General features: G+C 35.3%; 6 protein-coding genes across 8 annotated transcripts; 1 reads left to right on the forward strand and 5 right to left on the reverse strand.

The window, feature by feature from the left end:
- Positions 1 to 15,424: 15,424 nt before the first annotated feature.
- On the reverse strand, positions 15,425 to 16,186 carry LOC116131595. The gene is made up of 2 exons (XM_031417250.1): positions 15,826 to 16,186; positions 15,425 to 15,457 (listed from the first exon to the last, which is right to left on the reverse strand). The coding sequence occupies exons 1-2, from the start codon at positions 16,126 to 16,128 to the stop codon at positions 15,440 to 15,442; spliced, it is 321 nt and encodes a 106-aa protein (XP_031273110.1). The 5' UTR covers positions 16,129 to 16,186; the 3' UTR covers positions 15,425 to 15,439.
- A 2,039-nt stretch (positions 16,187 to 18,225) lies between these two features.
- On the forward strand, positions 18,226 to 22,421 carry LOC116131741 (transcription factor BIM2). Of its 2 annotated transcripts, none has more exons than XM_031417423.1 (7): positions 18,226 to 18,500; positions 18,582 to 18,663; positions 19,099 to 19,168; positions 19,270 to 19,365; positions 20,184 to 20,581; positions 21,415 to 21,544; positions 22,125 to 22,421. In XM_031417423.1, exons 1-7 carry the CDS (start codon positions 18,398 to 18,400, stop codon positions 22,224 to 22,226), a joined length of 981 nt encoding a protein of 326 aa, XP_031273283.1. In that variant the 5' UTR covers positions 18,226 to 18,397; the 3' UTR covers positions 22,227 to 22,421. The 2 variants fall into 2 exon arrangements, with proteins under 2 accessions (XP_031273283.1, XP_031273274.1); XM_031417414.1 differs by having other exon boundaries at positions 18,229 to 18,500; positions 18,579 to 18,663.
- Positions 22,422 to 25,257: 2,836 nt separating this feature from the next.
- LOC116131761 (protease 2-like) lies at positions 25,258 to 29,762 on the reverse strand (the record flags this gene model as incomplete). Its single annotated transcript, XM_031417443.1, is given in 10 exon segments — positions 25,258 to 25,718; positions 25,836 to 26,029; positions 26,300 to 26,516; positions 26,937 to 27,352; positions 27,614 to 27,742; positions 28,117 to 28,251; positions 28,333 to 28,541; positions 28,634 to 28,776; positions 28,867 to 29,089; positions 29,573 to 29,762. Coding segments are annotated over 10 exon segments (2,058 nt in total), but the record flags the coding sequence as incomplete, so codon positions are not given.
- A 14,186-nt stretch (positions 29,763 to 43,948) lies between these two features.
- On the reverse strand, positions 43,949 to 44,738 carry LOC116131789. The gene is made up of 3 exons (XM_031417466.1): positions 44,357 to 44,738; positions 44,172 to 44,275; positions 43,949 to 44,050 (listed from the first exon to the last, which is right to left on the reverse strand). The coding sequence occupies exons 1-3, from the start codon at positions 44,736 to 44,738 to the stop codon at positions 43,949 to 43,951; spliced, it is 588 nt and encodes a 195-aa protein (XP_031273326.1).
- Positions 44,739 to 51,406: 6,668 nt separating this feature from the next.
- LOC116131297 lies at positions 51,407 to 52,147 on the reverse strand. The gene is made up of 2 exons (XM_031416964.1): positions 51,736 to 52,147; positions 51,407 to 51,600 (listed from the first exon to the last, which is right to left on the reverse strand). The coding sequence occupies exons 1-2, from the start codon at positions 52,145 to 52,147 to the stop codon at positions 51,407 to 51,409; spliced, it is 606 nt and encodes a 201-aa protein (XP_031272824.1).
- An 18,089-nt stretch (positions 52,148 to 70,236) lies between these two features.
- Positions 70,237 to 71,530, reverse strand: LOC116131241 (probable root meristem growth factor 8). Of its 2 annotated transcripts, none has more exons than XM_031416900.1 (4): positions 71,349 to 71,530; positions 71,204 to 71,271; positions 71,006 to 71,072; positions 70,237 to 70,533 (listed from the first exon to the last, which is right to left on the reverse strand). In XM_031416900.1, exons 1-4 carry the CDS (start codon positions 71,455 to 71,457, stop codon positions 70,370 to 70,372), a joined length of 408 nt encoding a protein of 135 aa, XP_031272760.1. In that variant the 5' UTR covers positions 71,458 to 71,530; the 3' UTR covers positions 70,237 to 70,369. The 2 variants fall into 2 exon arrangements, with proteins under 2 accessions (XP_031272760.1, XP_031272752.1); XM_031416892.1 differs by having other exon boundaries at positions 71,204 to 71,274.
- Between the last annotated feature and the right edge of the window lie 559 nt (positions 71,531 to 72,089).

Below are 72,089 nucleotides of genomic sequence, written 5' to 3' on the forward strand. Positions count from 1 at the left end.
TGATGCATAAAACATTTTGGGATGTAAACATCGAGTGACCTACTGAACCCGTCCCCCCTTGTCAATGCTACCGCTTTTAAAGAACTCAATGAAGCCTAGTCTACACCTTCCAATAATAGATCTCGAATGATACATCAAGTTCTAGGGCATTAATAGTTTAAAAATGTTGGATTTAATTGTTGCAATTTTCTATTTTTTCTCTTTTAATCATGTCGATGACTTAATGAAATATTTACTTTGTGTCACCTTGGATGGTTTTTGTTTAATCTCGCTATTGTTTCAAGATTTAATCTTTTGCGGTTCATTTGCATTTGTTGTTAAGAGGAGATAGGTTCATTTTTCCAATCAAACAGTCGTGCATATGAAAATTATATATAGTGACAATTCGGTAGACACAAAGGAAATATGGTACATAGTATTTATGGGTTAGGGGTGTGTTAGCTTTCATTGTAGAATAAATTAATTTAAGTATGAGAAAGAAAGTTGGGATGTAACACACGATCCATGCATTATTAACTTAAAATGTGAACAAGAAACAATAGGTTAATGAATTGTGATGGCTGAGATATAGTTATGTGAAAATTGCATATTAACAATAATGTCTGTGTTAGGTTTAGGCTTTTCATCTTTAAATATTATAAATGAAATATTGTTTACAAATCATAATGTACGCAATCTATCTAATTTTCTAAACTTCTATTGCCTACTCATTTTTTTTAATATATATTTCTTCATCGATATTAGTCTTCGTAATTCATGTATTTGAAAGATAAATAAATCAATTATTAAAATTTTAATAGAAAAACATAATAAAATATAAGAGGATCTTATTACAAGCCTAGTACAATTGAGAGATAAAAAAAAAAAATAAAGATATCCTACACTATATACATTTGTTTTATTAGTACGTTAAAAGAGATTCAAATAAGATAATTTCTAAGATTCTTAAAGGCGCACGTTTTAATAAATTCTAGTTGAAGTATTTGACTAACTAATTCTATTTCATCTTTGTATCAGATTTATACTTAGTCTTATCTCTTTCAATCCAAGATATTCTTAACGTTGCATAATGCAATTTATTTAATTTTAAAAAAAAAAAGCATCGTTCTCAGAGTTTCAAAGGAAGTAGAAATTCACTCAATTATGTTGATGAATTTAATTGATAAATAAAGGATGTAGGATGATTTCAAATTGATAAACACAGTGTGTAGTTTGTGCTGTAGTAAAGGAGACTTTCAAACTTATTTCAGATAAATTTATTTAATAATTTTAAATGTTCTTGGTAACAAATTCAATTTTTACAACAACTCAAGATTTTGAAAATATCTCGAAATTTAATTTCCCAACTTATGATGAGAGAGATTTGTCTCATATTAAAGCACTTTTTTTCTAATTCACTAAGGCAATAAGTTTATACATGGATCATCCATGAAAAGTCAAATATATCCTTATTGATCTGATCATCTGACACAAACATTTCGTTTCTTTATTTAAGATAGATTAAATAAATCCCTATCTAGATTCTGTGCTCCAAAGTTTAATCTATATAATGATTATAATAGATGTTCAGTGGTTTATTACAACAATCCAAATGTCCAAAAAATATGATAGGTAATTTTTTTACTAGAATATTATTTAAAATTACTTTATTTTAAAAGTTATAATGAGGGTACAATTATTAAAAGAAATATTCAAATGTTGCTGTGATTCTAAGGAAATCCATGTCTAAATGGGAGACCATTGTAGATATATTCGTGAGTGCGTTTGTCTTCACTAAGGAACAAACACGAGTGAATTTCAAGATAAACAAATAACAACATTTTAGGTGGTTGAGTGGTTCAATAGAGACTTAGGATGTAATACTCAAGAGGTCTTGAATCGAGTCTTTTCTCGGTTGATAATAGAGATAGCCACTGGAACTCTTATCTACCAGTAGTTTTAAGGTCCCAAGAATTAGTTGAGGTGCACGTACGTTGGCTGACACCTCCGATCATTAAAAAAAAAAAAAAAATGGTCCAGAATATAAACATTCAAATCATAAACATATAGAGAAAGTAACAACTTAGAAGGCTTGTTTAACTTGTATGGAAACATTGGAAGTGGCATGGCTTGAAGATCAATTTAGTCCATGTATAAACACTCCAACAACACACAAAGACAAATAAGATCAGTAAATCTATTACTAAAGAAAACACAAAATAAACCAATAGGAAAAACCTAAATGGAAAGACACAGATTGCATTCAATATCATGAATATTAGTCTGGGATTGATACATCACATTCATTTTACAAAGCCATCCATGAAAACCAAATCCACTACTTCTTGTTGAGAATTTATACTAGGGCTTCTATTGTCACCCCTAAGTCCAATCAAATATTCGTTTGACGCGGTCTTCAGCATCATAAATTTACTATATTATAACTGAATGAAGTGCCCAGAGTCCAATTACATATGTACACGATTGAAGGTGAGTGAATTGTTTATGAAATCTCATAAAGACTGTTAGGTTCATGAAGTTTCATAGAAATTAAGATGGATAAGATCGCCATGGTCAGAGGACACAAAGTTTAGCTTGTTCATCAAGAAATTAATTAATTATTATTCTTATATAAGCAAACCTCCAGGAATTTGAGCACACAAATACATCATTCACTGTTTTTGTTGTTGTTTAATCTGAATGAAAGACACACCACTGAAACAAGAAAAATGGGTAATCATAAGAAAGAAAGCCGGGACTACTTCTTTACATCATTTGTTTCATTCTTGGGTATCTCGGCAGACGCGAAGATAGAAAGAGCAGAAAAGCTGCACCACACCCATGGCGCCAAAGCAGCCATACATCCGTTGTACAGAAGGTTTTTTTCCATAAAAGGTGCGTTAATTTAGTCTGTTAATTTGCATACTGGTGAAGTTTATGGTTTTCATATTTCGTGCTTCGTCTTAACTTATGTGTCAAATTAGGGGCAAGTTTTGCCTTAGGATTTGATCCTTCAAGGATGGACTCCGTATTGTTATTATGCATAAGATGTAAGAATTCAGTTCAATCTGTTCATGAAAATTTTCCTTTACCTTCTATTAGCTTTTAATGAGTCAATAGTTTATGGAAGACCTCTTATTTCTACATTAATCAAAGAAACACTGATTCTAATCATGAAATCCAGTTATAATTAAGTGAAATCTTTGTAATAGAAATGAATATTACCCCATTACAGATCAGTAGAAAACATTTACATGACCAAGAGCTATTACAAGCCTATAAGGTGAGATTTTGAAGTGTATATGTACATAACAAAGTTTTCAATCTCTGGCTCTTCAAATATTCTGTAAGTATACATGAAATAAATAACCAATTAATGAAGAATGAGAAATCAACACAAAACCGATCATATAATTTATTACATAAAGAACATCATACAAAAAATATTACATATCGACTCAATCTCACAATCTCTCTCTACAACTCAACGTGCAGCAGAGTTGACTACACAAATTGACGACTTTGATTAAATGCGAACGGCGGTTCCTTAGGACGACGACGATGTCCTTGGGACGACACGTCGATTCCATTCATCATAAGGAATGATGTCCTCATAAGGAATGATTGTTCCTTATGAAGGAATACGGAATAGTCATTCATCCCTAAAAAACAACCGTGATATTTATCAAGATCATCTAGTGTCTTGGTGGGTGGAAGTTGACATAATTGTCAATTGCCACGTTTGAGTTATAAGAGAAGATTATCTTTATATATATTTATATATATATATATATATATATTATATATATTATATAACAATTAACAACAACAATAAAATAATAATATATATAATATAAACATAAAACAACAACAACAATACTAATAATAATACATCTTCTATAAATATATTTTTAAACATCATAATGATTTACATTAAAGTTTATAACTAGTGAATTTGCTGTGTCAAATCACTATAAACACGCTTAAAGATGGAATAATTTGTTTAAAAGAATTGTGGAGTCAATAATTTATTAAAATATTTTGTTAGACGTAATGAAATTTCTAGGAATTTCATAACTTGACCATAGAAAATGTATCGGAAACCAGGATGAGATCAGCATGGTCAAAGGACACAAAGTTTTGCTTCTTCACTACGAAATTCATAATTATATAATAAGAGATATGTACTAAGTTAACCTGACCAAGCAAATTATCTCAGGAAGTTTGAGTACATATCTCTGTCAAATAAACATTCTCTTTGAAATGTCTGGAAACTTGTTCATTGTAAAATTGGTGTTCTGCAATCTGATACATACAGAAGTCAAAGTTAAAACAAGGAAATGGGTTAGCATAAGAAGGAGAGCCGTAGAGATCCTAGTTCTTTACATACTAGTTTCATTTCTGCAATCAGGTTGAGGTGATGAAAGGAGAAAAAAGATGCACCGCCCACCAACCCGGAGGCAGCCATGGTGGTGCTGCAAAGCATTTCTCTAGTGCATAAAGTGCGGCTATATTAGTAGGTCAACTTTATTTTGCCTTAAAATTGATCCTTTTAACGGATTCTGTATTATTATATGTAATTGCGTAAATAAGCTGTATGAATATAATTAGTCCTTTCTTTTGTACGGGGAAGTTTTCAATTACCTTTTCATACATGTTTTAGTCAATTATTGATCAAAGACCTCTCCATTTCCAATCGTGAAATCCATAATATAATAAAGCAAATCTTAGTAGTAGAGATGAAATGAATTATCACTCCAGCTCAACCCCTCTTCAAGCTAAAGTAAATAATCAAAACGTTAATTTTCATAGTCTGATATCAATTTGAATTTAATAATTGATTCCAATGCCTTCCTGTTAGCCATTAAACTCACAAACTTAAACAACACAGATCCAATATCAAAATTCAGAACGTCCGGACAATGAAAAGAAAAAAAAGAAAAAGTTTGAACATCCAATTATCAACTCTTCATTATCTTCTTTTTCTTTCTCTTTCTTCCTTAGAAGGACAAGGTTTCGTCGAACTGCAGACAGTAGAACAATAAAGAATATGATAAACCTTACAGAAACACTAAATATATATCATACATAATGTTCTATTAGAAATGAACATTAAAACTTTTACATACCGGTTTATATTCTTCGTTTATGCTAGAACTTGGAATATTCACAATTTGCCACAAGTCTTCCTCACAAGTCCATGATCCATTACCTTCTTCCACTTGTTCAGAATTGTGGAGAGACGGAATCTCTTGGACTTGGGGTTTGGTCTCATCACTCACATGTAACCAATCGAGAGAGGAATTATTCTGAGCCCTGCCTATGATCTTCAGAATTATCATAATGATAAGGTTCTGAGCAATTATTTTTAGCAGGCTTTGCCGATACCGTGCTTGATATTGTTGCAGAAAATCTCATTAACTTCATCCCTTGATTCTTGATGTAGTATGGAAATAATATCTTATACAGAAAAAGGGGAAACAAAGATGTAGAGGATTGGTATATAGGAGAAAAAAAGAAGAGCGATACAGATGAAGGCAAAGAAATGATGTGAAGAATGAAATGTTTTGCACAACACTTAGTAATATGAATATGTATGATCTAGGTTGAAGACAGCGATGGATATAGGTAAATATGGGATCTTTCAGTCGTTTTTAATAGAGTAAACCATTTTAATTCTCACCCAAGGTTTGGCCTAACGACACTTTCTCATCCAAAAAGTTTTAAAATACAACTTTACTACTCACAACACATTCTGTTGTAAATTTCGCTATAAGAAAGGTAGGATGGTAAAAAATCCATTATAGTAAGAGGCAGGATGGTCATTAACATTCAATATTCTTAAAATTGAAAAAGGCTACAAACAAAGTCGGCCATGTTTCCATCTCTAATCGCCAGTCGACGACCACTGCATCTTCATGTGAACTCACTGTTTCACGGCCAGATTCTGACTGTTTTAGGCACCTAAAATCACCTTGTTACCACCATACAAATCCCCTTCCTCACCTCTAAAAACTCCAACTTTACTAGCCTTCCACCATTGTGACCTATAGTCGCCATCGTGAGACAGTCGCGTTTTGTGATCGCAATCCCTTGCAAAAATGGTTTTTTTTTTTTTATGGTGTGAATTGTGGTTTGTTGTTTGAAGTGTTCGTGTTGCTGTGTTGATTTTCTGGTCGCCAACTGGTTCCCCAATCTCTCCAACCTCACTGCTCCATCCAAGCCCACCACTGATAAGAGCTTGAAATACACATTTAGTTGTGATTTATGGGGATTAATTGTAGCAAATTAGACTTAATTTGGTAAAGTTGTTTAATATTTTCATATTATCTTTTACGGGATCACAGGTATTTTTGAGTGTTTTTCAGGCTACTAGTACTTAAATGTTTGCTCGGATGAAGAATCATGTTGGCAACACAATGAGTGACGAGTGGAAACAAACGGATCAAGAATCGGAGTTGAATTGAAGAAGTTATGGAAGTTGAAGTAAAGAGAAGATTCTAGATTACGTTCCAGCTTGAGCATACCTCAGTATTTTGAGAATATCTGAGCGAAACCTATCACCATTTTATTCATTTTTCTTACCACCTTTCTCTATCAAATTCTACTCCACAACAATAGGGAGGAGCAAGAAAAAAACCCAATGTAACTCCACCATTCATCAATCCCAATCTCAATGTCTTGTTACTAGATCTATCTTAAGTGCACGTAACATGCACCAACTCTACACGGAAGGCGTAAAAATCCTATTCACCATAATTCTCATTCCATAAATCATCTAAAACTAGTAAAAACTTTTTTGACTCCAATTTCCTTCTCAAAATCTTTTGAAGTGGTTCTAAGTTTATAACATGAAAACACGGTTTATCCAACGACTCTATGATCGTCTTTGTAACCTTTACCAAATCAAAGATTCATGAAACAAAAGTCCACCCTTTGAGTTCAAAATTTTTATTCACCCTTTCGTCATTATACACAATCTGACTCAAGGTTATCTTGCCAACACTGCATTGACCTATTAAGCAAACAACACTAACTCCCGCTTCAATATCCTCTATCAAGAAACCAATTAACTTCCCGATATCTTCTTCTTTTCCAAAGATATGATCAACTACCAAAGAAATCTAGGGTAACCTTCGCCACAGTCCGGTAGCCTTCTCTACAACATTTTCTCTCAAACCAAACTCAACTATCTCTTTTGCAATTTTGTTGATTCTCTCAATTATCTTCTTTATATTGTCAACTAACTACTAGTTGAGGACAATAATAACTAGTTTTAAGGGGTTGTATGTACTCGTCAACACACTTTGGTTTAATCTTAAGATTTTAGTGCCAAATTCATCTAGTACATCATCTGCCAAATCTTGTAATTCATCAAACCTCAATTTAATGGCTATCTTTTATTAGTTACCATGGAGCCAACAATGCAATGCTTTTAAATAATTAGCAAAACATTGAACTAATAATTAACAAAAAAAAAAAAAAAATAACAAACTCATAAAAGAAATTCATCAACAAATTACAAGATATGAAAACACTTTGACATTAGACTATCTTATATGAAATAGAGGAAAAGTATGAGTAATGACAAAAATAAAACAAACATTGATTATATTGATTTTTCTATTTTACATAAACCACAAATAAATAAAAAGTAAAAGGTAGAATAATAATTTAGAATTCCAAGACTATATCTTCTTTACTTGCTTTCCCTTTGTGTCTTTAATCACAACATCTATTTTTGACACTAATAATCTCAGATTCGTCAGTTTAGAATCAATTTTCCATTGAGAGCAACCTCCAACAACTCACGAGAAGCCGAACCTATCAAATAAGGTTGAAATGAAAATTTCACCAAGAGCCATTGTTTAGCTCTCAACAATTACCTTACTTGAAGAAATGATCCAGAATAAAAACCCTAGAAGCCACTTTATTCTAATATTTACTCCTACTCACTCTTCTTTCCACTTGGTAGAAAACAGAGTTGAGTGGGCTAAGAAAAACTAAATATTTTAAAAATTATTTATTTGTTTTTTTAATGTGATCTTGAATCTTGAAATTTTCTCTTCCTCATTCTAGTATATTTTATGATTTCAAGTAGAAATGGGTCTTTTCCCCACCTCGCCCCACTTCACCGTGAACGAGGCGGGGATTCCCTGAAAAAATTGGGGACGGGGATAGAGGTCTCCCCGCCCCACCTCACCTTAGGTTTGGTGAATTGTCATACAACTCTTGATATATTTATATATTTATGGAATTGGCTTCCTTATATATCCCACTTTTTCCACCCCCAACCCTTATCCTACATCACAACTGCCCTTCTCCTTTGTCCTCTCCCCTTGGTCTTTCACTAAACCTCTCTTCTCTCACCTCTCTACTCCTTATCCTCACAAGACTTCAAAGTTTAGCATATCTCGAGAGTGTGACCCATATGTTTGTGGTAAGGGTAGTAATTTAGATTGTTCGCCATATATGTCTGTTTAGGGTGGTGATTGGGGAAAGTTCTAGTCTAGCCCTTAAGGCATGGGCAAAGATAATGCCAACCTTCCCCTTCTCTTTTTTGAAGACAAAGTCATCGCCATTCTCAATTTAGGCTAAGATAGAGTTGGCTTTATTTGGATTAGAGGTACATAGTAGGCAACTCCTTTGCTTTTTATTTGTTGGACATCCCTTTCCTTTTGGCAATCAGACTTGACTTGGGGCTTCTTTCAAAAAGGGAGCTTTTCCTTGTTTGGTCCTCATTGTGCGGAGAAAAATCCCCAAAAGACAAGGGAAAATTCCTGTAGTGCGAGGCGGAGAAAGGGATTTGTTGGGAATTCCCTGTCACCCTCGTAACAAAGACAAGATAGGGACAAGGAATCCTTGGGGTCCAAATGAATTAAACAATATGGTGGGATGTTTTTGTCTGGGAGAGAAGCAACACAGGACAAAATTCAACTTTTTTATTGGTGATTTAGTGGGGCCACCACAACAGCAATAGACATCACACTTGGCAACTGGAAATCTATGGGCCTGTTTGGTAAATTATTTTGAAACATTATTCAACTTTCCTATTTGGATTAAAAAATGGGAAAATAGTTTGTTTACTTATTTACCCAATCCTATCTGAAAATTAATCCTATCCAAATATCCTTCTATGTCTAGAAACTTCGACTTGTTTTCTGATTTTCCAATCCTATTCGATTGAAAACACTTTTCTCTTCTTTTTTCACCTCCCTTCTTCAAAATCAGATCTCTCTTCTGCAATTCTTCTCTCCCATCACTCTCCCTCTACTCCAAATACCTCCTCTCCCACTCTTCTACCACCTCCACCAAAGTTTCCGAATTCATCAAGCTCTTTGCCATCGACCTTGATAACCAAAAACACGAGAACATTTTTTATTCGATCTGAAATTCTAATTTTTATTGATTTGCGATTTGCTAGCGATTCGGATTCTAGGATTTACATATATAGCAAGTCACATAATGTTAAATAAATTTTATGCACATTGAATTTCAAAGTCAAATTATCATTATTACTTGAATTTAAGATTGTTTAATTAAGTTACATACGGTAGAAGAGATAATTGGAGGATGCAATATGTATATGTATATGTATATGTATATAATATTTTCTTTTCTTACTAATTACTACTTGCTATATATAAATTCCTACCAATTAATGGCAAGAGTATTACATTTAAAGTTTAAAAAGTGAAGCCACATCCAATACTAATACTAAACAAAATAACACAATACACAAAAGCTTCAACCAAGTCACTTGGTCATTCATTGTCATGTAGGCATTTATTTTTTTCCTTCACGCGTCCATTTTAATTTTCTTCAGCATGTCAATTCATACCAAGAAAACTTCAATAAATCCTTCAGTTAATATCCAATGGTCATTTATTGTCATGTAGGCATTTTTTTTTCCTTCATGCGTCCACTTTAATTTCCTCCAGCATGCCAAGTCATACCAAGAAAACTTCAACAAATCCTTCAATTAATGTCCAATCTCCAATCGTTTTATGGGTAAGGATGAAAAAAAAAAAACTCAACATGCACAGCTCCTGCAAATAATATTTACATCCACATAATGCAGTATAAAGTCGCACGAATCAAACAATTTTTTCTTTATCATTTTTCTTCTTCTCTTGACAGCCCAATGGATCAAACACTACTAAAGGAAGAATCCCACCAACACTTCTCTACCAGTTTCTCCAACTGGTTTGAAGACATTGTACAAAATCAGAAAGCACCAACTCAACGAGCTCAAGAAAGAAGTGGATGATCTTACCTCTCGATGCATAAAACATCTTGGGATGTAAACATTCGAGTGACTCTACTGAACCTGTCCCCCCTTGTCAAATGCTACCATGCTTTTAAAGAACTCAATGAAGCCTAGTCTATAGCCCTTCCAATAATTAAGATCTCGAATGATACATCAAGTTCTAGGGCATTAATAGTTTAAAAATGTTGGATTTAATTGTTGCAATTTTCTATTTTTTCTTTCATTTAATCATGTCGATGACTTAATGAAATATTTACTTTGTGTCACCTGTGGATGGTTTTTGTTTAATCTCGCTATTGTTTCAAGATTTAATCTTTTGCGGTTCATGTGCATTGTTGTTAGTTAAGAATGAAGATAGGTTCAATTTTTGCAATCAAACAGTCGTCGATAGTGAAAATATATATATAGTGACAGTTACGGATAGACACGAAAGGAAATATGGTACATAGTATTTATGGGTTAGGAGTGTGTGTAGCTTTCATTGTAGAATTAAATTAATTTAAGTATGAGAAAGAAAGTTGGGCTATGTAACACACGATCCATGCATTATTAACTTAAAATGTGAACAAGATAACAATCATGGTTAATGACATTGTGTGATGACTCATGATCATAGTTATGTGAAAATTGCATATTAACAATAATGTCTGTTGTTAGGTTTAGGCTTTTCATCTTTAAACACTATGACAATGAAAATATTATTTACAAATCTAAATGTAATGTCGCAATCTATTCTAATTTTCTAAACTTCTATTTTGCCTAATCATTTTTTTTTAATTATATATTTCTTCATCGATTATTAGTCTTCGAAATTGGCATTCATGTATTTGAAAGAATAAATAAATCAATTATTAAAATATTTTAATAAGAAAAACATAATAAAATATAAGAGGATCTTATATTACAAGCCTGGTACAATTGAGAGAGATTAAAAAAAAAAAAAAAATCATAAGATATCCTCACACATTATACACATTTGTTCTTATGGTACGTTAAAAGAGATTCAAATAAGATAATTTCATAAGATTCTTAAAGGCGCACGTTTTTAATAAATTCTAGTTGAAGTATTTACTAACTAATTATATTTCATCTTTGTATCAGATTTTATGCTTAGTCTTATCTCTTTCAATCCAATGATATATCTTAAACGTTGCATAATGCAATTTATTTTAATTATTTAAAAAAAAAAAAAACATCGTTGCTCTTAGAGTTCTAAAGGAAGTAGAAATTGACTCAATTATGTTAATGAATTTAATTGATAAATAAAAGGATGCCGAGATGATTTCAAATTGATAAACACAAGTGTGTAGTTTGTGCTATAGTAAAAGAAGACTTTCAAACTTATTTCAGATAAATTTATTATAATATTTAAATCTTCTTGGTAACAAATCCAATATTTTACAACAAATCTAAGATTTTGAAAATATCTCCTTGAAATTTAATTTCCCAACTTAATGATGAGAGAGATTTGTCTCACTATTAAATTACTTTTTTTCTTCTTAATTCACTTAAGGCAAATAAGTCTTTTTATACATAGATCATCATATGAAAAGTCAAATATATCCTTATTTGATCCAACAAACATTTTCGTTTATTTAATGATAGATTAAATAAATCCCTATCTAGATTCTAATGCTCCAAAGTTTAATCTATTATAATGATTACTGATAAGATGTCCAGTGGTTTATTAACAGCAATCCAAATGTCGCAAAAAATATGATACGGGTAATTTTTTTTACTAGAACTACTTATTTAAAATTACTTGTATTTTTAAAAGTTATAATGAGGGTACAATTATTAAAAGAATATTCAAATGTTGCTGTGATTCTAAGGAAATCCCATATCTAAATGGGAGACCATTGTAGATATATTCATGTCAGTGTGTTTGTCTTCAATAAGGAACAAAACAAGAGTGAATTTCAAGATAAATAAGTTAACTATTTTTAGGTGGTTGAGTGGTTCAATATAGACTTTAGGGTGTATTACTCAAAAGGTCTTGAATTCGAATCTTTCCTTGGTTGATCATAGAGATAGTCACTGGAACTCTTATCTAACCAGTAGTTTCAAGGTTCTAAGAAATTAGTTAAGGTACACGTAAGTTGGCTCAGACACCTCCGATCATTAAAAAAAAAGGATAAAAGCGCAATCAGGCTTTCATTCCTTCCTTTAAATAGATCCTCCTTTACTCTAGTACTGTACTTATGGCGCAATCAGTAGAATATATTAGAAAGAGGAGTGGCGCAATCAGTTAAGCGATATCTGTCTTAAACTTAAATAGGTATCTTCCCGTCTAGTACTTCTTTTCTAGGAACTGTCTGAAAGTGGAAGCATAGGAGCTAGCAGAGTGCAGTTCGAGCATTAGAAGGAAGCTAAGGCAAGCAATCAGTACACGAATCCCTTCCTCTAGAAAGAGTTCCCCCTCCCCTGTAGTAGCTCTCTTCTGTTATGAGAGAAAGGGGCTAGAAGGCAATTTCATATCAAATGAATATAAACATTCAAATCATAAACCCATATATGAGAAAGTAACAACTTAGAAGGCTTGTTTTAACTTGTATGGAAACATTGGAAGTGGCATGGCTTGAAGATCAAATTTAGTCCATGTATAACAACTCCAACAACACACAAAGACAAATAAGATCAGTAAATCTACTACTAAAGAAAGACAAAATAAAGCCCAATAGGAACAAAACCTAAAATGGAAAGACACAGATTGCATTCAATATCATGAATATTAGTCTGGGTTTGATACATCACATTCTTTTTACAAAGCCCATCATGAAAACCAAATCAACTACTTTCTTGTTGAAGGATTTATACTAGGGCTTCTATTGTCACCCCTAAGTCCAATCAATATTCTTTTGACGCGGTCTTCAGCATCATAAAATTTACTATATTATAACTGAATGAAGCTGCCCAGAGTCCAATTACATCTATACACGCTTGAAGGTGGGTGAATTTGTTTATGAAATCTCATAAAGACTGTTAGGTTCATGAAGTTTCATAGAAATTAAGATGGATAAGATCAGCCATGGTCAGAGGACGCAAAGTTTAGCTTGTTCATCAAGAAATTAATTAATTAATATCTTATATAAGCAAACCTCCAGGATATTTGAGCACACAAATACATCATTCACTGTTTTATTGTCGTTGTTTAATCTGAATAGAAAGACACAACCACTGAAACAGGAAAAATGGGTAATCATAAGAAAGAAAGCCGGGACTCATCCTTCTTTACATCATTTGTTTCATTCTTGGGTATCTCCGGCAGACGCGAAGATAGAAAGAGCAGAAAAGCTGCACCACCCATGGAGCCCAAAGCAGCCATACATCCGTTATACAGAAGGTTTTTCCCATAAAAGTGTCGTCAATTTAGTCTGTTAATTTGCATACTGGTGAAGTTTATGGTTTTCATATTTCGTGCTTCGTCTTTAACTAATGTGTCAAATTAGGGGCAAGTTTTGCCTTAGGATTTGATCCTTCAAGGATGGACTCTGTATTGTTATTATGCAATAAGATGTAAGAACTTCAGTTCAATCTGTTCATGAAAATTTTCCTTTACCTTCTATTAGCTTTTAATGAGTCAATAATTTATGGAAGACCTCTTATTTCTACATTAATCAAAGAAACATCTGATTCTAATCATGAAATCCAGCTATAATTAAGTCAAATCTTTGTAATAGAAATGGAATATTACCCCATTACAGATCGGTAGAATACATTTACATGACCAAGAACTGTTACAAGCCTATAAGGTGAGATTCTTAAAGTGTATATGTACATAACAAAGTTTTCAATCTCTTGGCTTTTCAAATATTCTGTAAGTATACATGAAAATAAATAACCAATTAATGAAGAAAGAGAAATCAACTAAAACCGTATTACATATAACTTTATTACATACATACATAACAAAATATTATGTATACAACCCAATCTCACAACTTTCTCTTACAACTCTAATGTGACAACAGAATTGGCACTACCACATCAAATGACAACTTTGATTAAATGCGAACGGCCGTTTCTTAGGGACGAACGATCGTTCATTCATAAGGAATGATTATTCCATTCATAAAGAATGGTTGTTCCTTATGAAGGAATAAGAAATAATCATTCATTCCTAAGAAACGACCGTTGATATTTAATCAAGATCATCTAGTGTCTTGGGTGTCGTGAAAGCTGACATAATTATCAATTCAACTGCCACGTTTGAGTTATAAGAGAAGATTATCTTATATATATAACAATTAACAACAACAATAATACTAATAATATATACATCTTCTTATAAATTATATTTTTTAAACATCATAATAAATTTACTATTATAAGTTTATAACTAGTGAATTTGCTCTGTCCAGTTACATATAAACACGCTTAAAGATGGAGTAATTTTTTTAAAAGAATTGTGATGGAGTCAATAATTTTATTAAAATAATTTTGTTAGACATATGAAATTTCTAGGAATTTCATAACTTGACCGTCAGAAAATGATATCGGAAACCAGGATGAGATCAGCCATGGTCAAAGGACACAAAGTTTTGCTTCTTCACTACGAAATTCATAATTTAAATAATAAGAGATATTGTACTAAGTTTACCTGACCAAACAAATTAATCTTCAGGAAGTTTGAGTACATATATCTCTGAATTCAAATAAACATTCTCTTTGAAATGTCTGGAAACTTGTTTCATTGTAAAATTACTGCAATCTGATTACATTACAGAAGTCAAAGTTAAAACAAGGAAAATGGGTAAGCATAAGAAAGAGAGCCGTAGAGATTCATCGTTCTTTACATCACTAGTTTCATTCTTCTGCATATCAGGCGGAGGTGATGAAGGAGCAAAAAAGATGCACCGCCCACCAACCCGGAGGCAGCCATGGTGGCTGCTGCAAAGCATTTCTCTAGTGCTCATAAAGTGCGGCTAATTTAGTACTGGTCAACTTTATTTTGCCTTAAAATTTGATCCTTTTTAACGGATTCTGTATTATTATATGTAATTGCGTAAATAAGCTGTATGAAATTTAATTTAGTCCTTTCTTTTTGTACGGGGAAGTTTTCAATTACCTTTTCATACATGTTTTAGTCGATTATTGATCAAAGACCTCTCCATTTCCAATCACGAAATCCATAATAATAATAAAGCCAAATCTTAGTAGTAGATATGAAGTTGCATTTATCACTCCAGCTCAGCCCCTCTTCAAATGCTGAAGTAAATAATCAAAACGTTAATTTTCATAGTCTGATATCAAATTTTGAATTTAATAATTTATTCCAATGCCTTTCCTGTTAGCCATATAAACTCGCAAACTTAAATCAACACAGATCCAATATCAAAATTCAGAACGTCCAGACAGTAAAAAAAAAGAAAAAAGAAAAAAGAAAAGTTTGAACATCTAATTATCAACTCTTCGTTATCTTTTCTTTTTCTTTCTCTTTCTTCCTCCAGAAGGACAAGGTTTCGTCGAATTGCAGACAGTAGAACAATAAATGAATGATGATAAACCTTACAGAAACACTACATATATATCATACATAATGTTCTATTAGAAATGAATATTAAACTTTTACATACCGGTTTATATTCTTCGTTTATGCTAGAACTTGGAATATTCACAATTTGCCACGAGTCTTCCTCACAAGTCCACGATCCATTACCTTCTTCCACTTGTTCAGAATTGTGGAGAGATGGAATCTCTTGGACTTGGGGGTTGGTCTCATCACTCACATGTAACCAATCGAGAGATGGAATTAATTCTTGAGCCTCCTGCCTATGATCTTCAGAATTATCACAATGATCAGGTTCTGAGCAATTATTTTTAACAGGCTTTGACGATACAGTGCCTGATATTGTTGCAGAAAATCTCATTAACTTCATCCCTTGATTCTTGATGTAGTATGGAAATAATATCTTATACAGAAAAAGGGGAAACAAAGATGTACAGAGCATTGGTAATAGGAGAAAGAAAGAAAGAGCGATACAGATGAAGGCAAAAGAAATGATGTGAAGAATGAAATTGTTGCACAACACTTTAGTAATATGAATATTATATGATTCTGCGGTTGACGACCAAGCGATGGATATAGGTAAATATGGGATCTTTCAGTCGTTTTATAATGAGTAAACAATTTTTCTCACCCAAAGGTTTGGCCTAATGACACTTTCTCAATCAAAAAGTTTTAAAATACAACTATACTAACCATAACAAAGTTTTATTAGTAAATTTTTCTACGAAGAAAGGTAGGATGGTCAAAAATCCATTATAAGTAAGGGTATGATGGTCAATTAACATTCAACATTTCTAGAACTAAAAAAGGCTACAAATAAAAGTCGGCCATGTTTCCGTCTCTTATCGCCAACCGACGGCCACTGCAGTGTTACCAGCCGATGGCCACTCACTATTTCACTGCCAGATTCTGACTGTTTTAGACACCGAAAATCACCCTTGTTACCACCATACAAATCCCCTTCCTCACCTCTTAAAAACTCCACACTCTATTGGCCTCCCCCACTCGTCGTGACCTACAGTCGCCATCGCGAGACAATCATGTTTTGCGATCGCAATCCCTTGCAAAACATTGGTTTTTTTTTTTTCTGGTGTTGAATTGTGGTTTGTTGTTTGAAGTGTTCGTGTTGCTGCTGTGTTGATTTTCTAGTCGCCAACCGTTCCCCAATCTCTCCAACCTTGCTGCTTCATCCAAGCCCACCACATGTTCAACCTATTGCCCTAACGAAAAGCCCTAGTCACCAACGAGCCAGCGTGCACGCAAAGCCCTTGCGCCCATGCCCAAAGAGCATGCAAGACAACTCGCGCGAGCTCCTAGCGCCAACGAAACTGGCAACGTTGGCTTACCCCTTCACCACCACCAGATTCCCTGACCTCCATACTCCAAAAACCTTTTGACTATTACCTAATTACTCCAAAGTTTGCCGATGCCGTTTGAATTTGAGTTTCACCGCTTCCAGCCGAATCCGGTGGCCAAAATCCAAGCCGTCACCACCCCTTGCTTCATCGGCCCCCACTCTACAAAACCCCTACCACCTTAGTGCCCACTTGCTCGCCGTTCCTCATCCGAGCAACACAACTGCCTACCGTCGATTTCAATCCAGATGATAATAATAAATTTTCTTTTTAAGTCAAATAGTAAAGGGTATTTTCATCTTCACAATTTATATCATTATATTTAATAGAAATCGTTAATGGAACATAACGTTTGGATAGTAAAATTGTATTTTAAAACTTTTTAAGTTGGAAAGTATCATTATGACAATCTTTGGGTGGGAAAAGTCGTTTACTCTTTTATAATTTCAAAAAAGGGATAGAAGGTATATCGTGTTTGTTATAATATTGCATAACGTAAGAAAAGTGGTATGGCATGCAAATGGGCAAAGATGGAGTTGCACTGAAGATTTGTCCAAATTAAAATTGAAAGGTTTTGAGATATTGAGGGACTTTGTAACACACAAATGAAGAGATAGTCCCTATTTCAGTCTTCTTAAAGACTTAAAACATTAATTTGTTGTCAGACTCTGATGTTTTGCCAGACATATTCATGGAAATAAAAAGTACAAATATCCACTTACTGTGTGTTTTGGAGTGGGCCTTAGAGTTTAGGTTTTGATTTTTGAATTTGTTCTCATCTCTTAATAAACTTGTTGAATGATCCTACCCCTTCACCTCACGTGAATCCCTCTGTTAAAGTTAATGTTAAACTAAAACCAAAGACAAATCAGGTCTTGCATTGCATTGACTTTTTGTATAGTGACAATATTATATAGAAATTCATTATAATTCAAGCTATTTTATATTATTACTTTCTTTTAATTCTCATGAATATCCTTTCATGTCTTAACAAAACACAACTCCATATAATAATATCACGTTTATAGAGACGTACCCACTTCAACTTTTTATAAAATTTAATATTACATCGTCAATTTATCAACCTCTCTATTTTAATCACAATCAAAACAAAACCAAGTCAAACTGACGGCCTACTAGGAGTGACTTCACGGGAGTCACATGAACTTACCCACACCCCATCATACCCCACCTCCCACTCTTTTAACCAAAAACAAGCTGAACATCGCCTGAGTTACTTTTCGCCGGCGATTCTAACTAAATATTCTCCTCTCATCTCCTGTAATGAGAACATCCAAGCCAAATCAAGACGACGAAGAATACGACGACGAAGACTTTATGTCTAAGAAAGAAACCACTTCTAACAGTAACAATAACAACATCAAAGGTACCAGATCCATCTGCTCTCCTTCTTCATTTTTTATGCCTACCTAGTTTTTGATTAAATTCATATGTGATTTGGTAGATGGTAAAAACAGTGATAAGGCTAGTGCTATTCGATCGAAGCATTCTGTCACTGAGCAGCGAAGACGCAGCAAGATTAATGAGAGGTATTGTTTATTTCCAGTCTTTATGTTCTTTTCAATTCTTAATTTTTCGTTTCTACGACTTCTTCCTCTTGTATTCTCAATCTGTATCTAGTTTTGCTGTCATATTTTGAGGAATTGCTTTGTTTCTGCCATCAGAATTCTACTAACATTACTGGAATTAAGGATTCTCGTTAACTCGCAACATCGTAGTAGTGACATTCAACATGAAAATAATAACATTTTGTAAAAGTATACCTAATATCTTTTCTAAAAAATACAAAGCATAATTAGTTAATTTTATTATTTTAGTTTTGACTGGCCAGGTAGTGATACATGGTTAGTACCATAGCAATCTCATAGTTGTCAAAGTTTTGAACTTGCTTTATTTTGTGTGAATTGAAATTTGAGAAAAAAGGTATTGATTGAGCTTGTTGAACTGTAATATGCTGCTCTCAGATTTCAGATATTGAGAGATCTCATACCCCATAGTGATCAAAAGAGAGATACGGCATCGTTCCTATTAGAGGTAGGTCATGTATGTGGGAATGAACTGTGGTGTATATGTTAAGTTAAGCTAGAAATTATTTTCTTCAAACGTGGTGAATGACTGTGAGTTTCCCTCTGCAGGTGATCGAGTATGTCCAATTTTTACAGGAAAAATTGCAGAAGTATGAGGGTACATACCAGGATTGGAGTTCTGAGCCCACGAAGTTGATGCCATGGGTAAAGCTCCCATGCTTGGTTCTTTTTATCCATATATTCCAATTAAAAAATTAAAAAGGTGTATCTATATAATGTTCGTCAATGTGCCTTTATGCAAATTCTGGTATAGGATTTGATACCTCTGAGATAGAGTTTCTTACATATTAGTGAGAGAAATTCGAGTCGAGTATCATTTGACACTTGCATAATGAATCTTCTGGTGTTTGATTTGCTTATATTACTTGCATCCTTCAGAAGTATAATTTAGGAACATCATAGTCCATTTAATAATTATTATAGAAGTTAACCTGATGAACTACTTTATTGAGTAAACCGAAAATTACATTTTGCTTAAGGGACTTTGGATTCTCGGATTGAAGGTTGCAGAAGCATCAGCAGATTTTTGTCTGGATTCATTTGAATAATGCTTTGTGAATGGATTGTCTTTGCAAATTTAAGAGAAAAAGAGACAAACATTAAGTAGCAAATTGTCGATATCATTCACTAGTTCATCTAAAATATGCTAATTTTATTTCATCTTGGTATTTCTTACATTAGGCTATTGGGTTTGATCATAACAAGGTTGATATTGTAATGCAATGACTTGGGGCTCAAATTTCTCATAGAATCTTTGGCTTCTCTGTTTATCTATATCAGTTGCTTTTCTATTTGCTTTTTCCACAAAGTCCACTACCCTTTGCCTCTCTGTCTGCAAAAAATATTTAAAGTTTGATTCTTATATCATTCCTTTTTTCTTCTTTCTGGGGTGGGAGGACGATGAACAACAGTTGGCTTACAAGCATTTCATGTTAACTCATTGTGCTCCTGTTTTGTAACAGAGAAATAGTCACTGGCGCGTTCAAAGTTTTGCTGGTCAACCGCATGCCAAAAATGGTTCTGGTCCAGGGTCAATGTTTCCTGGGAAATTTGATGATGGCATTCCTCCAACCATGCTTACAAGCTCACAGAACCCTTTAGAGTCTGATCCTAGCAGGGATGTCTCCTGCAAAATGGATCGGCAACAGGAGTTAGCAAACAAGGGAACACCTCTGCCCATGTCTTTGCAGGGAAACATGCCCACTGCTGTAAGAAATGATATGCTAGTGCATCCTCTTCAGAGACCGGTTTCTGACGCACAGTCTAATGAGTGTCCCACCACTGGTGATATAATGAACCAACAGGAGGAGCTGACAGTTGAAGGAGGGACAATCAGCATATCAAGTGTGTACTCCCAAGGGTGGGTATTAATAAAGAATGATAAAATAATTATGCTTTTAATTTTTGTAAATATATGGTACACCAATTATTAGGTTGACTGTCATCATTTACATTGAGAGAATCTGAATTCATGTTGGGGTTTCTCCCTTTGGGGTTTGTATCTTTGTTTTTGTTAGTTTCATATCTCCAATTACCAGATGTGTGGAAAATATGAAGCACAAATGTTATCTATCTTACTTGTTGCTTTAGAAACTATTATATTTGAGTTGTGTGGTGGAGTGGTGGGGAGTTATCATATATGGATCCTATGACTGATTAACATATCAGTGACTTTTTGAAAGGTGCTTGTATGTCTCCCAATCTTTTGAACCTCAACTCTGTGTAGGCTTTTCACTTTTCACATCTATGGTGATGTAGCTAAATGTATTGAGACTTAAGTCATGGTTTAGGTGGTTAATCATTCAACTTTTGCGTGATGTGATCTTTTTCAATCACCTTTGCTCATTTTATATTCTTGGTTTTGTTTTTTCATACTAAATATCTTTGTTTGCTCATGAGTATTTATCTTTTTCTTCAAATAAATTTTGGTGTTTTTCATGCTTATGTTTCTCTTTTTTCTTAAAATATATTCTTCATTTCTGTTCAAACATTCTTTGGATGCTTAAATTATTGTCTCAATATGGAATCTGAAGGGTCGCTGCCAGGAGAATTCAAGTATTTGTTCTTTAAATGTTGAAATCCTTTTGAATAATTTTTTTTTTTTTTTTTAAATATAAATTCTTTTGGTGAGTGATAATTGGCATGTCTATTACATTTATCTGAAGCCTTCTCTAAGATTTGGGTATCAAGCAGGTTGTTGAACACTCTGACTCAAGCACTGGAAAGTGCTGGTCTAGATCTGTCACAGGCCAACATCTCGGTGCAGATTGATCTTGGGAAGCGATCAAACAGAGGGTTGATGTCTGGAAGTTCCATTGAGAAGGTATGCAGTGGGTAGATAGCTAAATGATTTCAATCTGGGTTTGTGTGGTTAAGATGGGGTCTGGGCAGATCTCTTACTCTCTTCTGCTAGCGGTGTTACCTTCTTTTTTATTTATTTGTTTTTTGATGGGTAACTGATGGTAAATATATTAATGGGAGTTAAAAGAGAGATATAATTTTGGATAAGAAATCCACTATTGACTAGATCTTTCCTGAGTATCTACACAAAATACCCCAAAAAACTATAAGTATCTATACATGATAAGTAACCCTAAAATGTGACAAAACTAGAACAGGTTTGGCTAAAACCCCATTTCAGTTAAAGTGAATGAGAAGGATGAAGTATCTTGAAAGTCTTTGGAAACTGAAGCCAACAAAGCTGCAAAAAATACACTTTGTCCCACAACAAATTGTTTTCTCCAAAATCCTTGTATTTCTTTCACACCAGATCACACCAAAAAGAGTGAGCACCACACACTTCTATATGGTTGGAACCTTCTATTCTGTTACAAGTTTATATCAATTAATTTTACAGTTCATGTTTGATTTAGTTGACAATATCTATCTTTACTGTTTTCCAGGGTCCCCAAAATCCCGCCTCTAGCAATCAGGCCATGGCAAAACTTAGGGATTTCAGCAGCAGTGAAGACTCAGATCAAGCTCAAAAACGGTTGAAGACATAAGGCTAGTATGGCATTTCCTGAGTCTTCGTTTTCGCCTTTATTTTCTCTTCTGTCCTTTCTTCCTTTCTGTTTCTATTTGGTTTTTTCTCATTCAATTGTTGTACATGCTTGCATTTGGTTTCCTTGGGTTCTTACCATATATTGTGGGACTCATATCAAGAGCTATTACCTTGAATTATATGTTTATGTAGTTCATGTTGTGATTTATGTTCAGGGGATGCCATTTCCTTTATTGTGCTTGTATCATATATAATGATTTAAAACATATGAAATAGGGGCCCATTGGGGTCCAATTGCTTGGATAATGGGTTGGTTGTTTGTCTGTACAAACTTTTTATTTGGAAATATTAATAAATTTTCAAACTGGTATCAGTCACAATATTAAGCAAAATCTAAATGTGTTGTCAATGAAATTCTTCAAACTTTTGTGTTGTATAGTATGTTTTTGTGAAAGCAAATTAACTGTACTTCTGGATATTATACATTAGAATCTCCAAACCTGTCGTAATAGAGCAATCTATTAATTAGCTTTTCATGTATAGCATAGCATGGCTTTTATGGTTCCTAAGGTACCAAGATTTTGAGTCCTTAGTTTTGCCTCTTTTCAGTTTGTTGGTAGTTTTTCGATTTTGTATCTGTTTTGTGGTGTTGTTTGTATGTTAGTTTATAATGGGCAATCTGAAGTAACTTGGCGTTGCAGTAATTATTTTTGGCATCCTGCCTGCCTGAAGATTGTTGGGAATTCAAAGAAAATCGAGTGCTTAAGTTGTAGCCGAGCAATTCAGTCTAAGTTATGGCAGGAAAACAAATTAAATGAGCATGTGTGTTCTGGGTTCACTGAAATGTGGAAATGTTTATGAAATGAACATTGTTGGTTTTTTTCAATTTTATTTTAAATGGGGATGAATGTTGTGACTTGTGGGTGAGATTGGAGATTTAAATTGAAGAACTGGTTAATGGCTGTAACTTAATAGGTCGGTTGGGTTTGGCAAGCGACGGTGTTCAATACGTTAAATAAATTTTGTTCATATGATTTAAAAGTTAATAGTACATTGAAGCAATACAAGAGTTAGATGATTCCAAGGGATTTGGCATGGGTGGTCAGTTGTTTTCAGACTAAGATCATTTTGTATATTTGTTTTCATGATCATCATATTTCACGCAGGGCTTGTAATCTTTTAACCTTTAGAAATAATGTGGATCGCACCAGTAGTGTAGCAATAATTATTAATAATATTATGAACATGTGTCCTTAGGACTTAGGAGAGGATTCAAATTTGCAAAATAATAAAGAAAGCTTCTTAATTAACTCAAAATTGATCCCGGCTGTAATATTACTTGATCTAACAGTTCTACACTAGTTGAGATAACGTGGATTGATTTGACGGGTCCTAATGGTTTGTATGCGTTTAGCTTATGGCATTTTTCTTGTATTTAAAACAATTAAATACTAAAATGATAATTTATCTTTTACTTATGTATAAAATAAAAGTTTAAATCTTGAGATATTACAATTTTTTACAAAAGGATTTAAAGAAAAAAAAGTTTTTAAAATATAAAATATAAAAAAATAATTAAGGGCATGTTAACAAATAAGAACAACCTGCCGTCCCCTTTTTTGTCTTTTCCTAAAAAATTGGTATCTCGAAGAGAAGGTAGCTTCTGTAAACAAATGTTAGAGACTTGAAAACATTATTTGAACATTTTATTACCATCAAAACATGTTTTGAGTTATATATATAACTAAATTAAATTATTCAATTAACTCAACATCTTTAAAAGACTCTTTATATGATCTAAACTATTTATTATAAAAAATTTATTCATAAAAATAAAAGTCTAACATACTCTTTATTTTTTTAAACAAAAATTAAAAAATGAGTTTAACTATCAAATTTCACTTTTTATTCCAATTTTAATTAATAAACTATAAATTTTTATACATTTTATTTATTAATTCTCTCTTCTATTAAGTCTCTTTCTTAAAAATAAAGAATATTTTTATTAAATTTAAAAAATTTATTAAATTTGAATAAAAATTTTGTTCTTTATATTTAGAAATTAGCGAAGATACTCTTCATTTACATTAATTATACTTTTTAAAATAAAGAGGATAGCTAAGGATGCTCTTAAATGTGCATTTATTGGTGTATAATTCAATTAATTTAATATACATCCGCAATATTGCAGTTAAATTCAGAATGTCCGAAGTCAACTCAATATAATAGTTAGAGATGGCAATTGACCCGATATTTTTTTATACCCGACCCGATTTGGCCCCAAAGGGGCGAGCTTTACCCGAGGTTGACGGGCTTAGGCTTGGGCCTGGGCTTGATTTTAAGGCCCGATCTCGGGTACGGGCCAGACATGGGTATATCTTTAGGCCCGGCCCGTCCCCAAAAATTTTAGTATTAATTTTACTAATTTACCCTTATACTATATATTTAATTACAATATTATCCTCTATATATATATATGTCCATTTTTTCCAAACCCTAACCACAATTTTTATCCCGTATTGAAGGTTTAACATGTTAAAATTGCTTTTAAATAAGTTAGATAGGTTTGATTCAACTTATAAAAATGGATTTCACCATAACATATTATGCACAGTTAAAAAGTTAGTATAATCAAATATTATAGAGTTTTAATTGCTCACTTATTGCTTAAATTATTTACGGAAATAGCTTCAATTAATATTTAAAAACTATTTCTAAAATTAAATATAAAAAAAAATTTAAAATTTATTAATATTTAAAAATAAACATTATTAAAAAAGGCAGGCTTGGGCCGGGCCTACGATTATAAAAAGCCCGTCGGGCCGAGCTTGGACTTTGTCTATCATATCAGTAACGGGCTCGAACCATGCTTGGGCCTGTGTCATGAGGTCGGGCTTGGGCCTGGGCCACGGGGTACCCGGTCCCAGCCCGGCCCGGCCCATTGCCATCACTAATAATAGCAGTTATAAATGAGTACATAGAAATTGATCACCGATTGTTTCAATTTTTTTATTTTTTTTCATTTTCATGATACTAAAAGTAAATGAGGTAGGAGCCATTAATCATCAGTCTTTCCCCCTTCCCAAAACCATAAACTCGTATAGTTGGAGTTGCAATCGCAGAGAGGAGAAAAAGATGTTCCACAACTGTTACCACAAAGGCTCTCATGCGCTGCAAATTCAGTTACTAACATGGTTAAAAAATAAAAATAATAATGAATCACTTACATAACCCTCAGAGTCTTGATTTTCAACTCTCTTTTTGAGACGCCATTCCCACAACCACCTTCATTTATTTGTCATTGCTGTAACCCCCCATAACTTTCATCAGAAAAGCATAATCATAAGCCGTTTCCTTGCACTGACTATATCGGCCACCTTCTCCAAAATGTCCTCCATGCATATTTGTCTTCAGAATTACTGACTGAGAACAAGCAGAACAAGTTCTTTCCCGTACTTTGGCCACCCATTTGGCAGCTCCCCATACTCCAACTCTGAGAAGAATTTTATATTCTACCAGTATAAGTTAGTCGATACAATGTACATATGCAAGGTAAGATATATACGAGCAAGTAAATGCTAACAATAGAAAACACAAGATGTGTAATTGCCTTGAGTCATGAAATGATGCTGTAACAAGCATTGAAGGATAGCAAACACCACAAGTAATGTTATCATAAGGAGAATAACTTCGAATGCACTCAAATTGGGATTGTATCTGAGGGTTTCCAAATTCTTCATAGTCAAGTGTGGTGAGAGGTAAACTGGGATCCAACAATGTGGTGCAGATATCAAGAAATGGAACCTGAAATAAACATTAACCAAACGTCAGTGACAAGATTTCAACTTTTAACTGCACACGAAATACTAATTGCTAAAATTAGCCATAGTAGATACCATCCATTTTGTTTCTATCATCATAGAGAAAAATAAGTGAGTTCAGATCATTTGTATTTCTTTATTCTTTGCCAAGTATAAATTATAGCAAAAATCATAGAACTAGATCCATTTATGAGGCAAATAAAACACTCTCAAATTGAGAAACACCATATTTTATGTTACATTAATGTCTCACCTTCAAAATGGTAGCACTAAACAATTTTGGGAACATGTTTATTGCTGCCCCCACAAGTAGACATCCCGCACTATATCCAATGGCACCAAGTCGATCTCGACAAACATAGCCCTCATTAACCAGGTAGTTGCCACATGATATGAAGTCATCAATAGAATTTCTTTTATATAATCCACTTCCAAATTCATGCCATGAAGAATCAGCCCCACCACCACCCCTGGCCACAAAAAAAAAAAAAAAAAAAAAAAAAAAAAAAAAAAAAGAAATGTCACTGGAAATAATAAATATCTCAAAAGTACCACCAAGGACATTTTATATTTCAACGAAGACGATAAGTGACTGAAGGGTATTTGATGTACTAGATTAAACAAAGCAATTAAGCTATATATTAAGTGAAATCACACTAAATATAGATGATGACAATAAAAGATATATAACCAAAACATCATACAAATAGGAAAACAAAAGTACTAAACCTGCAGACTTGGTTTCAAAAGTCTTGAATTATTGATAACATGCAGGTAGTTTCATTTTTTCAACTTACATAAAAGATTTGAAAATTACGAAGTGTATTCAGATTATCATTGCCACATTGGTCATGAGAAATATAATAATAAAGAAAACCCAATCAACCAACCTAACATCAGCAAATGCCACCACCCAACCACGATCAAGTAAACTCAAGCGGTCTGCGGACCAACTTTTATCCAGAACTTCTCCATATGCTCCATAGGCTTGTAAGAGTCCAGGAGACTGACCCCTCTGCCAGGATTTTTTTGAGAACAAAATGGTCAATGCAACCTTAACACCATCATGGGAGACAACTTCCCTCGTCTCACAACAATAGGCACTGGAAAAGGTCTTCCATTTCTGCAATCCGATATTTTGTTAATTTTCAGCCTCGTAGTTATGTTAGTCAATATGTTCTGTGGTGTCTAGCTCACTTGCAGTAGAAAATAATCCAGCATTACCAGAAGCACCACTGACTTCCTCTTGCTGAACAATTGAGAATGTTTGTCTCAACATGTTGTAGTCAACAATCACATCAGGCATCTGTACATTCCAGAAAAAGATTAGAGGAACCTCAAGAAATCAAATAAATGTCGATTTTTCTCTTTTTTCAGAATCAAAGTTAAAAGTTTGAATACTGTAAAAATCTAGGAATGAGCATCAATGGCCAGGCAGTAGGTGGTAGTGCCTGGCCATTTCCAACTATTTCAGTGATAAAACTAACTGCTAGAAAGTAAGAGAGATAAAGCTCCAACACACAAAGTATAAGCACTTTCAATCTAATAAGTTTATTAGAAGTTATACCACTGGAGATGAAAGCACTGCACGGTATACAGAGCTCATGAAATCATGGTTTGAACCAGGAAGAACGCTACATGAATATGATGGCAGAGGAAAAAACCATGGATTAAGATTCTCAAGCTCCATCTGATGCTGCATAACAACTCAGGACACATTAAATGAATAACAAATATGTTTATTTATGTAAAACTAAAGGCGGCAATATTTTTTCATTTTTAGCTATTTTGGTACACTGCATACAAAGGGAGAAAAACATACATCTTATCTTATGATGCACAATTATATGCAAGAAAAAAATAATTCCATAACATGCCCATTCAAAAGAAATCCCAGTCTTTCTTTGCTAAATCATCATTACTTTTCATTTCATACCTGGTGATGAATCTATTATCACAGACTTCAATAAGATGCAACACAAAACAGTGTAATTATCACTAATATAGTAAGAGGGTGCTTTTGATGATTTTGTGAAAGTAAGAATGTGATAAAGCAGATAATTCAATTACCTTACAATCAAAATTGATTGGTAAACTGATAGAACAAATCATGGGGACACCTTTCTTATTAAGAAAGAGCACCAAATGTCCATTAAAAATGTCCATATCTTGTACGCTGATATCTTCACCTGGAAAAATGATATTCTGAGAAGAAAAAAGAAGTATGTAACGAGGAAAAAGGATATGCACAAAAAAAGAGAGGTTCTATTAGAAAAATGAAGATACCTGCCAGTTAGCTGAGTGCATTTCTTCAACTCTGCATGTAGCCAAGTAGTAATCTCCACCCAGTGACCTCTCATTTTCACTTAAAGGAGCATTTGTGAGAATATAGAATAAACCATAGTGATGTTCCAAAAAATACTGTACTCCAGAAACACGCTTATGTACTTTATGTAAGCCACCTAATGGGTTGTTTGCATCTATCACATATACCTGTAATAAGAACAATATAGGATGTAACTCTCCCAAAAACAAAACAATTATCTTATAATCAGACACAACAAAATGAATTGGTAAATTCCTTCCTCGGAAGAAGTCCTTGAGTTTGAATTCACAGTTATGAACTTGCCATCTTTGGTGCTTGTTATATCCACACAAAAGTTGGAATCACTTTCTGAAAATACTGGGATATCCTCAGTATTATCTAAACCTAGCTTTGTGCAGTGGACCCTGCAAGTAAAAAAAATAAACAATTAAGTAGATGAGCAAACATCCCCATCTTAAAGAAAACAGTTTCAAACACGGCTTAGATTAATTTGCCTGAAAGGCCGTTGATTTTCATTCGAGATAGTATAAAAGAGAGTCTTGCTATCTTGAGCCCATGCCAAGCTGACAACTCCATGAGCTGGTAACCTTGGAACCATACATCCATTTCTGAGGTCCTTAATTTGAAGCATGAACCGTTCACAACCAGAAGTATCAAGCGTGTATGCTAGAAAATTGTGGTCTGGAGAAACTCGACATGTACCCACATGAACATAACCTAAAACAGTAATCACACAAGGGAAAGTTAAAATCACAAATGATAAAACTCAATCACAACTATCATGTACAAGCATTGCAAAACTTCTAAGTGCAAATGAAAGAGTTGTATGAAACAATTTTTGGGGTATATTAACATGGACATAGTCAGTGCTATCAACTTGGTTCTCCTCATGACCATTTACATTTCCCTTTAGAAAATTCCTTTCATTTGGAAAGTAAATTCTTTATGAACAACATAGCATAACCACCATGTACAGAATTAAGCAACTCAAAACTCCAAATGACACTTTTTCACACTAGCATATAGACAGCCAAAAGAATTGTAATTTACCGAAGCTCCGCTATGGTGAGGTATATATTTCTTTTTGCCTCTTAGACCCACCAAAAATTGGTAAAGAAGGATCATTACATTCCATCGTCTCAACATAATTACTGAGCAATTTAGAAGGGATTGTCATATATACCAGGAAGCAAGACCTACCATATTTTTCAGCAACTTCATTCCAATCAAGCAAAATCTCCTCCTTTCCAAATTGTCCTCTCACATTGCGAAGAATAGTCTTCATCCAACCACTTTCCTCGTTTTCCAAGCTCCTACATAGAACTGGGTACTCTTTCCCCTCTGGTATGTACTGGTAGTATAACCTATACAGTAGTAATAAAACAACAATTCATTGATTCCAAATACATTTTCCACTAATAATAGCGTGTCTGATCACAGTGACAGTTAACAGGACTTTCGAGTGCAATATCTATCAACTAAACTTGAACTTCATAATCACAAACGAACACTACTGTTAACCCACCAGTAAGAACACCAAAATGGTAGCATATAACAATCACAACGCTCTATGTTACTGTTAGTAAAATGATGTTGTGTACCGTAGATAGCACTTCCCATTTACAAAGAAAAGAAAAATAATTTAACATTCGAGAATTTTTATTTAAAAAAAATAGATGTGAATTAGGAAAAAGCATGAAATGAGGTGGGAAGAAAATGGACAAACCAAGGCCCCCAACGCTCAGGAGGAGTTGATATTTTGGCGGGCATTCTGTTTTTCATCTCAGAGAAAAGAGTACGCTGCAAGTTGTGCGTCTCAGCCATAAAAGCTTGAGCATAATAGTTTTCTTGGTTGAGGTAGTTAATAAAATCAGGATCGTTGGTGTTTCTCATCCAATGGTAGGGGTCTTGCCAAGTGAGTCCATGAGCAGAGAGTGTGAAAGGAACTTTCTTCGGTAGAGGAGGGGGTTGTGAGGGTGAAGGCAAGGTGTGTGCAGCTCTGCAGAGAGAAGAGGATATGGCGGGGATTAAGCGAAAAGAGAAGGGCAATATGGAGGTTAAGCGGGAAGAAAGAACCATAGTCCTAATACAACAACAAAACAAGGGTTTGGAGGAGACGGGAAAGTGTAACAGGAGAAGGGGAACATAAGAAGTGCAAGCGAAACAATTTTTGTCCTTTGTTAGAAAAAAAAGGGGGTACGACACAACACCTATCCAGAGTTTGCCGTAAAGACAAAGTGATACCCAAAAAGTTTTAAAATGACAAATCCATTAGTAAATCTGTTAACTAAAATGGTATTATCGATATTCTAAAATTTTTGTAAGGTAATTTTGACTTTTTATGTTTTAGAGTTTGTGCATACAAAAATAAAGAAAGTTTAAAAAAATTACATTAATAAAACATTAAAAAAATCCGCCCAAATCTCCTATCTTTCTTCTTCTTCTCCCCCTTCGCTTTCTCTTATCTTTCTCTTATTCTCTCCCTTCTCTTTCCTTCCTTTCTTCTCCCTCTTTTTCCTCTGGTCACTAGGCAAGAACCCGGCACCGGAATATGGACTAGAAGCTGGCCAGATTGAAAGCCTCTCTCCTCTCTCTCTTCTCGTCTTCATCTTCTTCATCTCTCTCATAAAAGGACAAAAAAAGGGGGGGTCTTTTGCAAAGCTGTTGCACTTCCCAACCCATTTTCCGAAAGCCCGATCACCGAAAACCTTTCCTCTCCCCGCCAATCGTCTTTTCGGTGTGCCATCTCTAAAACTCCCATTTTTCCCGTCGTCGTTTGCTTACTTTCATCGTTGATTGAATTCTTAGGGTTTTTGTTGTTTGTTAAATTGGGATTGATTGGTGTTTTGGGGGGTTTCTAATGGGAAATTGATGGTTAGAGATTAATTGGGAGTGTTTTTGGGACTTCTGATCGGTTTTGGCATTAATGATTGATTTTCCAAGTTTTGGCTCACCACTTGTTTGAGGTTTTGCCCCAACCCTTCTATGCCTTGCGTGTTTTGGTTCTTTTGAGTGTTTGAGAGTGGTTCTTCGGGATTTTTTGCATTGAATCTTTTAGGGTCTGCTTGGGAGTTTTTTTTTCATAATCGCTACCATAAAACTCCCCAGACCCTTGTGATTTGAGAGAGGTTTTTTTTGGGGCTTTGGTCATTTTTGCTGGTTGTTGTCCTGGTTCTAGGGAGAGACGAAGAAGATGAAGATGGAATTTTAATTAAAATTAATTATAAATATAAAATAATTAAAATTGAGAAGGAAGATTTTTATAAAATTAATATTAAAGAGAGAAAATGAACACGTGACCAATGCAAAATGTTATATTTTTTTTGTTGGATATAAAATTATCATATTGTCCTTCTTTAAACGAACTTTACTAACAGATTTGGACGGAAGGTAGATAACTGACGTTTTCAAACTTTTTGGGTATCAAATTGTCTTTATAGCCTACTATGGGTGGGTGCATGTTGTTCAAGCCGAAAAAAAATGCAATTCTTCGGTTATCTCATTTATGAAAATTATTAATTGAAATCAAAATTAATTATATATGTTATGTGTGATATTATTTACATATACTTTTCTTTTTTAAATTATATATATATATATATATATATATGTTAGAACCTTTCTATAGTTATAATGTTGAGATCAATTAAATTTATTACTATAAGGATGTTATAATTTAATACAGATATAGTTACAAGAATTATTATTTTGATTTCTTATTTTATAATTCATGTTTTAGTAATATTAGGATTTCAATTCATTGTTTTAGTAGTATTATGATACTAAGGAAATGGATATCAAAGAGTCACTGTAAAATTTAGTTATCAGATTCGACAACTTCACTACCCTAATCAAATGGATATTAATATCTTCCTCAATTATCCAAATGAACAACAAGTCGTATATGTTTTAACTGAAGAAAAAATCATTACTTGAATTAGACAATAAGAGAAAGAAGATCATCTTAAGGATGATAGTACGGAAATACCAAAAATTTCATGCCAAGAAGCTCTGAACATGCTTGAGAGCTAGAAATATTCTGGCTTCAACAAGAAGATGTTCATGTTGGCAGCTTATTATATACCCACAAGATAAAAGATATGGTAACAACTTTAAAACATAAATCAATGTCCTAAATAACTTTAGATAAATATTTTATTTCATCTTAAATTTTTAATGTAACATAACATGTATTTTTTGTAATATACATATAATTATTACTATGTAAAGGCAAATTCCTTAAGACGGGACCTAGAAAAATTATAACTTATTACAATGTGATATTTATTCTTATTTATAACTGACCAAAGTTGAGACCGGAATTTTTTATGACTACATAAATATTATAGAGTATTACTATAAAAAAATATAAATTGTCTTTATTTTTTAAACTTACCTTTTGCTTTGCAATTAGAAACGTTCCAATCAAAATAACTAATTCAAATGGGTAGCTCCGTTATTTCTTATTTTATTTCTGACTAGATTTATAAATCACCAGCTTACCGAGAGTGGAAATTATAAACAGTTTCCCAGCTCGCTGACTCTGCGTGTAATGAGAGCAAGTGCCGCGTGAGTGAACAGAAGATCAACTCTCTCATATAGTTTACATTGTTCAATTAGTCTAACCTAATTCTAAGGGTGCGTTTGGACCAGGGTGATATAAGATAACGAAGTAATCTTTGTTCATTTTGTAAGATTCAGTATTTATTTTATAAATAATAAAATATTACGAAAATCTTTTATTATAAATAGTGTTTATTGTTGGTAAAGTGGAGGGTAATCCAATACCCTCTCCCACTTCTAGGATTAAAACATTATCGTGGTAATCTAATTTTCATAACTACTTTACCCTTAATTAAAAATCATTTCGAGCACAATTGCCCTCAAATATCTACCAAATAACAATTACCCAGCCCCCTATATTTTGAGAAATTAGCTAAAACGCCCTAGCCACAAAAACGTTTTAAAATTAACAAAATACCCTTAGCCACCCAAGACCACCACCGTCGACTGCTATAATAGTGAACGACCGACGAGATCTAGCCAATAAGGCCTTTTCAGCCATGGATTTGTGATCCATGGCTGGAAACGATCAGATCTGGCCGTTTCTATGGCATTTCACAGTCTCTGTTTCACAACCGTGAAATGGCCATAGATCTAGTCATGAAATGGCCATGGATTTGTGATCTATGGCCGAAAATGGCTTTGTTGGTGCATGACCGACCATATATGACCAGTCGTGCGTCATTTTATCAACTGCCGGTGGTAGCCGACGGTGGTGATTTGCTCCTAACAGTGGCTTGGGGTGGATGGTGATGATTTTGTTACAAATTAAAATTTTATATGGATGAGGTGTTTTAGCAAAATTTCAAATGTAAGGGGTTAAAAGAAATGATTCAAAAAAATAATATTATATTAATATTTAAAAAGGAATGTAATTTTGTTATCTAACATACTCGTCCATTTATCCTCCTAACCAAATATATTATTCACCAATTTATTCGAACCAACCAAACACATTTTCTAAACATTCCTAGTAATCTTCAAAGTGATCTACCTTTCTATCAATATAACAACTCTCTATAATAAAACATTATATGATCTAAACGCCTTTAAATAAAATAATACATGTTGATAACTAGCTTGAAAATGTTCGTTGTGTAGAACAAGTGGTTAATAAATATTCCAAGATGTTCAATTTCGGTAATACGGAATCATGGTATAGAGCTAGCTCAAGGATACCTCAGTGGGTTCAAATGTTTTCGCTCCCATCCTAAAGATGAATTGTAGCATATTTTTCTCCACTTACCTTCCCTAGGGGTGAGAGAAATTATTTCGAAAACCGATCCGAAACCGAACCAAAAATCTAGTTTTTTTTGTAAACCGGTTTAGTTTTCGATTTGTAAAAATTGAAAAACTGGAAAACCTGTTCAGTTTTTGGTTTAAGAGCTTTCCCAAACCGGTTTTTACCCTAAATAACCCTAAGTATATAAATAAATTTTTTATTTTATTTTATCAAACTCCACCTCCACTTCCAAACTCCATCGCAACTTTTTGCAAAACTCCACCTCCACAGCTCCACTTGGGCACTTCCACCCTTCAATCCAGACTCCACTGCAACTTTTTGCAAAAACTCCACCTCCCTCCACCTCTACTTCGACACTTCCACTCTTCTAGACTCCATCACCACTCGCCAACGCCACCCACCACCAAACTCTCCAAACTGTCTTCTCATTACCGTTAACCATTCTCATCGACGACGGCAAACGGCGACCAAAGGCGACGACCATAGCTGAGCTAGATCTTCGCCTATTTAGATCTTCAATCTTCAGCTGCTCCACGATCAGCAGTCCTAGTTCATCACGAAACCGCCGATTCAACAAGGTAATGGATGTCTTCTAATTCAAGCTTAATTTCATGTTTGTTTCGGCAACTTTTTGTTTCTGTGGGTAATGATTCGTATCTTAATGTGAAACAGGGTAATGGATGTCTTCTAATTCAAGCATGATGATGGATGAATGGTAACTACAGAAACACATAATGTGAAAACCCGTTTGAAAACCGAATAACAAAACCGAATATTCGGTTCGATTTATTTTATAAACCAGTCCGATTTCAGTTTACATTTTTTCCTAAACCGAAAACCGATTTGGTTTTCGATTTACCCCATCCGGTTCGGTTAACCGATTATCCCACCCCTAACCTTCCCTACCTGTTATCCTCAATAGTATTGTCCAATAAATTATAAGCAGTTCTATAAAGTTCCAGTCCTCCATTATATGTTGAGAACAAAATCAAATAAGAGCATTTGATAATAAATTTCTAAAACAATCTGATAAGCCTCCTATAACTAAATTGTACAAGAAGAAGAAAAAGGGCAACCTAGGAAATTCAATGGACAAGGGCAGCAAGGGGAATTCAGATTAGAATTGGTTAGGAGGAATCTCCACATAAGGGAGGGTAGAAAAGTGTGATTACGTGAGTACAGAAAGTGTGATATCAATTGTATTTAAAGGGGAGCAATAGCTAGCTGATGGGATATAGAGAAACTGGAATTAGTTAGGAGGCCGCTAGACCCTCGAAGTGCTATCAACTATTTTATCTTTTCTTGTCATTTTATTCTTCTGCTTACAGTGTTTTTCCATTCAAATCAATATATATCAGTTGGGTCTCCAAAATAGAGTTGTGCCATTTAGTTTTCATTAACAATATTTCATTGAGTTTGGAGGTGATTTTCGGGTGTTCTCATCAATTTGATATCAGAGCTAGGTTGGGGAATGGTCAAACCAAAGATGGAGAACAGGATGGAAAACGTGGAAAAAGAAATGAAGATAGTAAAAGAAAGTATGGACGCGATGAAAATTGACCTGGGAAGTGTGAGGGAGTACTTTACGGAGATGTGCGAATTAATGCGTATGAGGGAAGAAAGGGATGAACAACGAAATAAGGAGAAATCATCCTCCTCAACCGGGGATAAAACTTCCAGCCACGATAAGGAATCTGAACGAAAACAGGGCAGCGATAACGAGAATGAGGACAAGAAGATTCGTAAACTGGAACTACTGATATTTAACAGGGATGATCCCTTTGGATGGACCTTCAGAGCTGATTGGTATTTTGCAGTAAATAAATACTAAGAGGAAGAGAAGGTACAGGCAGCAGCAGTGTGTATGGAGGGACGAACTGTGAACTGGTACCAGTGGGTTGAACTCGGTCGCCAATAACCTCCTGGAGTTATTTTAAATCAACGCTTGTGGAAAGATTCAGGCCATCGTATAAGGGGTCTACGTATGAAGCACTGGTCGCATTGAAGCAAACTAGGACTGTTATTGAATTTCGTGAGCAGTTTGAAGAATCATTAGCTCCCCTGCGTGAGTTAAGAGAAGATCTTTTGATGGGTATTTTTGCAAATGGTCTTAAGGAAGAGTTAAGGGCTGAGTTAAGGGTAAGTAAGTTCAATAGTCTATTTGAGCTCATTGACCAGGCCCATAGAATAGAAAAGAAAAACCGGGTCTTGGACAAATCTAAGCCTAGACTTTTTAAAAACCAAATGGGCAAATCCGAAACACAAATAAGCAAACCCGAGAGATACAATCGGGTCTCCATTGCTCCAGATTTGGGATGACAAAATGGCTAGAATATGGGAGTTAAACCTCCAGAAACAGGATAGAACAATCGGATATGGGACAGGAGAGAAAAAACGATGGGAAGAACAACCACTCCACCTCGCAACGACGGATTCCGGCGACTGGCGGAGGCAGATTTGTAGTATAAACGCTAAAGGGGGCTGTGCTTCTGGTGTGACGAGAAATTTGGGCCAAATCACCGGTGTAAAAGTCGATGTCTTCAAGTTCCTTTGCTGATGGATGACGATGAACCTGACAGAGGGGAAATCACGGGTGAGCCAGAGTCAGAAAACTCTCCGAAAGGTAATCCTCTCTCACTATCCATAAATTCCATCGTGGGCATTACTTCAGAAATAACCATGAAGCTTCGGGGGCAGATCGGAAGTGAGAAGGTGGTGGTTTTGGTAGACAGTGGAGCCTCGCATAACTTTATCTCACTGGGGTTAGTGCAAAAATTGGGGATTCCGATTGATGGAACGAAGTCCTTCGGGTCATGGTGGGTAATTGATTCAAAATCAAGGGTGAAGGGATATGTAGAGATATCAAAATTGAAATGCAGGGAATGGAAGTTCAGCATGATTTTTTTCCATTTCAATTGGGTGGGGCTGATGTGGTCCTTAGAATTACTTGGCTTAGCACTTTAGGTGATGTTTATTCCAATTGGGGCAAATTGACTATGGCATTCGATAGAGAAGGGAAGCAAGTGATCCTCAAAGGAGATCCTTCACTGGTGAAAACAGTGGTTTCTCTAAAGACTTTACTTGGGCTACTTCCACTGGAAGGGGATGGGTACGTGGTGGAATGCAATTCAATAGAGGTCTGAGAAAATCAAAAAGAAGAACAATTGGACCCTATGGTGGCAGAGGTATTGACAGATTTCACCCAAGTTTTTGACCAAACCATTAGACTGCCCCCCCGTCGGAAGCTTGATCACGCCATTACCCTGCAACCAGGAATCAACCCACCCAATATCAGACCCTATAAATACCCTTATCTCCAAAAATGAGATTGAGAAATTAGTTGGGGAAATTATGGATGCGGGGATTATTCAACTAAGCACGAGCCCTTACGCCAGTCCCGTGTTGTTAGTTAAGAAAAAGGATGGGAGTTGGAGATTTTGTGTTGACTTTAGAGCCTTAAATAGCATTACCATACCCAACAAGTTCCCTATCCCCTCCATTGAAGAGCTGTTGGATGAGCTAGTCGGAGCTACAGTCTTTTCCAAGTTAGATTTGAAGTCGGGGTATCATCAAATCCGCGTGAAAGAGGAAGACATTCCAAAGATAGCTTTCCGTACCCACGAGGGCCATTACGAGTTCTTGGTGATGCCCTTCGGGTTAACGAATGCCCTATCTACTTTCCAGGCCCTCATGAATACGATTTTTCGACCATTCTTACGGAAGTTTATTCTGGTTTTCTTTGATGATATTCTCATTTACAACTTGGACATGACTACCCACATCCAACACTTACGACACACTTTTCAAATTTTGCAGGATAACTCACTGGTGGTAAACCAAAAGAAATGTCTGTTTGCTAAATACAGGTTGGAATATCTGGGCCACTTAATCTCTGCTAACGGGGTGGAGGCTGACCCGCAAAAGATTGAAGCAATGATATCTTGGCCGGTACCGCATCATGTGAAAAGCTTAAGAGGGTTTCTAGGGCTCACGGGTTATTACCGACAGTTTGTGAAAGGTTATGGTTCCATCGCCCAACCCCTTACCCAATTATTAAAAAAGGATTCATTTAGCTAGAGTAAGGAAGCTCAAATGGCATTTGACAATCTCAAGACCGCCATGACCACTGTTCCCGTTTTAACCATACCTAATTTTGAGCTTCCATTCGAGATTCAGACGGATGCTTCAGGAGCTGGAATGGGTGCCGTTTTGGTGCAGAATGCTAGGCCAATTGCTTTCATCAGCAAGGCTTTCTCACTGCCATCTCGGTTGAAGTCAGCCTATGAACGGGAACTTATGGCTATTGTCTTTGCCGTTCGTAAGTGGAGTCATTATCTCATTGGTTGCAAATTTATCATCAAGACAGACTAGAGAAGCTTGCAATTTCTCACGGACCAAAGGGTTAAAGCGCCAGATCAGCACAAGTGGATTTCGAAGCTGATTGGGTACTCATTTGAGATTCACTACCTTCTGGGCAATTCTAACAAGGTGGCTGATGCCTTGTCCCGGAGAGACGACATTAGGGAACTCACGGCCATCACCACAGTTCACTTCACAGACTATGATGCTTTAGCAACTGAAGCACAAACTGATCCGAAGCTCAAACTTATTGTTCAAGATCTTCTTTTCGACCCCAATAGTCGCCCTTACTACCAGCTTCGCAAAGGTTTCTTATTGTTTAAAAATAGGTTAGTCCTCCCTAAAAATTCCACATTCATTCTGAAGTTGCTGGAAGAGTTTCATTGTAGTCCGAGTGGGGGCCACTCTGGGTTCTTTCGGACTTATAAACGCATTACTACTATTGTGTTTTGGGAGGGTATCCAAAGGGATGTGATCAAATTTGTACAGACATGTGCTACCTGCCAAGTCAATAAACATTCTTCACTCAGGCCTGCAGGGCTGTTACAGCCCCTCCCTATTCCAACCCAAGTGTTTGGTGACCTTTCAATGGACTTCATCGGTGGTTTGCCAAAGGCCAAAGGGGTTGACACTATCTTCGTGGTAGTTGATTGTCTCATGAAATAATCCTATTTCCTATTGTTAACCCATTCGTACACAGCCAAGGATGTCGCCATTGTGTTCATATGTGAGGTGGTAAAACTCCATGGTTTTCCACAATCTATTGTGTATGATCGCGATAGGGTCTTCATGAGCCAATTTTGGTAAGAGTTGTTTAAAGCAGCAGGTACATCTCTTAAATTCAGCTCTGCCTACCATCCCCAAACAGATGGGCAAACAGAGGTGGTTAACCGGTGCTTAGAAGCCTACCTCCACTGTTTTTGCAGCTCCCAACCCCGACAGTGGCCCAAATGGTTAGCGTGGGTTGAGTTTTGGTACAACACGACATACCACAGTTCCACCAAAATGACCCCTTCAAAGCTCTTTATGGCAGAGACCCTCCCATTCTGTTAAAACTCACGGACTGCCCCTCTTTGATTGAAGATGTCAACCGCCAGATTAGAGACCGAAATGCCATATTGGAAGACCTCAAGCACAATTTGGCTGTTGCTTAAGAGCAGATGAAGCAGTCTGCGGATTCACACCCCGGAATGTTGTTTTTCACCCAGGGGATTTCGCCTATTTGAAACTCCAACCATATTGGTTTCGGTCCTTAGCTAGGAAGCTCAATGAGAAGCTAAGTCCCCGCTTCTATGGGCCCTTTAAGGTGTTAGACAGGATTGGTCTTGTGGCCTATCGATTGGACCTCTCGCCGACTTCTAGAATCCACCCGGTGTTTCATGTTTCCCAGCTTAAGCCAAGTCTCCACTCTTCAGTTCCGGATCAACAGCTTCCCCCCTTTTTAATTGAAGACTTAGAACTACAGGTTTATCTTGAAGCAGTCCTCTCTACTTGCAAACTGCTGAATGGTTCTCTGGAGGTTCTAATTAAATGACAGGACCGCCCACCATTTGAAGCTTCTTGGGAGGCTTATGATGTGATCTTGCTGCAGTTTCCAGATTTTCACCTTGAGGACAAGGTAGGTCTCGAAGAAGGGTGGGGTATTGATAAGCCTCCTATAACTAAATTGTACAAGAAGAAGAAAAAGGGCAACCTGGGAAATTCAGTGGACAATGGCAGCAAGGGGAATTCAGATTAGAATTGGTTAGGAGGAATCTCCACGTAAGGGAGGGTAGAAAAGTGTGATTACTTGAGTACAGAAAGTGTGATATCAGTTGTATTTAAAGGGGAGCAATAGCTAGCTGATGGGATATAGAGAAACTGGAATTAGTTGGAAGGCCGCTAGACCCTCGACGTGCTAGCAACTATTTTATCTTTTCTTGTCATTTTATTCTTCTGCTTACGGTGTTTTGCCATTCAAATCAATATATATCAGTTGGGTCTCCAAAACAGAGCTGTGCCATTTAGTTTTCATTAACAGTATTTCATTGAGTTTGGGGGTGATTTTCGGGTGTTCTCATCACAATCAATGAAACATTTTGAATTAACAAATACATTGTGCTGTACAAGGCACATTGAAATTCTAACCTCCTCTATTTAACTAAAAATAGGCACCATAATCTGTCAACATTAACACAATTACTCAAAAGTAAATACCATCTGCATATTTTCCAACAAACCAAACCTCTACTACCTCCACGGCTCCACCAAAGTTCACCCTCGTAAACTTTCGGATACTGCATTAACTGTTCATTTGTTTCTCATCTGCAGTCCTCTTCATCAATTACTGGCAGCACTCTAGCTGTCAGTAGCATCTGCCTTCTCGGGACGCTTCTCATCCTCAACATCCTGGACATGGCCATAAATGAAACAAATGCAAATTAATTTAGGTATAACTACTCCGGCAAGGTGCTGCACACTAATCATGTCCGTCATTGATAATCAAATTCTGGTGAAACCTCAAATGATTCTTAAAGAAATAGGGAAAAGTAAAACAGAAGGTACAACATTGGACGCTGACAGGAAGGAAATCAGAAGGTAACTTACAGAATTGCCAATCTTGTCAAAATCATCATCAAAGCTTGCATCACCATCATCTGAAAGACAATGTGCCAACAGCTTGTAAAATTGCCAAATCAAACACCAAAGACAATAAAACATAAATTGTCAGGTGCAGTTTATTCGTGATCTTGCCCTAGTCCACATGTAAAAATTTGTGCAATAAGTAAAACCAGAAGATCACTTCTGTATACAATGTGCATAGGCTGATAAAAGCAACTGAAAATGATAACACAATAAAGTTAACCAGCCAAAATTGAGCAAACTACGTTCACCAATGACAAGGAATGAACATTATTTTATGGGCTTTGCTTGTGGACCACAGAAGAAAAAGAAAACAGCTTATCACTAGAAAATGTATATCATTATCAATTCACCAAGTTCTTCGTTTAGCATAGAAAATAACAAGAACGTTCAAAGAGCTCAACAAATGAGCTACATCATTCAATTTCTTATTGTATATATTGCCACAAAGAGAGTCCAACACTTATCTTTAAATGCATTAAAATTGAAAAAGAAAAAGAAAAGAAAGCAAGGCATTGAAGCATTTCAATTTCCACTCAATCAGGCATTTCACCATCTCTTATTTCAACAGCTCAATTTTTTGACAACTCGATACCATTCTGGAAATTTCAAAACGCACTGATACATTATGTTGTCATCAAAGCTGACAATTGACTACATTGATGCATCATAACTACATCGCTCAAAGTGAATATGTCAGGTGCAAACAAGTTGCATTGCAGGAGAGCTGTTATATTGCGCAGAAAGATTACATACTTATACTATGCAATAATTGAATGCTTGGTCACATCATAGACCCAGGGCAAGGGTGATAAAGTTTGAATTGAGAAAAGAACGTCGCAACCATCTGAATGGTGAACCTGAGATCACATTGGCTTATGGATCATGACCATGCATCCCAGAGTTAAAAGAACATACCTGGACCCCCATCACTATCTTCGAGATCTCCCAAAAGAAATGTGTCCAAGTCCTGCTCAGTGGATGAAGTCTTACTTTTCGAGCTCTTCCCCGTCACCTCTGACTTATCAGTATCTCCAACTACAGGAGTTGGCTTCACTTGGTCATCCTTGATCTCCTTTGCTTTGAGCTTAATTTCCTCCATGTACTGCTTCTCATACCTGAGTTTAAGTATAGCAAAGATAAAGAGACATTTCCATCAATTTGTTAGGATATTAAGAATGGTTGACTGGGTTGACTTAGCTAGCTGTTAAAATAGTTTGTTTTGGAAGTTACTGTTTTGCCCTTCCTTCTGTATTATAAATTTGTAAGCTACAGTTTTTTTTGTTAATGAGAATTATTCTGTCTTCTTCCCAAATTCACCTCTGTACTTCAGTTTACATTTTGCGACCCTTTACCAACTAACTTGGCTTCTTAGCAACTGTGAAGTTTGGTGTACAATTGAGGTTGTCTGCTAAATATTAGTGTAGGTGACTGGAGTTGGTGCAGTTGCCTGAGTGGCTTCTTAGCAGCTGTGAAGTTTGGTGTACAATTGAGTTTGTCTGCTGAAGATGATGTAGGTGACTGGAGTTGGTGCAGTTGCCTGAGTGGCTTCTTACCAGCTAAATATTGATGTCATTTTTTTTTACTGATGGATATGGTGGAGTTTTGTTTGCAATTCTGGTAGAATTTTGTTTGTAGTTCTGGTGGAGCTTTGTTTGCACTTCTTTATGATGAAATTTTGCAGGGTTACTGGTGGAATGTGCTTGCACTTCTTTGTCATGGAGTTTTGCAGGTTTGTTGGTGACAAGAAAGATATTGGTGGTTTTAGGTGATATTTACTTGATTGATCTAAGGTGCAGCAGATTGATAATGTGGCAAAAGTAGTGATAATGGTCACACAAGTAATGGAAGTTAAAGATGTTTTGTTTAAGGGAGGATGTTAGGATAGTTGGTAATATTGGTTACTGGAAGTAGTGACAAGTTGTAGAGGTTTTGTTTAAGGGAGGATGTTGGGATATTAAGAATGGTTGACTGGGTTGACTTAGCTAGCTGTAATGTAAAAATAGTTAGTTTTGGAAGTTACTTTCCTTTTGTATTATAAATTTGTAAGCTACAGTATTTTTTTGTTAATGAGAATTATTCTGTCTTCTTCCCAAATTCACCTCTGTACTTCAGTTTACATTTTGCGATTCCAGTTTACATTTTGCGATCCTTTACCAACTAACTCAATTCAACAGGAACCTCACTTATTCATTAGCATATGTTCTAAAGATTCAGTAATTCCATCTATAAAGCTTAATTAAAACAAGCCTTAAAATATAAATCACATAAATATTCTTATTCAGGTTTCAATTTTTTTATCTTGATTTTATTCCACTATACCCAAACCGAGAAATCAAAAAATTAAAAACTGCATTATCTCATGGGCTCTGACAAGCGGGCTATGGAAACCAAAGAAATCAACAAATATTGGCTTTAAATGGAAACAGTTAACTATACTCCAATTGTCTAACCTATATTGCCATGCCAAATGTTCAGTTTCTAATGATCTACACTATTTTGCACAAAATTCAAACACATATGAATCAACGTTTACCCATGAACATACTATTGATGAGAAGAAATTTAACAGATCATTCTTATTAAAATTGTCTTCGGGTTTCTTTCTTCTCTGGATACAATACAAAATGACGTCAATTCTAATAACAAATCTCTTCTACTAACAAGAATTCATAAACAACAATGTTTACACTAAGACACCGTCAAAGTCACTTTTTTTCCAAGATCACAATGAAGCAAAGTTTTAACGTATTGTAAGCCAAAACAGAATTAGATAAATTAAAAGTTACTTACGGAGCTACATGAGTGCTAACAAGCGTAAAATATATCTTCCAGAATTTCCTTTCTTTCATAACACGGGGGCATAATTCATATCTCAACTTGGAGATTGCCTGCAGCAATTAATTATTATAAAAATTAGTCCCCCACTTTAAACTAAATTCCACCTCTGATGTACAAAAATATCAAATTAATACATATACATTTCTCAAAAAAAAAAAAATCTTAGATTACCTTGACAGTGGCGAGAACAAGCGTAGCATGTCTCTCCTGCCACTCCGTCAGATCCTTCCTCACATTCGAAGTCGTGGTAGGCACATCAGACGTCTCAGCTTCATCTATATACTCACAATGCCGAAAAATTAAAACAAAAAATAAAAAAAAGGACTGAACTTTTAGTGACTTTATTTTTCACCTACCTTGAATAGGAAAGTTCTGGAATGTACTAGAAGTAAGTCCTCTAACGAACTCTTTCAAATCATCAGTGACACCGAATTTCCGTAGCTCAGAGTCGGAGATGGTGAGATCCGAAGAAGAGGATGATGAGGTGGCAATGGACGACAACGAAGAGAGCTGAGGAGGAATGATGTCGGTGATGGACTTGATAGGGATCTGATCGGCTTGTTTGAGCGCCGCAGTTTTGATCTCATCGGCTTTCTTAGACGCTTCCAATGCCAGTTCTTTAGACTTCTTGGCAGTCTCGGCGACCAGATCGGCGATTTTCGTTGAGGTCGTTATGCTTTGTGATTTTTTCGCCGCTTCTTCCGCGAAGGTTTTGGCTCTCTTCCAAAAGTCCTCCATTCTCTAACTGAAATAGGACTCGTAGAGAAGTTCCTTCGTTTCGTTTACGTTGAGTCGATGTGGTTGTGCGACGCCGTTTCCTTTCTTATCTTCCCATCATATCACTCGTAGTAGCAACTAGCAAGGAGGAAATTTAACTCCCCCAACATCCTAAGTTTGCATTTAACAAATGACATTGAAAATCTTTTTGATTTTTTTTAATTTAGAAAAGCTGATGTGGTACACTTAGGATTCATTAAATATGTAAAATGGGTTAAACTAAAAAAATTTAAACATATATGGGTAAAATCATAATTAACGAAAGTTGTTTAAATTTTGAAATTTGAAAATGAGCCCTACCCATTCAAAATCGCTTAATCGAAGGTGTTAGCTAAAAAACAACCGACGAAGACTATTCCTTTCTCTGCAATTTCCAACGACTATAGTGCCCAAATTCTGACAAATATTCAATCCATTTTCAATCCTAAAGCTTCCTTACACAAAATCATGGCTGACATTCACAAAGATGAAGAAAACTCAACCCCACTTCGAAACCTAGACCTCTGTAGCGCTAGCAGTTCAAAGGCTGTCGAAGACGACACTCCGGTGGATCATCCGATGAGTGAAGGTGATCCACAGGCAGAGGAGACGATGACGACACAAGAATAGAGAGAAGAATCAGAAAACAGTTTTGAAAAGGAGGACGCTGGCGAGAATTCAGGCGAGGAGGAGGACGCCGGTGAAGAAATGGTACTTATTTTTACTTGTTTTTTTGAATTGGATGAGAAAATGGATTGATTTGTGCGAATTTAGGGGAGATGTGGTTGTGGCGTTTTGTTAAGCAGTTGGCAGACATTGGTGGAGTGGCTTTGTTTGGGTTCCAAAGGATGAGGGAAGGCAAGGGAGGCCATAGGGAGGTTGTTTCAGGAGTTTGGTGGGTTGGGGATGGCAGGAGGTGGCTGAATTTGGCAGGTTGGAGGGTTGCCCTGCATATTGGCAAGGCTGACCACGCACAGCACTGTGCGCGCTGCGCGAGGGGTTGCATGATTGTTTGCATAGATTTTAGAATTTAGTGTGAGATTCAGACCAAGTAAGGTGGGGAACATAGTCATATGGAAGTTGAAAACAAAATTAAATATGTATAATTTGGAGATAGATTACATAAATATAGAACAAAAAACTAATAGCCGAAAGATTCATTAGTTCTAAAAAGCAGGATATACCTTGGACAAAGCATCCATAGCACCTTCCATATGATTGATGTCATTACTATCCAAACAATTTACTAGAGCTTGCAACAGTTCAGGCCATATTGAAATCCCACCTAGTTGAACAAAAACACTAACAACAGTCCCAACAGTGGACCTGATGTGCCTATCAGTAGCTCCTAAACAAGGCAACAACTTTGACTTTATATACTGTTGGTTTGCAGGAGCCATAGATTTGTATGTTGTTCTAAGGTTATTTTTCAACAACAAACCAGCAGCTTGTTGAACGTCCACTGATTTACCCTGTTCAAAGTTCCCACAAACATAATGGCAATTGTTAACCAAAAGCTTTAAGCTACATCACCACCTAGAAGTTATCAAAAGTATAACTAGAATTCAAAAATATTTCAAGTCAAAACCTCGATTCATTCACACTTCAAGATTCAATATGTTATTAGTCTGACAAAGAGATTAGTAAGGTTATAGTTTAGAGTTGTTATTTCAAAAGGGTATCAATCAAAATGCCATCAGTTTGAGCAAATGAACTTTAAAATAGAATAGTGACAACATTATTGCCCATAATTGACTACTATAAGGCTGTAGGGGTTTCATGATTGTTTGCAGGGTTGGCTATGATTGTTGTGTTAGAAGTGTTAAATTGCAAGGCTGGCTATAATGCATTAGATTTTTCGTTGCTTTATTATATAACGGGCAAATTACTTTGTTTGTTATATTTTGATTAAATGTCAAAACATTAGATGATTGAAGGACAAATATTAAATATCATTATACGATTAGCCAGCTTATTATTAGAAGAAGGTCACTACTTTTAGGTTGGCTCACCATCACCACTCAACTTTATACCATAATTTCTAAATCAAACAAAACCAATGAAACCTCAAAAAACCTTCCTTTTTTTTTTTTTTTTTTTTTTTTTTTTTTTTTTNTGTTTCAAGGCTTTATAAAATGGAACATGGCTGGTTTACTTGAACTAGAAACCAAGATTACTTTCTTGACTCCTTTAATTGAAAAGTTGATACTTTTTCTTATAAAGTACTGCTCCGATGAAACCACAAAAAGCCTTTTTTATTTTTTGTCATACACATGAAAAGATTAGTTGAAAAGTTGATTGTATGATACTTTTTCTTTGTTTACAAACTATGTTGGCAGCCTATTAGTTGTTTTGGTTTCTTTTTTTTGCTGAAATTTTGTTTATATCGATTGTGCAGATTTTCCGGAGCATAAACTATAAAGACTATGGGTTAGAGGTTGTAAACAATAAGGTACTGTACTTCCCTGTAAGGGTGACAGTTAGGTCAAGTTGGCAAATTTTTACGAGAATAATGGAGATTTTACAGGAACTGAGGAATGGTTTAGACCAATTTAAAGAAAGTTGTTTCGATCATTTTATGAAGATGGGAGAAAATTGGAAAAAGGCATTCTGGGGGCAGGGAGTGCATTATATGTTGCTGCACTCAGTTAAAAGCAAAAAAAAAATAAAGAAATGTGGTTCGTGGTGGATGGAAAGCCATTACGTTTTGGGATGATGGAATATGCCTTGGTGACAAGCTTAAGATGTGGGAAATTTCCAGAAGCGGTAGAGCAATAGAGAATAAAGAACAGTAGGGAACCGTAAACTTGGCTAAAAAGGTTTTAGGGGAGAAAGCGTCTATTACGGGACGCGATTTAGAGGAAAGGTTAGAAGAAGGTGGGTATACCTCTTCAGAGAGGTTCAAAATGTGTCTGGTATGGTTCGTGTATTCGATCCTAATGGCTTCTGACTCAACAAAAGTCGTTACTATGGATTGGGTGAAGTTTGCAAGCAACTTGGACTTCTTTAATGCTTATCCATGGGGACGGGCATCATTTACGCTAACCATGGACTCATTGCAAGGAAAAAACATGGCGTTAAAGCAGTCTTAATCTGTCTGTACGAATAGAGCGAGCACGTACAATTTGTTTGGCTTCCGATGGGCAATGCAGGTAAATATTAGGGGCTTTTTGTTATATTTTTTGTATTATATGTGTTTTAATTGTGATATGGACCATTTTTTTACAATGTAGGCTTGGATGTGTGAGGTCATCCCTGTGCTGGCTAAGGTGGGGGGGAGGATGAAGACTTCGGATGAGCGACCACAATTTCCTAGGATGTTGCGGTGGCATATCAAGAAATGTACTATAAAACCCCTCCCTAGTTTGGTATTTCCTATGTATCCCTTGGCCATTGAGAACCTAGAAAAAGCACGACTAGGAAAGAAGTTTATTTTAAAATCCTACTTAAAGAATAAACCTGTAGTTTCAAAACATTTTTTCTTTTTAATTTCTAAACTATAATAAGTTCATTGTACAAGTCAAATAATATAGTTTCCGTTCTTGGGGTAAATTATGAAATCTATAGTAATAATTACTAGAACATACACACTTTTACAAATTTTACTAGCAATTTGATTTCCTTTATTAACACAAACATATAAACTCCATTATAGAACATGGACATATTTACTACATTATGAGATATGAACATAATTACTACACTAAATATTAGCAAAACCATTCAATAGTCATCATTAAAACATCCCTTCATGCTTATAGCGTCCCTCATAATCCTCTCCCAGCTTCATTCCTCAATCCTTACCTGCAAAACATTTTAAAACATTTCGTGGGGTGAGCGCTAATCGCTCAGTACGGGAATATGGTCATTTATAAACTATTCAGGTTCATTATACAAGTATATTACTCAGGACCTTACCTACCTACAAGACATGACTGTCATTCATCGACATTAACAAGTTCATAAAACATATCATACACTTTGGACTTTTCTCATAAACATAAGTCATAATATAATCATACATAATATAACATAGAACATATATGACCTATGCAATATTCATAAACATGGCATGCCTATTCCTTTTGTCTTTGTACTTGATGTTTTCATTAGTCTTTGTTATCTAATCGGATTCATTTGAACCATTACCTTGTTCTTGGTCGTCACCTCAAAGGACTCATGGTTCCCACAAAGATTCAATTCTTTTAATCTTGGTTTATACCTCAAGAGACTCATGGAATTCATTCTTTAACATTTCATAAATTCGTTCATAAGTCAACTAAATAAGCTATATGCATTACCATTATGAATGCAAACATATGGGATAACATCTCCCATGCTCAATCATACTATTCATTCATTTAACATGTAACCTTGGCCAATTGCACAACTCATCAATCAATTTAGCAAAACTCCATGACATGAATATTCTCCTACTAAATTCATTAATTTAAGTCATTCAATTTTTCATACAACACAAGGAATTTCGACAGTAAGAATATTCAGTGGATTAATAGAATTTATAAAAAAAAATGGGAATCTCTATTAAGGAGGTGGATGCCATACAGTTCATCACTTTTCAAGTAATGTTTTCCTCATCTTCCAATTCGAATTAATTTTTGCCTAAAACATAAAAGTTTTAGGTCTATTTTTTAACTGTTTAAAACTTAAAGAATCAACTCAATCCAACTTTTATAACTTCAGTTATGACCGATTTAGTGAAGCATGTACAGTTTAAGTCTTAGAAAGCCAAATCCGAATTCTATTCATTTTTAACCATGTCACCTTCATTTGCACATTCATAGTATTTGCCATATCATTCTAAGTATAAAAGGTCATAAAAACCTCCCTTTTCACTGAACCAAAAAGTGCCAAAACATCGTCCAACTACAAATCTCTTAATTGACATAATCATCCTCCATATGCACACATACACCAATCAACACACCCATTTACACAATCCATAACCAAAACATGGCATCACACTCAAATTAACATAAATAAATGTAAGTTTCATCAACCCTAGGTGTTATCAATTGTATTAATAAGGGAGATTTTTTCCTTACCTTAGTATTCAAAGCACAAAGACACTCCTCCTTAGCTCCAAAGATTCACCCTTTCTACCTTATACACATAACCACTTATGAATTTCTCTTTTAACTAAAAAACACAACAAACTAGGTTTTAAAAGTCACCTTAAACCCTGAAATTGAAGTTCTTAAAGTGTGGATGGTGATCTCCTTTGAAATTCAACTTGAAATCCTATGAAAATTTGAGAAGAAAATGCTTGGATTAGTGGCTTTTATGGTGGATTATGAATTTCTTTTTTAACTAAAAAACATAACAAACTAGGGTTTTAAATGTCACCTTAAACCCTGAAATTGAAGTTCTTAAAGTGTGGATGGTGATCTCCTTCGAAATTCAACTTGAAATCCTATGAAAATTTGAGAAGAAAATGCTTGGATTAGTGGCTTTTATGGTGGATTTGAGAGATGAAGAAGAAGATGATGCATTTGGGGTGTACAAGGCCGACTTCTCTCTCTTAAAACCTTGTAGATATTTATTTCATTATTACTCTATTATGATTGGTCAATAAAAGTTAGATATAAGGGTCATTTGGCATAAATTTTTCATATAAGGGCGTTTGGTCATTTCTACCACAACATAATGATTAGCACTCATTTAATGCCATTTGATTTATTTTAAACACTTGGTAATTAAGCATTCCCATTAGGTAAATGGCTAATTTACCCTTGGTACACTTTTAAGGATACTTAATTCATATGGATTGCATGAAAAAACCATTATACCCTTGGTCACCGTTTACGCCATTGTTTACAATCATCACCCCCCCCCCCCCCCCCTCTTTTTTATAAGAATTTCGTCCTCGAAATTCAGCTGAAAAGGTCTGGATATCTTTCCTTCATATCTTGCTCAACCTCCCATGTCGCTTCTTCTACATTATGATTCCTCCATATTATTTTAACAAGCAGTACTTTCCTATTTCGGAGCTTTTTTATTCTTCTATCCAGAACCTGAATTGGACATTCTTCATAAATTAGTTCATCTTTTGACTCCACTTCATTTGCTTATAGTATATGCGAATGATCACTAACATACTTTCGCAATAGGGAAACATGGAAAACATTATGGATCCGGTCCATACTGGCTGGTAAGGCAAGTCTGTAAGCTATTTTGCCCACTTTCTCTAATACCTCATATGGACCGATATATCTAGGGGCAAGCTTCCCTTTTCTTCCAAACCTCATCACCCTCTTATAAGGAGAGATTTTCACAAACACTTTGTCTTTTGCTTGGAATTCTATATCCTTTCTTTTCGGGTCTGCATAGCTCTTATGTCTGTCTTGGGCCTGCTTCATTCTCTCCCAAATTAACTTTGCATCTTCTATCATTTTTTGTGTCATTTTTGGACCAAGAGCTTGAGCTAATGCATTTTTTTCTCCTATTTCATCCCAATGTAACAGAGATCTACATTTCCTTCCATACAAGGCCGAATATGGTGCCATTTTAATGGTTGCTTGATAACTATTGTTATAAGCAAATTCAACTAGAGGGAGAATGTCACACCAATTCAGCTTGTGAACTATACAGCAAGTCGGTAACATATCCTCTAATATTTGATTCGTCCTTTATGTCTGTCCATCTGTCTGATGATGATAGGCTGTGTTGAAACTAAGCCTAGTACCCAGTGCCTTTTGCATGCTACTCCAGAATACAGACATAAATGTTACATCCCTGTCTGAGACAATACTACTACGTACTCCATGTAATCTTACTATTTCTTTGACATATAATTGGCCTATCTGATCAGAGGAGATCTTATCTGTAATTGGAATGAAATGAGCAGATTTAGTCAATCTATCTACACTCACCCAAATGGCATTATAACCCCTTTGCACTCTAGGAAGACCTAAAATGAAATCCATAGAAATATCTTCTCATTTCCATGGAGGAATACTAAAGGCCTGCAACAGTCCTGAAAGGCGCTGATGTTCTGCTTTAACTTGCTGGCACACCAAGCATTTGGTAACATACTTAGTTACATCTTTCTTTAACCTTGGCCGCCAATAGCTCTTCCTCAAATCCTGATACATCTTTACACTCCCTGGATGAGCAGTGTAAAGAGTACTATGTGCTTTCTCTAAAATCTTCTTTCTCAATTCAATATCCTGAAGAACATACACTCTATCTCTAGATTTCAAAATTCCATTCACCCATTTGAATTCTGATTCTCTGCCATCTTTCAATTGCTGCTCAATTCCTTTACTAAACCCATCATCCGCTTGTTTTTCTCTAATTTCCTCCAACAACTTAGACCGAACTTCAATTTTAGACAATTTCCCAATCTCCAACTCTATCCCCTCTTTCATTATCTCTTGTTGTAGGTGCTTATGAAAAGTTAGCTGAGCTAAGGAGACTTTCCTGCTAAGGGCATCTGCAACTACATTAGCTTTCCCTAACTAATACATACTATCACATTCATACTCCTTCACCAACTCAAGCCATCTTCTCGGCCTCATATTCAATTCTTTCTAGGTGAAAAAGTATTTTAGACTTTTGTGATTTGTGTAAATATTACATTTAACCCCAAAGAGATAATGTCTCCAAATCTTCAAAGCAAAAACTACAGCTGCTAATTCGAGATCATGAGTGGGATGCCTCTTTTCATAGTCTTTCAGTTAACGAGAGGCATAAGCAATCACCCTGCCTTTTTGCATCAATACCGCCCCCAAACCATTATGAGAAGCATCAGTATAAATATCATAATCTACATACTCACTGCTCTGGAAGAGTTAAAACATGAGTAGTAGTTAATCTTCCTTTTAATTCTTGGAAACTCTTCTCACAGGTTTCAATCCATCTGAACGGGGCTTCTTTTTTTGTTAGAACTGTGAGTGGAGAAGCTAATTTAGCAAAGCCTTCCACAAATTTCCTATAATACCATGCTAAACCAAAGAAAACTTCTAACTTCCTTTACGGTCTTTGGTCTTAGCCATTCAATCACTGCTTCAATCGTACTAAGGTCCACTGAAATACCCTTTTGTGAAACAACATGTCCCAAGAATGCTACTTGATCCAACCAAAACTCACATTTAGAGAACTTAGCATATAAATTTTTCTCCCTTAGTCTTTGTAACACAAATCTCAAATGCTCTTCATGATCTTCCTTTGTTTTGGAATAGACCAGGATGTCATCTATAAAAATTACTATAAATTTATCTAGACAATCATGGAAAATCCTATTCATCAAATCCATGAACACCGCTGGTGCATTAGTCAATCCAAATGGCATCACTATAAATTCATAATGCCCATATCTGGTTCGGAATGCAGTCTTCGGAATATCCTTGTTAGCGACCCTCACTTGATGGTGGCCTGACTGAAGATCAATATTGGAAAACACTGAAGCTCCCTTTAACTGATCAAACAAGTCATCAATTCTTGGCAATTGATACTTGTTTTTCACCGTCATCTTATTGAGCTCCCTATAATCGATACACATTCTCATCGAACCATCTTTTTTCTTGACAAATAAAATAGGAGCTCCCCATAGAGAATGACTGGGTCAAATGAAACCTTTATCCAACAACTCCTTAAGCTTCTTCTTTAACTCTTGTAACTCTGCTGGAGCCATTCTATACGGGGCCTTAGATATTGGTGTCGTACAAGGAGCTAACTCTATATAAAACTCCACTTCCCTTTCAGGAGGAAGTCTTGGCAAATCTTCTGGAAATATATTTTCGAATTCTCGTACTATGGGTACATCCCGAACACTAAAGTCTGAAAACTTTTCTTTATTCACCATATTAGCTATGTACCCTGTACAACCCTTCCTTATCATCTTTATAGCCTTCACTGCACTTATCATCAGGCTGTGTAGATGACCTTCCCCAAAGGTGAATCTGTCTCCAACATCTAAATTAAACATGGCCTTCTTCTTTCGATAGTCTATCAATACTCCATATTTGCTCAAGAAGTCCATTCCCAAAATCATATAAAAAACAATCAAATCCGCATTCAACTCATGCCCATCAATCACTATAGTTTCCCCCATTAACAACCTATCAGCAAAATAATTCTCTCCATTAAACATCTCAATTTTAACAGAATGTTCCACTTTACTAGGCTCTAAACCTAATCTTTTTATAATACCATATGACATAAAAGAATGGGTAGCCCCATAATCAATCAGTACATATGAAGAGGTAAAGTGGAACTGTAACTGGCCAGTAATTGCAGATGGATTGGCTTCGGCTTCTTTCTAAGCCATTGAGTAAACTCTGGCAATCGAACCGCCAATAGTCTGAAGGGAAGTAGCCTGAGTAACTTTACAGTCCTTTGCCATGTGTCCCGATTGTTTACATTTGAAACATACATTGGTCCCTAATAGACAATCTCCCTTATGTTGTCTCCCACATTTTTGACAATAGGGAAGATTGTTCTTTCTCTGTTGTTGTTGTGGAGTCCTCTTATTTTTGCTGCCCTTCTTTTGAAATCTTTGCTGAAACTTTCTTTTACCTTTGTCCTCTGGGGCCTGAGTGGAATTGCCCACTTCAACTTTCTAAACTACTGTCTGGCCCGAACTAGAACTACTAATCACCAACTTGGGGTTCTCCATCCGCCTCTCCTTATTCACATAAATCTCTGCTCTCAATGCCCGTTCCAGGGCCTCACTATAAGTCTGAGGAGGCTGACCACCCGTTATAACAATCTGGGTAATTTTTGGGTGCAATCCATTAATAATCCTCTTTAACCGGCATTGTTGAGTACTCACCATAGTAGGAGCAAAACAGGCTAGGGAGTTGAACATTGTAGCATACTCTCTAACAGTCATATTACCCTGCTTTAATTCCGTGAACTCTTGAGTCTTTATGGATAACATGTCTGTCGACCAGTATTCTGTTTTAAATAGCCTTTTAAATTCATTCCAAGAAAAGGCACTCGTCACATAGGTATGCTCCACTAGCTTCCACCATACCCGGGCATCTCGTCTCAACAAATAGAAAGCATAGCGGACTTTTTCCTGGTCACTCATAGGAAACAAGGCCTTGCTCGTTCGACAGTCTCTAACCACTCCTCTGTCACCGCCGAATCGTTTGAACCATTGAACTCTGGAGGTTGGTGCTTTTGAGAAAGATTATAGATTGGTTCCACTTGAGCAGAAGGTGTAGCACCCATCAGCATAATTGGTCTGGTTACTGGAGGTGGAACTAGTATTTGGAGCTGAGGTTGAACTACTGGAGCTGATGTTGAACTACTGGAGCTGAGGGATTTGTGATCAGTTGGTTACTTATACTTTCCGGGGTAACCCTCCTAAAGGCCTCAGTAATGGTTGCCTAAATCATCCTGTTGATTGCATCCTCATCCAAAATAGAAGCATTTTGGGTAGACGTAACTGGTCCACTATTAGAGGACGCATTGGTAATCGATGGTACTGGTTCACTAGTGCCCTTTTCATTGACATTCTCCTCGCCCCTCCTATTAACCTTTCGCGAACCCTTTACTCACACAAATTTCAATCAATGTTAGCTAATTCTATTCACTAAGCAAGTAAAGAAAATACTTACAGCAATCGGTTAGAGAGAGTATCTTGGGGACGCATGAGGAATGATACTTCCATTACTTACAAACACCATTACCAACATCAATTAAATATAAAATAACTATAACAATTCAATCAAAACATCATTTTGAACACCCAAAATGGCGCTCTGATACCAACTATAAAACCCCTCCATAGTAGGGTATTTCCTACGTATCCCTTGGCTATTGAGAACCTAGAAAACGCACGACTAGGAAAGAAGTTTATTTTAAAATCCTACTTAAAGAATAAACTTGTAGTTTAAAAACATTTTTTCTTTTTAATTTCTAAACTATAATAAGTTCATTGTACAAGTCAAATAATATAGTTTCCATTCTTGGGGTAAATTATGAAATCTATAGTAATAATTACTAGAACATACACACTTTTACAAATTTTACTAGCAATTTGATTTCCTTTATTAACACAAACATATAAACTCCATTATAGAACATGGACATATTTACTACATTATGAGATATGAACATAATTACTACACTAAATATTAGCAAAACCATTCAATAGTCATCATTAAAACATCCCTTCATGCTTATAGCGTCCCTCATAATCCTCTCCCAGCTTCATTCCTCAATCCTTACCTGCAAAACATTTTAAAACATTTCGTGGGGTGAGCGCTAATCGCTCAGTACGGGAATATGGTCATTTATAAACTATTCAGGTTCATTATACAAGTATATTACTCAGGACCTTACCTACCTACAAGACATGACTGTCATTCATCGACATTAACAAGTTCATAAAACATATCATACACTTTGGACTTTTCTCATAAACATAAGTCATAATATAATCATACATAATATAACATAGAACATATATGACCTATGCAATATTCATAAACATGGCATGCCTATTCCTTTTGTCTTTGTACTTGATGTTTTCATTAGTCTTTGTTATCTAATCGGATTCATTTGAACCATTACCTTGTTCTTGGTCGTCACCTCAAAGGACTCATGGTTCCCACAAAGATTCAATTCTTTTAATCTTGGTTTATACCTCAAGAGACTCATGGAATTCATTCTTTAACATTTCATAAATTCGTTCATAAGTCAACTAAATAAGCTATATGCATTACCATTATGAATGCAAACATATGGGATAACATCTCCCATGCTCAATCATACTATTCATTCATTTAACATGTAACCTTGGCCAATTGCACAACTCATCAATCAATTTAGCAAAACTCCATGACATGAATATTCTCCTACTAAATTCATTAATTTAAGTCATTCAATTTTTCATACAACACAAGGAATTTCGACAGTAAGAATATTCAGTGGATTAATAGAATTTATAAAAAAAAATGGGAATCTCTATTAAGGAGGTGGATGCCATACAGTTCATCACTTTTCAAGTAATGTTTTCCTCATCTTCCAATTCGAATTAATTTTTGCCTAAAACATAAAAGTTTTAGGTCTATTTTTTAACTGTTTAAAACTTAAAGAATCAACTCAATCCAACTTTTATAACTTCAGTTATGACCGATTTAGTGAAGCATGTACAGTTTAAGTCTTAGAAAGCCAAATCCGAATTCTATTCATTTTTAACCATGTCACCTTCATTTGCACATTCATAGTATTTGCCATATCATTCTAAGTATAAAAGGTCATAAAAACCTCCCTTTTCACTGAACCAAAAAGTGCCAAAACATCGTCCAACTACAAATCTCTTAATTGACATAATCATCCTCCATATGCACACATACACCAATCAACACACCCATTTACACAATCCATAACCAAAACATGGCATCACACTCAAATTAACATAAATAAATGTAAGTTTCATCAACCCTAGGTGTTATCAATTGTATTAATAAGGGAGATTTTTTCCTTACCTTAGTATTCAAAGCACAAAGACACTCCTCCTTAGCTCCAAAGATTCACCCTTTCTACCTTATACACATAACCACTTATGAATTTCTCTTTTAACTAAAAAACACAACAAACTAGGTTTTAAAAGTCACCTTAAACCCTGAAATTGAAGTTCTTAAAGTGTGGATGGTGATCTCCTTCGAAATTCAACTTGAAATCCTATGAAAATTTGAGAAGAAAATGCTTGGATTAGTGGCTTTTATGGTGGATTTGAGAGATGAAGAAGAAGATGATGCATTTGGGGTGTACAAGGCCGACTTCTCTCTCTTAAAACCTTGTAGATATTTATTTCATTACTACTCTATTATGATTGGTCAATAAAAGCTAGATATAAGGGTCATTTGGCATAAATTTTTCATACAAGGGTGTTTTGGTCATTTCTACCACAACATAATGATTAGCACTCATTTAATGCCATTTGACTTATTTTAAACACTTGGTAATTAAGCAATCCCATTAGTTAAATGACTAATTTACCCTTGGTACACTTTTATGGATACTGAATTCATATGGATTGCATGAAAAGACCATTATACCCTTGGTTAACGTTTACGCTATTTAACCCTATCAATCAACCTTATGACCATTCTACCCTCATTTCTCTTAATGACATCACCCTTTACACTTTATAATGGCCACATCTCGAAATGCATGCAAATTGACCATTTTACCCTTCCATTCAAAAAAAGAAAATTACATAAAAAGGTAAATTTCGTACCTTAGGGCATCAGAATAATAACGTGGGGTTTACATGTACCCATTGAGATTATGACAAAATAGACATCGAAATTCAAGCGGTTGGGGTAAGATTAAAGGATTAAGCTTTTGAATACATACTTGCTTTTAACTATGGCTTAAATCCGATTAATTTTGTTTCTTATTGCTGGGAGTCGTCAATCCCTTCCTCATCGCTACTAGGAAGCGGGAGAGGAGCATGTTACTTCCTTCGATGCACTGGAGGATGAAGCAGATGAAGGGATAGACTGCCTAATGCGGGACCTAAAAGGGGTCAAGCATGTGAATGCAGCTACAGGGTCACTGCTTGAGAATATTGGTGACGCCAAGGATGATAAAGCTCCAATCAGTGGGAGGGAGGAGGAAAAGGAGGAGGAACAAGTTTGTACGCCTCTACCTAATTGGGAAACCGGTACAATAAGTACCGCTTTGTCAAGGCATCGGCGTCAGGAGAATGAGGTGGTTGACCTCATAAACGGTATGTTTGAGAGTTTTACAACAGCCGTTTATGAGCGGTTTGAGAAAATGGAAGAGCGTATGAAAAGGGTGGAGGAGAAAGTTGATAAGGTGGCAGAGAAAGTTGGTAGGGTGAAGGAGGAAGTTGATGAAGTATTGAAAGCGGTTGAAGTGCAACCTGAGCTAAAAAGAGAGAGCCGAAATAGTAAGTTTGTTAAATCTCCTTACACCATAGCAACGTATGGAAACAAGAGGAAAATAAAGAAAAAAATTGAGAAAGTCCACGAAAGTGGAGAAGCAAAAATGGAGGAAGTTAAGGAGGTTGCTGAAGGAAGTGGGGAAGTGATAATGGAAGTGCGTGAGGCAGGACGCGAAAGAAGTGGTGATGTGCAAATGGAGGAAGGGGGAAGAAGTGGGCAAGTGAAAACAGAGGAGTTAAAGGTCGATTTGTATAGGCCAATAGAGGAGGAAAAGAAAAAAAAACTCTTTTATGCCTATTACGATGAATCTGGAAGTGATGCCTATATAAAGTAGAAGACCGGGTACTATCCCTGGGACTGGTTTGAAAAGATGTTAACAACGGGCAGGTGGCTTGACAACTCGGTGAGTTATTTTCCCTTATTTTTGCTTATGTTTTTCATGAGGAATTGTATACTTATCATGTTATTTTTATTTGATGCAGCATATCGATGAAGTATTGGCACTCATGAGACTACCACAGCAGCAATGGTGATATATTGTATCTCGATTGTGCCATCACCAATGTGGCCTTTAGCCAAACGTTAATAATGACATATGACACTTTAATGAAGAAGGCCATTGGTAGAGATACAGCAAGAGGAGCCAAGCGAAAAAGATTGGGCACAGATGACTTCGACTGCATGCTTGATGATTTTCAGTTTGATAACAGGATCATGCAGTATGTACGAGGGGAAAGGCCCAAACATGGCTACAGTTGGGCAAAGGTTAAAAGAGTCTAATGCATCATCAACATCAGGGATATGCACTGGATAACCGTCGTTGCGCATCTAGAGGAGGGCTTGCTAAAGATCCTTGACTGCAACTCAACTATTTGTCAAGAGAGGCAGTTGGAGACCGAGTTGGAGCACTATCTATGTTGTTCCCACGGCTGTTGTGCGACAGTGGGATGTTTGAGTACTTCGGTGATCAAGTGCTGATGGGAAAGTGGTCATTCAAGCGCTTTCCCGTCCCAACAAATGACTCAAGGTAAATTTTGTATAAAAGTTACATAATACAATTGTTCTATAAGCTGATTTTAATGCTAATGTCTTTTTCCTATTGTAGTGTTGATTGTGGGGCACATGCACTGAAATTTATTGAGTTCGACATGACCAACACCACGATAGACGGCTTGAATGGCAAAATAATGAGCAACTGTCGGGAGCGTTGGGCTGTTCAGTGCTTCCATGGGCATATGGATCCCTTTTGAGTGACCAGAACCCAATCCAAGTCATTGTTAATGCTATCATCAAAAGGCATGGAAGTTGGACTTAGAATTTTATAATTTATGTGATGTTGTCTTATTTGGTTGTCTTAAATAATTGGATTGTCTTGAATTGGATCAGGTGGTGTTGTTAGGCGTGAGGGTGTTGATACTTAGGTTGTGGTGCTAATGCTACAGGTGTACCAGATAATTTTAGAGGATGGGGAAGTGGTTGAAGAGAATGATGAAGAGGGAGGATAGAGGCTGCCAGCCCTACCTTTTTTTGGGGTGTATATAGACATTTATTTGTTGTACATAATGTTGTCATTCAATGTAATTGACACATTTCAGATTAATACAAAAGCAATTCAGTATTTCTCTCCCTCTTTTGACTTTGAGTTTATTTAGTATTCTTATCACATGGCCTTGATGTGTTAATAAAATTAGCTTGTCAAATTCAGGAGAAAATATGGAATTAATATGCGTTGATGAATTTTGTTTGTCAAAATTCAGCAGAAAATATGGAATTAATATATGTTGGTGATTTTACTTTATCAAAATTCAGGAAAAAAGTTGGAAAAATCCGTATTGCCCATGATAGCTTAAGTGATATATAAGCGACTAGATATATCGCTTAAGCGACTAGATATATCGCTTAAGCGACAAAGGGTTTTTCATAAAGGATTGCTTAAGCGATAACCTAATTCGCTTAAGCAATCGTGCATCTGGGCAGATATTGATTCTGCCTCGGACATGATCGCTTAAGCGATCTAAGTAAAAGCAAAGATTCGCCTAAGTGATATTTAAATTGCTTAAACGATTATACATCTGGGCAGATCTTGATTCTGCCTCGAACATAATCGCTTAAGCGACCAAGGGTTAAAGCAAAGAATCGCTTAAGCGATAGTGCAACTGGGCAGATCTTGATTCTGCTTCAGACATGATCGCTTAAGCGACTAAAGGTAAAAGCGAAGAATCGCTTAAGCAATAGGTAAATCGCTTAAGCGATTGTGTATCTAGGCAGATCTTGATTCTGTCTCAGATATGATCGCTTAAGCGATTTAAAATCGCTTAAATGACCAAGGGTAAAAGCGAAGAATCTCTTAAGCAATATGTAAATCGCTTAAGCGGTCGTGCATCTGGGCAGATCTTTATTCTGCCATGATCGCTTAAGTGATCTAAAATCGCTTAAGCGGTCACGGGTAAAAGCGAAGAATCTCTTAAGCGATATGTAAATCGCTTAAGCGATCGCGATCGTGCAAGGCATATCTTTATTCTACCTCGGACATGATCGCTTAAGCAACCAAGAGTAAAAGTGAAGAATCGCTTAAGCGATACATAAATCGCTTAAGCAATCGTCCAACTGGGCAGATCTTGATTCTGCTTCGGACATGATCGCTTAAGCAATCTAAAATCGCTTAAACGACCAAGGGTAAAAGCAAAGGATCGCTTAAGTGATCGTGCATGTCGGCACTTATTGATTCTGCCTTGTAAGTGATCGCTTAAGCGACCAAGTGTAAAAGTGAATAATCGCTTATGCGATAACATAAATACACAGATCGCTTAAGCGATGGCGCCAAATGACTTAAGCGACTAAAGTCTAAATACACATGATTGCTTAAGCGACAGCACCAAATCTCTTAAGCGATCCAATGTATTCGGATTATTTTTATTGCATTTCACAGATCGCTTAAGCGATTAACGCTATCTTAAACATATAAGGTGTACGATAAGTTCAGTGGACCATGATCGTGATTATATTTTAATTAAATTAGTTCTTTTACGTCTATATTAAACATATATCCATAAACTTGGAAAAGAAATATTGAAGTAAATTACCCTTAATCTTTAATCGCTTAAGCGATAGCACGTGTCACTTATGCGATCCCGTCTATTTAGCCTTATTGTGATAACATGAGCCGCTATTCATAGTCAAAAAAATTTTGAAAAATTCTGGCACTCTCTTGGTCTATAGAGTGCAGAGCAGATGGTTGCAGAGTTCAATTTTATATAAATATTATTTTTTTATATATTACTTTCTTGCCAAAAACTAACAAAAATAATAGAATAACAATAGATCATTGGATCATAACCGTGATTATATTTTAATTAAATTAGTAAATTTATGTCTATATTAAACGTATATGGTATATTAAACATATAAGATGTACGATAAGTTCAGTGGACTATGTTCGTGATTATATTTTAATTAAATAACAACACTTTTTAAAATCAGACTAAGAAGAATCTCAAAAGAGTGTACTATTTATCAATGCTCTAACGATTTCACCGTTTTCTTCTTCATCCATATCTCAACTCTGAAGCTATTTTCTTGCTCGAAGTCTTAACATCTTTACGTTTCGAAGAAAGAAGAAGAAGATATGTTCACTAAGCTTGCATGGTTATCTAGTTCTCTTCAACCCAAATCTCTACCCTTGAATTTGAGAATGATTATTGTAGAGTACAAAAGAAATTAGCCTTAATCGCTTAAGCGACACAGGATATCGCTTAAGCGATCACGGTTTATGTACACTAGATCGCTTAAGCGAGATAGGACATCATTTAAGCGAATATTTTCTTTTACCTTTGATCGCTTAAGCGATTTCAGATCGCTTAAGCAATCATGTCCGAGACAGGATCAAGATCTGCTCAGATGCACGATCGCATAAGCGATTTACATATCGCTTAAAAGATTCTTCGCTTTTACCCTTTGTTGCTTAAGTGATTTGAGATCGCTTAAGCGATCATGTCCGAGGCAGAATCTAGATCTACCCTGATACACGATCGTTTAAGCAATTTACCTATCGCTTAAGTGATTCTTCTCTTTTACCCTTAGTCGCTTAAGCAATCATGTCCAAGGTAGAATAAAGATCTGCCCAAATGCACGATCGCTTAAGCGATTTACATATCACTTAAGAGATTCTTCGCTTTTACCCTTGCTTGCTTAAGTGATTTTAGATCATTTAAGCGATCATGTCCGAGGCAGAATAAAGATCTGCCCAGATGCACAATCGCTTAAGCGATTTACATATCGCTTAAGAGATTCTTTGCTTTTATCCTTGGTCGTTTAGGCGATTTCAAATCGCTTAAGCGATCATATGCTGAGCAGAATCAATATCTGCCCAGGTGCAGAATCGCTAAAGCGATTCATTACATCGCTTAAGCGATCCTTTATGAAAAACTCTTTGTCGCTTAAGCGATCCTTTATGAAAAACTCTTTGTCGCTTAAGCGATATATCATAGGCAATACATATTTTTTCCAGTTTTTCTCATTAATTTTGACAAACTAAAATTACCAACACATATTAATTTCATACTTTCTCCTCAATTTGACAACCTAATTCCAAACTAAAATCACCAACATATATTTAGGCTATGTAACAAGAATACTAAATATATAGGATGATTTATTCAAGGTATCAATAAAATTTAAAACATCAATAATTGAAAACATTACACTCTTTTGAGATTCTTCTCGGTTTGATTTTAAAAAGAGTTGTTGTTTTAAGGAGTAAATGAAGTTTGAATGACTAGTCAAAAGATTGTTTGTGCCGATGGTTTTGCAGAGTTACAGCCTCGTACATAAAACTAAATAATCTACGGTTATTCTATTACTATTTTTAGTCCTTTTTTATTTAATATTTATTATCATTAATTATTTTTTTCATTTCAATAGAATGTGAAAATAACATTTTGGTCTTTGTCAGTCAGCATCGTACATAAAACTGAATGATCTACTGTTATTCTATTATTTTTGTTAGTTTTTGGCAAGAAAGTAATATATAAATATATTTATATAAAATTGAACTCTGCAACCATCTGCTCTACACTCTGTAGACCAAGAGAGTGCCAGAATTTTTCAGAAACTTTTTAACTATGAACAGCGGCTCATATTATCACAGTAAGTGTTTCAGCACAATAGTTGTAACCTTCTTAAGCGACCAAGGCTAAATAGCCGGGATCGCTTAAGCGACACGTGCTATCGCTTAAGCGATTAATGATTAAGGGTAATTTACTTTAATATTTCTTTTCCAAGTTTATGGATATATGTTTAATATAGACGTAAAAGCCAAGTACCTAATTTTCTGGATCTGCATGTGATTTATTTAGGCAACTGCTTCTCTTGTGGCCAGGTTGCTTGCAAATTGAGCACTTATTCATCTTCCGGGGAACCTCAAAGGCTGATGGAATACACTTAACTCTTTTTCTCCCCTTTTCTGTCTTCTTGAATGGTGAATGGATGATAATGTCAGCCAACTCTGCCGGCACTACCTACTGCTCTTCTGGAGGAACTAGATATATCATTTCTGAATAAGCCAGCATGTAGTGATTTGCCATATAGAGAGGGAAGCAAAGTTTCATTTTCTTGAACCAAAATCTGGCTTCCATTGGTGTTTCAGTGTTGCTAGTGCATGAGGACAAGGTAAACGTTGAATGTCAAGCACTTTACAGCTGCAAGTTTTACTAACAAGGTTAACTAGGGCATCTAGACCATAGCCGCACACGGTAAACTCTTGAGCATTAAGAGGATAGGCAAACATTATATTTGACAGTTCCATACGTTCTCGCAATAATTTTTCAGCTGACGGAACAAGGGTTGTAGTAAAATTATCTGACTCCGTACAACGCTCATGGAACCACCGTGACAATGTCCTCTGGATTGCATCAAAAAATGCAACTATTGGAAACTCTCTTTCTATTAACAACTTCGAATTTATGGACTCAGCTATGTTCGTAGTCATGACATGAAACCTTCTTCCAGGAAAGTAAGCTCTACTCCATCGCTCAAAACCAACATCATGCTCAAGATACTTAGCAACTCTATCATCCTTGATTCAGATTTATTAGAAGTGCTCCTCGAACTCATCAACCCAATAAGCTTTTGTTGCCATGTAGTATGTTTCAAGGAGGCCAACACACTTAAACTTTTGTCTTATATTCTCACTAAAGTGCCTCATACAGAATCTGTGATGTGCTTGAGGGTAAATAGTGGTAGTCCCCTACTTTATAGGGTTGTGCCTATCGGATATTATACACAACTCGTCACTGTCAGGCACTATCGTACATAATTGCTAAAAAAATCAAGTCCACGACTTATCATTCTTAGAGTCAACCACACACCATGCAATAGGATATGTGTGATTCTCGCTATCATGTGCAGTGGCCATCAACAATGTACCTCCATACTCTCCCGTCAAAAAGCAACCATCAACAGCCAACACTTTTCTCATGTTTGCAAAACCCCTTATAGCAGAGCCGTAAGCAAAAAAAAATATTTAAACATCATATTCCTATCCCACTTCAAAGTCGTCTTACTACCTTGGTTTTCAACTCAAGCATATAACGGTACGCTTCTAATACTGTGTACCCATGCTCTAGTGTGCCCCTCACAAAATCTTGTGCATGTTGTCTCCTTTTCCAACATTTCCAGTAACTAACAACACATCCCAACTTTGTGTGCACAAGTCTCTGAATGTCTTTAGGAGATAGACTTTTCCCTTTAACGAACTGACTTTTGACAAATTGTCCAATAACATTAGTAGAGGCTTGTCGATGCTCACCTGAAATATGTCACAAACCACATGTGTGCTCACAGGTATATGTGCTAAGAATAAATTTTTGGGACTCCGCCAACCTTCTACAATAAACCTATCACTTGCACTTTCGTTCACGATATGCAACCGTCACAACTAATGAATTTGACTTTTTGGTGATAAACTCAAAATTACCTCTCACAACAACAAGTTTTAGCTTCCTCACCACTTCCTTTTTGTTGTCAAATAAATACCCTATGCACAACTCTGATCCATCCGTAAAACCATGAGCTGATTCACTACTACCTGCAATTGCCCCCTCTAAACCTGCATAAACGACCATAGTGTTCTCTTCCTCATAAACTACACCTTTTGCATAATCTGTATTTAAAAGAATTTCTACATTTGCAAGAACATGTACGGGGTCTTCCCCCTTAACATTTTCATTCTACCTCACATGACCAACCTCTTCTACAGTGTCCTCCTCACCACCCAAATCACTGCCTACTCTTGATTTTTCAACTAACAAATTAATGTCCTCGTAGTTCAAATTAAAATCAGGCAAATCTCTGCCAACTTCCTTGTTATCCCTTTCCTTTGAACTAACTTCCAATGGTTTATCTACAAAAGAAATCCTTAAAATTGGCCTCAAACCATTATCAGCCACATCAATCATATATAACTTCACACTTTCATCCGACTTTAATGTAGTAGGAGGTATCTTATAATGTTCAGGAACTCTGCTTAAAACATACTTCACAATTATATCGCTACGTGAGCAACTCAAATCACCTCTTCTAATTATTTCATTAATCAACTCATCAAAACTAACCTATGTGCTCACAGCAATTGGTATAACTTCTTTGCTCTTCCCAATCCACTTCCAACAACTTTCTTCCTCCACCCACTCACCAAAATATTCAACACCCAAAATAACTTGTCACATGTCTAATAATAGCCAAGTACCCATAATGCAAGAAAAAAAATATTATTAATTGATTTATTAAAGGTTGAAAGATTTTAAAAAGCATATGCACAATCACTTGAGCGATCTAGTGTATCGCCTAAGTGATCTAGTATATCATTTACTGGATCGCTTAAGCGATCCAGTATAAATAAGCCTGGTCACTTAAGCGATCTTATGCCATTTACTTGATCGCTTAAGCGATCTTCTGCTATACACCAGACTTTTAGCAGATTGCTTAAGCAATCTACGAACTACTGCACTATACCAAATCGCTTCAGCGATACACCAGATCGCTTAAGCGATCCATCATATCCATAACACATTTTCAGTCACCTCCACCTAAAATCGGTGCTACCACCTCCAGCTACCTATAATGCAAGAAAATATTCAACAAATTTCACTCCTTTCAACTTCCATTACATCAAACACAATCCAACAACCTAAACAACTAAATCAAAATCATAACCCAAACCCAATCCATCATTAAATCTTTGTAAATCGAAATATAAAATAGAAATGGGAGATACACATACCTGGACGAAATGTCAGGAAGAAGAGGAGGAGGAGAATCTGTGGCGGAGAAGATGTTAATGGTGGAGGAAGAAGATAGTGTTAATGGCGAGAAGAAGAAGATATATAGGACGCAGGAAGAAGAAGAAGAAGAAGAAGAAGATGAAGACGAAGCTTACAACCAGGGGAGGGATCCGTTAATGTGGCGCGAGGAGGAAGAAGAAGGTGTTTGGGTTTGTTTGCAAGAATTTCGGTTCCTTGGGCACATATTATAAGTTTTAAAAGGTTACACAATACTTCATTAATCCTAATTAACCTGTAATCACGTTTAATTAACCTTAATAAAAAAACAAGGCTATTTACTTAACACTTTCAAACTACATGGCCCTTTAATTAAATTTGAACTCCATATGGTCTTTTAATAAAATGCCCCCATAGCAAGTCGACATGGACGGTCTCAGACACTCATCTCATAAACGTGCTCAATAGTCAACATATAACTGCGTTTCGTACACTTTTTTTTTTAAAAAAAAAAAAATCCGAATACATTTTAGGATAGTATTTAGCACTTGAAAACTTTTTTTTTTTAAAAATATTTGGATTACTTTTTAACCCATTAAATTTGTTAATTTAGCTAAACATCTCCTATAATAAAAATTTATAAATTAACAAAAACGCCTCACGCACCCACTTGACTTCCGGCAGCCAGCCATCAACATCAAACGGTGGCCGTCAATCACCAGAATGGCGCACAACTGGTTGAGTTTGGCTGGTCGTCCGCTAATCTTGTCTTTTCTAGTTAGATATATAGTTAGAAACTGGTTGTCAATGGCCAGATCCACGGTAGATCTAGCAGGAAAAGACAAGATTGATGCACAAACGGCCAGATCCAGCCGGTTGTGTGTTGTTTCGACGTTGACGGTGGCTGCTGGCAGGTGACAGTGACTTAGGTGAGTAGAGGTGTTTTTGTTAATTTATAAACTTTTATTGTGAAAAGTAATTGTTAAATGTTTTGAGTTGAATATAATATGATTGAATTTTGAATTTAATTATTAATATTAAAATAAACACGTTTTGTACTGGATTTTATAAGGTAGTAAAGTTGAATAGAGTACGAAAAGTGTACCAAACGAGGGTAAGATGGTAGAAGATTTACTATTATTTTTTTATTTTTAAGATTTATAATTTAATTTTATAGTATATATATATAGTACTTAAAAGAGAATAATATTAAACTCATAAAATTAACAACTAAATTGATTGTATTTCGTTACAAAAAGGGCATGTTTCACATTTCCCTTCTCTCAATTTTTTAGTTTTTTATTTTTTACCCTCGATAACATGGAACAAATCTTCTCATCATTTTGTTTTTAAATTCTATGTATATTTGTTAAATAAGGAAAAAAAAGTATTAAATATAATTATTAATGTCTAATTCTATACGAGACGTAGGTGGTGTTTGGTAATTTGTCTCATAACGGTATAGTGTTGATTACTAAATAACTTTGAATAAATAAGATTGAATTAAATATTTAAATGTTTATGATATGTTTGTTTATAATTTTTTGATATTAGATTATGAGTATTAAGTGTTTATATTTATAAATTTTAAATATCCTTATCAATATCAATTATGATATACATTTACAATTTATATTACAAATCATGAATTTGATCAAATATAACGAAAATATTTTAATTTTGCAAATTAATAATTTGAAATTGAATGCATCTACCATGTTTGCCACAATAATGGTAAAATAAGAACGTAAATAAAATATGTTAATATAGATTAAGATTTTATGAGATGTGATTGGAATTTAAAAATTGGAATAGAGATAATTTAAAGAAGTTATTTAAGACAAATAAACAAGTGTAAAGCCAAACTTTATCTTAAATGGTAAATATTTTGTCTTGATAGGTGAAAATTAAACAAATGTAGCATTTGAATAAAGTGGTTATTTGGTGAGAAGGGTCCTGTGCTTCAACGGTTACTCTTTCCAAGTCAAAAGCAAATCCTTGGTTTAAGTAACTTCAGATGTAAAAAGGGTAATAGTCTGCTAAAGATGTTGTCTAGGTCTTCAATCGGCAGTCCTAATCTACGGAGGCATAGCGGATTGTGAAGCTTCTAAGTAAGGTTATCACACAAATGCGTGGTGTTCTGTGTAGGGAAGACAGATTTTCCAAGAAGGGCCTAGAAGGCTACCCCTCCGCCCCATTCTAGGAGATGATTTAACCAACAAGTTTTAGAGATGGGGATAAAGTCCGCCCCATTCTAGGAGATGATTTAACCAACAAGTTTTAGAGATGGGGATAAACAACCATCCCCCCATTACTTTTCAGCCCTTTAAAATTTATTAATAATTAATTAAATTTAATCTTAAAAACTTTCATTTTGTTGGACAACGAAGGTTGTTGATGTCACCTCGCAACACCATGTGTCTTGCACTCTTGCTCTTAATCCACATAATAATTAAAAATAAAAAAATCATGGCACAATAATCTTAAAAGTCAAGTAAGGTGGTGTTAATAGATGAGAACATTCAAATAACGTTAGTTATAACATTAAATAAATAAAGCTTAATTTCCTTATGTTACGTAATTCAATTACATGATATTCTAAAGTTACGTCAATTAAACATGTTCTATTATTTATTTCAATACTTAAAGATAACAATTTTCTATACGCAACATATATATATATATATATATATATATATATAAACAATTTGTACCATGAATGTTGTATTATTCTAAATACCGCTGCCTCATACGCACATAACACTTAATTATTCAATTACTACAAGTATTATATTGTTGGTTGATGCAAAATCCATTAGTACTTTTTCCTTTAAATCCATTAACCTTCCTCTAATAAGTTATAGTTTATTTGTGAGAGAGTGACCATCAGCGTTCAGCATTACCACTTGGGCACAATGGTAATTAAAAATTAATAAAAGTAACAGCTGTAAAACAGTCAGGGTTGAGTTAAAGAGTAATTTGACTAAAATCGTACCATTCAATTCAAAGATGCATAATCGAGGCGAAATGTACGGCCTGATGAACAAAGTGCATATCAAGGATAATTGTTTTAACTTGTCACCCACTTCCATCAAAACTATATAATATAATATATAAAATTTGTTTAAACATAGAAGGAAGCATAGAATATTAGATTAATGGAGTAAATTAATTAGAAAATTGGTTAGCAAGTTGTGAAAGCATGTTACGAAATATTGGGGTTTGTAGCCCCATTTGACTAGTAATCAAACAAAGAGAAGATGGATACATAAGATGCATATATATATATATATATAGTAATAGATCCTAGAATTTGTAACAACAATGTCGGCCATTAAAGATATGAAGAAACAACACCTTCCTCAATTCCGTAATTACAAAAACAAAATTGTAACCCAAAAAGGTTGATTTAATTTGTACTGGTACTGGGATATGGGGGCATGTTTTAGGGACCAACCGGCAAGGACTTGTTATGTATGGGGCGTCGTCTTTTTACATGAGAATAATCCATCGTAAAATATTGTGACGTGTCTGTCCCCTCCACCCATTCTTGCCTTGTCCCTTTGCCTCCATGCATCTCTCCCTTTTCTTTATTGTATGTCTTCTTCCCTACACAAATCACATTCACTATCAATTATATACTATAGTTTAATGTTCATGCTTCTTCTTCTTTTATAAATATATACACTTTATGTTTTAAATTAACAAGGTTTGATCAATACCTTTTTAAATGTTTCAAAGTAAAGTGTTAAACTGAACTATATGCAGAAGTTATTCGTCAAGTGTTTATATAAAGAAAGAGGCAGTGTTTTTTTTTTTTTTTTGACAGAAAAAGGAAAGAAAGAAAAAGAAGGAGGAGAGTGATATATAGCCGGGAAAAGGAAAAAAGAAAATTAAAGTGCTCTGGACATATTATTCATGGTGCTCGAGCTGGCAACAACTACTGTTTGTTGCTGTGCGCTGTTCTTAAGCTAGTAAAAGCATGAGTTCATCAGTACTAATTAACATATCTTAAGAATAAAAACCCTTCCGTTGAATGGCTGTGCTATGGTAATTAAGGAGTAGTTTAATAGATGATTACCAGCTTGAACAGGCTCACTCTCCTGGTTGTTGCGTGACATTGTTTCTGGACCTCCATGTTGTTTAACCTATTTTTCGAAACATGAAGGGGAAATGGTAAGTTGTAGAAAGATATATATATATATTACTCGAGATTATATATGTGTCAAACAAAAACAAGATTAGTTAATTCGTCGGTTCTTTAAGAACAGATTCTTACTGTTACTTCAGCAGTGACTCTAAGCTTTCTTGGCAGAGTCGGCAGATCAGAAAGTTGTATTTCAATGGCTGCTCATAGTACAGATTATAGTCATAATAAGCTCATGATTCATAGGAAAGAAATTAACAAGTGCATGCATGCTTACCTTTTTCATGCGAAGATTGCACTTGAATGTGAAGAGAAGAAGCACAGGGCGCTTGAAATATTAAGGAGAGACTAATAATGAAAAACAAAGTAATCACTATAAGCTCCATAGTTACAGTCCCTGGAGATAATATTGCATGTAATAAAGATGATGAATGATCTGAAGAGGGTGTGGGATGGAGTTTTATATTAACCAAGGAAGCCCCTAGAGAGAGAGAGAGAGAGAGAGAGAGAAACACAAAGCACAAAATGAACAGTTCCAAAACAAGTACATAGAAATCTTATACTTATACTTGCTTTTGAGGAGATAACTTCACACCATTTGAGTTGCTTTTGTCACGTACTGTTGTAGGCCCTCTTCTTTTTTCTTATTATTTAAAAAATAATGTCTACAAAACATTGCACATATCACCATCAACCCCAAAATGCTATTAACTTTTTAAGATTCAACAACAACTCAATCTTTCTTTCTTATGGAGAAAATAAATTATTTATGTGTTGCACTAGATTTCAAATAAATTCTTGGCTACAAACAAGCAACCCAAGCCACCTCATTTTTCACTTGAAAAATATTCAATTAGTTTTGTACTATTCTCTATGATAGAGTCCAAAAGGGTTCTTTCATTCTACCATATTATCATATCATTTGTCGGTCGTTTAGATATTCAACCCAAAAAAAAAAACTAACTTATTAGATGAAGTGATAATTTCTTCTTATATATATAAACTCTAATACCTTCTC

Source organism: Pistacia vera, unplaced genomic scaffold (genome assembly GCF_008641045.1).
Source record: "Pistacia vera cultivar Batoury unplaced genomic scaffold, PisVer_v2 Contig107, whole genome shotgun sequence".
NCBI lineage: Eukaryota > Viridiplantae > Streptophyta > Magnoliopsida > Sapindales > Anacardiaceae > Pistacia > Pistacia vera.

Excerpts from the sequence above, each read along its gene's own strand:
- LOC116131241 (XM_031416892.1), bottom strand. The coding sequence starts at position 71,457 with ATGGAGCTTATAGTGATTACTTTGTTTTTCATTATTAGTCTCTCCTTA. Across the intron at positions 71,275-71,348 it reads GCAATCTTCGCATGAAAAAG|CAGCCATTGAAATACAACTT; the intron begins GTAAGCATGCAT and ends CTGTACTATGAG. Across the intron at positions 71,073-71,203 it reads GAGTCACTGCTGAAGTAACA|GTTAAACAACATGGAGGTCC; the intron begins GTAAGAATCTGT and ends TTCGAAAAATAG.
- LOC116131297 (XM_031416964.1), bottom strand. The coding sequence starts at position 52,147 with ATGAAAGAGGGGATAGAGTTGGAGATTGGGAAATTGTCTAAAATTGAA. Across the intron at positions 51,601-51,735 it reads AGGACTGTTGCAGGCCTTTA|ATAAGATCTCCTCTGATCAG; the intron begins GTATTCCTCCAT and ends TTCCAATTACAG.
- LOC116131741 (XM_031417414.1), top strand. The coding sequence starts at position 18,398 with ATGAGAACATCCAAGCCAAATCAAGACGACGAAGAATACGACGACGAA. Across the intron at positions 18,664-19,098 it reads CGCAGCAAGATTAATGAGAG|ATTTCAGATATTGAGAGATC; the intron begins GTATTGTTTATT and ends TGCTGCTCTCAG. Across the intron at positions 19,366-20,183 it reads CCACGAAGTTGATGCCATGG|AGAAATAGTCACTGGCGCGT; the intron begins GTAAAGCTCCCA and ends GTTTTGTAACAG.
- LOC116131595 (XM_031417250.1), bottom strand. The coding sequence starts at position 16,128 with ATGAAGTTAATGAGATTTTCTGCAACAATATCAGGCACTGTATCGTCA.
- LOC116131789 (XM_031417466.1), bottom strand. The coding sequence starts at position 44,738 with ATGGAGGACTTTTGGAAGAGAGCCAAAACCTTCGCGGAAGAAGCGGCG. Across the intron at positions 44,276-44,356 it reads CCAGAACTTTCCTATTCAAG|ATGAAGCTGAGACGTCTGAT; the intron begins GTAGGTGAAAAA and ends GTGAGTATATAG. Across the intron at positions 44,051-44,171 it reads TTGTTCTCGCCACTGTCAAG|GCAATCTCCAAGTTGAGATA; the intron begins GTAATCTAAGAT and ends TAATTGCTGCAG.